General features: G+C 33.4%; 3 protein-coding genes and 5 pseudogenes across 3 annotated transcripts; 6 read left to right on the top strand and 2 right to left on the bottom strand.

The window, feature by feature from the left end:
* Nucleotides 1-3086: 3086 nt before the first annotated feature.
* On the top strand, nt 3087-7464 carry LOC124924365 (annotated as a pseudogene).
* Nucleotides 7465-25513: 18049 nt separating this feature from the next.
* On the bottom strand, nt 25514-26547 carry LOC124924364 (annotated as a pseudogene).
* Nucleotides 26548-26922: 375 nt separating this feature from the next.
* On the bottom strand, nt 26923-35604 carry LOC124924363 (annotated as a pseudogene).
* On the top strand, nt 33580-34195 carry LOC124925690 (thioredoxin H-type 1-like). Its single transcript, XM_047465762.1, has 3 exons — nt 33580-33722; nt 33874-33996; nt 34067-34195. Exons 1-3 carry the CDS (start codon nt 33630-33632, stop codon nt 34193-34195), a joined length of 345 nt encoding a protein of 114 aa, XP_047321718.1. The 5' UTR covers nt 33580-33629.
* Nucleotides 35605-36762: 1158 nt separating the features above from the next.
* LOC124924362 lies at nt 36763-37631 on the top strand (annotated as a pseudogene).
* A 10653-nt stretch (nt 37632-48284) lies between these two features.
* LOC124924361 lies at nt 48285-49818 on the top strand. Its single transcript, XM_047464413.1, has 4 exons — nt 48285-48429; nt 48517-48764; nt 49239-49390; nt 49485-49818. The coding sequence occupies exons 1-4, from the start codon at nt 48285-48287 to the stop codon at nt 49816-49818; spliced, it is 879 nt and encodes a 292-aa protein (XP_047320369.1).
* Nucleotides 49819-51177: 1359 nt separating this feature from the next.
* Nucleotides 51178-51774, top strand: LOC124924360 (thioredoxin H-type-like). Its single transcript, XM_047464412.1, has 3 exons — nt 51178-51298; nt 51435-51557; nt 51628-51774. Exons 1-3 carry the CDS (start codon nt 51206-51208, stop codon nt 51772-51774), a joined length of 363 nt encoding a protein of 120 aa, XP_047320368.1. The 5' UTR covers nt 51178-51205.
* A 2535-nt stretch (nt 51775-54309) lies between these two features.
* Nucleotides 54310-55177, top strand: LOC124924359 (annotated as a pseudogene).
* The last annotated feature ends 16912 nt before the right edge of the window (nt 55178-72089 follow it).

The raw sequence follows: 72089 nt of genomic DNA, 5'->3' as shown, positions 1-72089 counted from the left end.
CTCCCTACAGCTGAGGAGTATGGCACACTTGACATTTCATCCTTTTCTTTTTCTGTTGATGGACACAACTTCTTGCTCAATTTCAAATGGCTAGGAAGTGGACAACTTACTTTCTTTGCTCCTTGCATTTTGAATCTTTCAAGCACCCTTTCAATGTACTTCTCTTGTGACAACCAAAGTCTCTTAGCCTTTCTATCACAAGTAATCTTCATGCCCAGTATCTGGCGTGCTTGACCCATGTCTTTCATTTCAAATGTCTTGGACATCTCTTTCTTCAACATAGCTATAAACAGAGCATCCTGTCCTTCAATCAACATATCATCAACATAAAGTAAAAGATTATAAATTTTTCCATTAGGAAATCTTTTGAAGAAAACAACATGGATCTGCCTTGGTTTTCTAGTACCCATGGACTCATCATAAAGGAGTCAAATTTCTTGTACCACTGTCTCGGGTCTTGTTCAAACCATATAGACTCTTCTTCAATTTGCAAACCATGTTCTTTTTTTCTTTCACTTCAAATCCCTCTGGTTTGCACCATATTAGATCTCTTCTCAAGGTTACCATGAAGGAATGCAGTTTTACATCAAGTTGTTCAAATTCCCGATCTAGGCCAGAGATCTAGACCCTAAACACTGCACGAATGGAAGTCATCTTACCAATGGTGAGAAAACTTTCCTCAAAGTCGATGCCCTGTTTCTGTCCCAAACCCTTTACAACCAGTCGGGCTTTGTACTTCATAAGTTCTCCATTTTCATCTCTCTTTAGCTTGAACACCATTTATTTCTCACGCCTTTTCTACCCTTAGGAAGCTCCACAAGCTCATATGTGTCATTTTCTTGCAATGACTTCATCTCGTCTTTTCATTGCATCCTACCACCTAACTTTGTCTTTATGAGCTTGTGCCTCCCTGAAACTTTTGGCTCCTCCTTCTTCTATCACAGGGATATACTCTGAAGAAGGGTATCTTTTAGAAGGTTGTGCTCTCTTTTGATCTTCTACTTGGGGCTCTTCTGGCTCCACTTGATGATATTGCTCCCCTGCATAGAAGCATCATTAACAATATCATCATCATTTACTACCATTCATGTCAGAGGTTTCTTCAACAACTTCTTCATCATGCTCATCTCATGTGTTACTGCTGACTGTACATATGAAGGAACTGGTATGAGTTCTATGAACTCATCAACCCTCTCTGAATTCTCGTTGATTTCTGGACTTATACCCTGTCTGACCTTCAAAGAACACAACATCTCTGCACCTGACAATTCTCTTCTTTCTGAGTCCCATAACCTGTACCCAAATTCTTCAATTTCCAATCAAGGATAAATACATGAGTTGCTTTATCACCCAACTTGGATCTTTGTTCCTTTCGAATCTGCACATATGCTTTGATCCAACACCCTTAGATGTGAGTATGAAACATTCTTCTTAGACCATACTGTTTCTGGTTATCTCGAATTTTCAAAGGAACATATGGCGACTTGTTTATGAGATAGCAGGCTGTGCGAACTGCTTCTCCCCAAAACTGTTTTGGCAACTTTGCCATCTTCAGCATGCATCTCACCTTTTCTACAATGGTGCGATTCATTCTCTCAGCCACACCATTGTGCTGCGGAGTTCCAGGCACTGTCTTCTCATGTCGAATACAATATTTGGTACAGTATGCTTTAAATTCCTTGGAGGTATACTCTTCCCCGTTATCAGAGCGAAGACATTTCAGCTTACTGTCTGTCTCTCTTTCTACCATGACATGAAACCCTGAAAGTAACTGAATACCTGGTCTTTGTTCTCATAAAATAAACCCACACCTTCTAGACGCATCATCAATAAATGTTAAAAAAATATCGATTGCCACCCAATGACTCCACTTCAAAAGGACCACACACATCAGAATAAATCAAGTCTAACACATTATGTTTTCTTTCTAATGTCTGACTAAAAGAGACTCGATGTTGCTTACAAAATGGGCAGTAGTCGCATAGATCCAGAACCTCATCTTTGGTTGAGGGGATGTGCAGCTTCCTCACCAGAATTCGCAGCCCTTTCTCACTCATGTGGCCAAGGCGTTGATGCCACAGATTTAGAGAGCTTTCAGCTTGTACTGCATTCAGATCATCTTTGAGTACCTTCACATGTGTTCTGTACAATGAGTGCCACGACTTCCATTTTGCTACAATCATTGATCCTTTGCTGAGTTTCCATTCACCACCACCAAGATAATGCTTGAATCCATCTTTGTCCAATGCATCACCTGATATCAAATTTAGACGCAAATCAGGAATATGCCGCACATCTTTCAGTGTTAACCGATGCCCCTATTCTGTCTGCAAATAAATGTCACCAATACCCACAATGCTTGAGTGACTAGTATTACCCATCTTCACTGTACCAAGATCTCCAGCCTTGTACGTGGTGAAGAACTCTTTATTCGGTGTAGCATGATAGCAAGCACCTGTATCAACTATCCACTCAACTCCTTGGTGATCTTCTACATGTAGATATTGTTCCTTTTCACAAGAAAGAATAACTACATCCTCTCCAGTTACTGTGGCTGTGGTATTTCTGTTTTTATCATCTTTCTTCTGATTTTTTCCTTCATTCTGTAGTCTTTTCCAGGCTCTACAATTTTTATCATGTGACCTTCTTACCACAGTGATAACATTCTCTTCCCTTAGATTTTTGATCTGCCTCTTGACTTGCTATGGCCTCTTGATTGTGTCCCGGTGTTCAGCTCTTCCCCTGTTCTCTGTGACTAGGGCCTGTGCACTATTTGTATTAGTTGACTTCCTTCTTGTCTGTCTCCTCATTGAACAAGCTACTAGTAACTATACTCATAGTAAGCACACCATTCAGAGCTACATTACTAACTGTCACAACCAATGTCTCCCAACTGTCAGGCAATGATCCCAATAGCAATAAGGCTTGTAGCTCATCTTCTAAGGTCATCTCCATCACTGATAATTGATTAATCAAGCTCTGGAACTCGTTTAAATGCTCAGCAACACCTATGCCTTCTCTGAATTTCAGATTTACCAACTTTCGGATTAGAAACGCTTTGTTACCTGTCGTTTTTTGTTCATACAATGACTCTAGCTTCTTCCATAGCTCATGAACACTTTTCTAACTTGCTACATGGTGATAAACACTATCATCAAGCCATTGTCTGATTGTGCCGGACTGCTTTCCCGGTTCAGTTCTATCCAATCAGCTTCAGCCATCTCTTTTGGCTTTGCACTATCTCCTTCAACTGGCTCATACAGATCCTTACATAAAGGATGTCCTCCATTTTGATTTCTAAATCTGCCAGTTATTGTTTGTCACCCTGATCATAGTGCTACTGCCTCCATCTGAACCTGAAAAAAAACACTCTTCAATAGAAAGTAAACCTAACAGCTCTGATACCACTTGTTAGGAATTTCAAGTTGAATAATACTTTCCTATTGAAATTCCTTGATCTGATTAATTTCACAAGTCAACCAAATCATACTAGCAGATCAGCAAAGTAATAAAGAACACAAGATTTACATGGAAAACCCTATCAACACGGAGGGTAAAAAACCACGGGGCAAAACCAACAGATTTCACTAATCAGTAAGAAACCGATACAATTGTTCTTCTCAACTTTAAACCTAAAGTTGAGGTATACATACAGAGAAACTAATTTCATTCAAACCCAAACAAATCTAGGTTTGAGAAAACATGAAATTCCCTTTACAAATAAGAGAGAAATGAACCTGAGGGTAATCAAGACAAAGAAGGTGATATTCTGTTCTCCTTCTCTTCTTCTTCCTCTATATCTTCTTCTCTAATTCTTCCTCTGTATTTTCTTCACTCTGTTTCTCTTGATCTCTTCACAAAACTCTCACTGAAAATTGTGGTAGAGAGAGAAACAAAATTAGGGTTTATTTGGTTTTTATATTGCCTAATTGGGCTGGACCCATAAGGCCCAACACATCAAGATGATCAAAGAAGCAAGTCTTTATGTCCACCTAAGAATTGGTCCCTATACTTGTGCTGAATGGAATTTTGGGTAAATCCATCCGACATGTTTGATTTTCTTCTACTTTTTATCAAATTATTCAGATCTGTTACAATTTCAGCAACAAATTAGAAGACATGATCATTATTTCATTATTATAGACATTCAACATTCTTCTTCTTCTCCCACAGAGGTTTTCCTGTTTGGCTAAAGTATGTTTCTGACATCAGCTTTCGAACAGATAATGAGCCTTTCAAGATGTTCCTCCATCAATGAATGTAATTCCCACAATTCCTATGTTAATCTGAGTTTTGGTATTGACACTGAAAATGTAATGAATGAAGGCTGCAATGGAAAAATTCACCAAGAAGATAGTGGATATGATGAAAGATGAAGAGCTCTATGAGTCACAGGGGGGCCCTATAATTCTGTCGCAGATTCCTCCTTTGAGATAAAGATTAATTATAAATTCCTTTCAATTGGGATATAGGCACTGTAGCTAATTTGAAAAGAGTCTAATGACAGATAGAAAATGAATACGGTCCCATGGAGTATGAAATTGGGGCGCCTGGTGTAGAATACACGAAATGGGCAGCAGAGATGGCGGTGGGGCTAGAGACTGGTGTGCCTTGGGTAATGTGCAAGCAAGATGATGCATCTGATCCTGTTGTAAGTTTCTTGTCTTAAATGCTCTTATTATTCCTCTCTGTTGAATTTTTCTTTGTCTAATAATGTGCAGATTAACACTTGTAATGGATTTAATTGTGACTATTTCTCACCAAATAAAGCTTATAAACCCAAGATATGGACCGAAGCTTGGACTGGCTGGTAATTAATTAGGGACTTTGCAGAGTTCTTCTCTTAAGATTTTTTGGTTTTTCATTTATGATTTTTTATTAACTATTTTCATTCTCAGGTTCACCGAATTTGGAGGTGTAGTCCCATACAAACCTGCAGAAGATTTGGCATTCTCGCTGGCAAGATTTATCCAGAACGGAGGATCTTTCATTAACTATTACATGGTAATTTTTTACTAAATTACCAGAAATTGTGTTGTGTTTCTTTAGTATAAATTCTACAAAATCCACTAATAAAAACACCATGTTTTTTCTTTTTTTGGTATTCTCTCCAGGTAGTTGACAAATTCCAACTTTTTCCTGAATTTTTAAAGGTACAGTCTTTCACTACTTTTTTGTTTTACTAGAACTTGAAGTGACTTACATTCGTAATGGGTATGATATTTCAAGTAATGGGTATGATATTAAATTAAGAGATTTTCTTATTTGTGAGAAAGCAATATGCTGTCTTTGTTGGAGGTGATTACCATGGCATCGTTTCTTAACATTTAGTTTACATTAGTTAATAAAACTTGATACATTTTGGATTGTGAATGCTCTTGTGACTTGATGTTACCACTATAGGGAGGACAATGACCTACAGATTTCATCACCTTTTACATGCTTTTGTAATTGCCTGAAAATTGGAGAATGATTAAATGGGTTAGGATTTCTATTAATTTTTTCAATGCGAGAGAATGAGAAGAAAATAGGAAGGGTAGGGAAAGAGAATTGATATTGTACATTATTCACTGTTTAATGAAGTCTATTGTGATTGTAAAATATTCCCCATGGCCTGATGAAATAAATGTGACAATGATTATGCATATGTTTGTTTGGATTTTCAGGGGAGAGGTTTGGTGAAGCAACACTTGGATTCATATAACTACTTTGTCAAGATTGAATAAAAAAGATCATTCGTGCAAATGAGAAGATTATGTCAAAAGTAGATCCTAATGTTTGTCTTAGGTAAGATTAGTATATATTCTTATGACATGGATTTATGTCAATTCTTCTTACTTGGCCTCATGGTTGAGATTTGATGCAATCTCATGGTCTCTTGTTCAAGACTTGGTAAAGAAGACTATTTAAGCAAATACACACATTTGTAATTCGTTTTTAAGTGCAGATTTGTGATTCATCATAGACCTTAACAATTGAAAAAGTGTCCTTGTAATGTATCATAATTTCTTATTGGTCCTTTCTCTGTATAGGTACAAAGATATCTGGATTGGTGAACCTATTTTAAACGTCTATGGAGTGACAACTAAGCTTAGTCCACAACATTGTCGACTTTCTGATATGACGTAAGTTTACCTTATTAGGGAGTTTTGTCAAATTGATAAGTGCCAACTTTCTGATATGACGTAAGTTTACCTGATAAAATAGATGTGACAATGATTATGCATATGTTTGTTTGGATTTTCAGGGGAGAGGTTTGGTGAAGCAACACTTGGATTCATATAACTACTTTGTCAAGATTGAATAAAAAAGGTACAGTCTTTCACTTCTTTTTTGTTTTACTAGAACTTGAAGTGACTTACAGTCGTAATGGGTATGATATTTCAAGTAATGGGTATGATATTAGATTAAGAGATTTTCTTATTTGTGAGAAAGCAATATGCTGTCTTTGTTGGAGGTGATTACCATGGCATCGTTTCTTAACATTTAATTTACATTAGTTAATTAAACTTGATACATTTTGGATTGTGAATGCTCTTGTGACTTGATGTTACCACTATAGGGAGGACAATGATCTACAGATTTTATCACCTTTTACATGCTTTTGTAATTGCCTGAAAACTGGAGAATGATTAAATGGGTTAGGATTTCTATTAATTTTCCCAATGCGAGAGAATGAGAAGAAAATAGGAAGGGTAGGGAAAGAAAATTGATATTGTACATTATTCACGGTTTAATGAAGTCTATTGTGATTGTAAAATATTCCCCATGGCCTGATGAAATAAATGTGACAATGATTATACATATGTTTGTTTGGATTTTCAGGGGAGAGGTTTGGTGAATCAACACTTAGATTGATATAACTACTTTGTCAAGATTGAATAAAAAGATCATTCGTGCAAATAGGAAGATTGTGTCAAAAGTAGATCATAATGCCTGTCTTAGGTAAGATTAGTATATATTCTTATGACATGGATTTAAGTCAATTTTCTTACTTGGCCTCATGGTTGAGATTTGATGCAATCTCATGGTCTCATGTTCAAGACTTGGTAAAGAAGACGATTTAAGCAAATACACACATTTGTAATTCGTTTTTAAGTGTAGATTTGTGATTCATCATAGACCTTAACAATTGAAAAGTGTCCTTGTAATGTATCTTAACTTCTTATTGGTCCTTTCTCTATATAGGTACAAAGATATCTGGATTGGTGAACCTATTTTAAACGTCGATGGAGTGACAACTAAGCTTAGTCCACAAAATTGACGACTTTTTTGATATGATGTAAGTTTACCTTATTAGGGAGTTTTGTCAAATTGATAAGTGTCGACTTTTTGATATGACGTAAGTTTACCTGATGAAATAAATGTGACAATGATTATGCATATGTTTGTTTGGATTTTCAGGGGAGAGGTTTGGTGAAGCAGCACTTGGATTCATATAACTACTTTATCAAGATTGAATAAAAAAGATCATTTGTGCAAATGAGAAGATTGTGTCAAAAGTAGATCCTAATGTTTGTCTTAGGTAAGATTAGTATATATTCTTATGACATGGATTTAAGTCAATTCTTCTTACTTGGCCTCATGGTTGAGATTTGATACAATATCATGGTTTAATGTTCAAGACTTGGTAAAGAAGACGATTTAAGCAAATACACACATTTGTAATTCGTTTTTAAGTACAGATTTGTGATTCATCATAGACCTTAACAATTAAAAAGGTGTCCTTGTAATGTATCCTAACTTCTTATCGGTCCTTTCTCTGTATAGGTACAAAGATATATGGATTGTGTTAGATAAAATTAAACCTGTTAAATAGAACTTAACACAAATAAATTTCCTATGCAGGAACAACCGGACCGGTCAAATCACTAAACCGATTAAGAAACTCAATCGGTCAAACACCTAAACTGACCAGAAACATGACCGCACAAAGAAGGCAAGATCGGTCAAAACAAGAAGGCCGGAAACACTAGACAGTCGGTCATTTAGAAGCCAAGGAATAACCGGAAGGTGATTCGGTTAACACACATAACCGACCAGCATAAAAAGATACTTCGGGTATCTGTTGAGAATGATACCAAAGGAACAGACTGAACATTTTCATATTCATACAAGTCCGAGGAAAGTCTACAGGCTGCAGAAAACCATCCTACAAAATCTTTCCACTTCAGGATAAATCAGAAAGGCAATCTTCCAAGTACAGACAACTATTTAACCGACAGTTACCACATTGAGTAAAAGACAAACCTAGCCGGTTTGACCTACATACTGGAAGAACAGACCGCCAGGTCTGAAAAGTTGACCGCCAGGTCTGAATCACTGAACCTCTGCTCAACCAATCAAATTCAAGGAAATGAAATGTGACCGTTGACACATTTCACCTATAAAAGGAGGAGCCGAAGAGGAGTAAATGCGGGACATAGTGGACAATTAATTTACAAGTGATAAGAGTGTATTCTATCTCTAGAAAGCTTAAGCGCTAAGTTGAAGTGTGTATTTATAATTTCGGTTAAAATTGTACGGGTGTTATCGAGCAGGAAATAAGTCTCGATCGGATTGTGTTTGTATTCCTTAGTGAATATCCTTCTCGCGGTTTCGAGAGGAAGGGGTGACGTAGGAGTTTTATCTCCGAACATCCATAAAAACCTGTCTTGTTATTTACTTTCTGCCCGTTCTACATTCTAACTGATCTGTACTAACCCATTTACACCGCTATAACCAATTCAACACTAACCCAAACCGAATTACTAAGATCCAAAACCGACCCAGCAACTTCAAAACCTGTCTTATCCTAAACCGGTTCTGCCTATCTCGTGAGTGTGCTGCTTCAACCTGAAACAAACCTCTTCCGCGCTTGAACCTGGTTCAAGGGTTTGTGATAGTTTGTGTAGTATTGAAACCCTGGTGTTAATCTCTAACCGGATTAATTACCACCCTTTGAGTGAAACGCGCTAACCGGCCCAACCCCGGTCCCCCAGCCGCGACCTAGATCCTAACAATTGGTATCAGAGCAGTTAGTTTCAATACTCAAGCAAGCATGTCTTTCGATAGGCCCCCAATGCTAGAAGGTGATGACTTTGCCAACTGGAAGGCATGAATGCACCTGCATTTAATCACCATGGATGATGAGATGCACTTCATAATAGCCGAAGGACCGATAATCATTGATAAGGACAGGAAGGACTGGACAGCTGAAGACAGGAGAAGAAATAACCTGGATAACCATGTCAGAAACCGAATCTCCAACGGTGTGGACAAAAACACGTACTGCAAGATCAGAGACTGCAAAACAGCAAAGGAAACATGGGAAACGGTTATTCAGATCCATGAGGGAAATGAAAGAACCAAGGAAAATAAGGTAATGGTAGCTACTCAGAAGTTTGAAAGCATCAAGATGAAACCAGGAGAAACAATGAGAGAATACAGTGACCGGTTCACAGGTGTGTTAGATGAGCTAGCAACTCTTGGCAAGAGGTATGATAACAAGGAGGTCATCATGAAAGCGCTAAGATCTCTTCCAAGTGCGTGGGATATAAAGACAATGATGATGAGGGAATCAAACTGCCTAAGCAAGATGAAACTACACGATGTATTCGAAGATCTTAAGGCATATGAGTTTGAAATGAGATCTAAGACTGAAGAAGAAGTTTCAGTCTCAACCTCAACCAGAGCATTGATCACATCCACAGAACCGGTTGCACCTGCACCGATCAGAACCGCCGAACAGTTCACCGAAGATGCCATGGCAATGCTTGCACAGAAATTTGGGAGGTTCATGGAAAGGAGCCAACCGACAAACAACTATAACTATGGTGATAAATCGAATGTAAGATGCTATAACTGTAACTGTTTGGGACATTTCAAGTGGGAATGCAGAAAACTGAGGAGAGATGACCGGAAACCGGACAATCAAAATAATCGAAATAACTATCAACAAACCGGTGAAGGAAGTGAGGTTTAGAAAGCACTAATAGCCGATGATGGAGGAAGCTTTTGGGCTCACAGTGATAGTGATGATGAACTCACATGCCTCATGGCAAATGAGGAACAGGTATTTGACTCTCCCTGTGAAGAATTTACTAAAGATGAGTTATATAATACATTGAATAATATGGTAGCAGAATATAAGAACCTATTAACCTTGCTACCTAAGAAACCCAACTTTAGAGCAGACCTCATAGTACCCATCTTGACCGAACCAGAGATCATACAACTTGATGAAACCCCTACCTTAGAAACCGAATTAGCACCTGAACTATCCTCTGAAACCGAACAGCTCAATGAGCCAGTTCAAGAATTGACCGAGGAAGAAAATGCTCGACTCCAGTATAAAATGGCCGCATATAAGAGATCTAGTGAAATTGTAAGAAAGATGTGTAGTTATAAAAGACACCCTTTTTGCATGTTTGGTCTAGGTTACAAAAACGATAGATCCAAAAACCAAAAACCCTTAGACAAAGTAAGGCTTTCAAAGGATGATCTACTTTTTGTAAGTTTTGTCAGAAGTTCCTTAACCGCTGAAGAAAAATTAACTGCCTATTATACGGAAGACAAACTAACCTATGTAGGCCCAACCGATTCTGAGAAATGGCTTCACCCTGAGAAAAGGAAAGTCAATCTGTTTAAAAATAGGAGATCCAATCCACAACCGCATAGGATAAACCAAAGATCATCCCCACACAGGGCCTTCTTAGGAAAACAGAAAGATTCAAAACCGAGTGCAAAAAAAGTAGTTAAGACATTGACCAGGAAAGTTGTCCGGTTTGTCAAGGTCTAGATACCCAAAGGACTAATCACCTGTGGACCCAAGTAAATGTGGGTACCAAATAGTTGTAAATATGTACATTTTGCAGGATTTAAAGAAACGGCTAGGAAACTCTGAATGGTACTTGGATAGAGGTTGTTCCAGGCATATGACCGGGAACAATAACCTACTAACCGACATCAAAATAGAAACTGGTGCATTAATCACCTTCGGTGACAACTCAAAAGGTAGAACTGTGGGCAAGGGTAAGATTGTCCATGGTAACTTAACAATTGATAATGTACTCTTAGTTGAAAACCTACGTTTTAATTTGCTAAGCATTAGTCAAATGTGTGATGCTGGATACACTGTAGAATTTCTTAAACATGCATGCCTAGTTAAGAATTCTCAAGGTACCATACTCATAACCGGAAATAAGCTAGGAAATATTTACAAGGTAGACTGGAAAACTAAAGTAGAATATCCTGTATGCATGATAGCTAAGACTGGTCAAACCTGGTTGTGGCATAAGAGACTAAATCATCTGAACATGAAAACCTTAAAATATATTCGCGGTAAAAAGTTAGTCGACGGAATTCCTGACATAATGTTTAATAAGGATAAGGTTTGTTCAGCATGTCAAATGGGTAAACAAACTAGGTCAACTTTTAAGAGTAAAAGACACATTCAATCTAACCGATGCTTAGATCTTCTTCACATGGATTTATTTGGACCGATTCAGGTCATCAGCCTAGGAGGTATGCTTTATACTATGGTAGTTGTTGATGATTATTCTAGGTATACATGGGTAATATTCTTACCATCCAAACGTGAAACCGCATCAAATCTGATTACACTGCTTAAACGTTTGCAAAATGAAAAATCTACACGCATTAATAGTATTAGAAGTGATAGAGGTACCGAATTTACCAACAGCACTTTAACCGCATTTCTTGATGAATCCGGTATTAGACACGAGTTGTCTAGTTCTAGGACTCCTCAACAAAACGTCCTGGCCGAGAGAAGAAACCGAACTCTCAAGGAAGCCGCACGGTCCATGATAGCCGATTTGGGTATTGCTCAAAAATTTTGGGCTGTGGCTATCAATACTGCATGCTACACACAAAACCGGTCTTTAATTAACAAGTTTCACAACAAAACACCCTATGATGTTTATTTTGATAGAGTTCCTAACCTCAGATATCATAAGATTTTCGGTTGTAAATGTTACATACACATAAATGGTAAAACCTATCTATCTGTTTTCGATGCAAAAACCGATACTGGGATCATGTTAGGTTACTCAGCAGTGAGTAAAGCATATAGAGTGTATAACAATAGAACCTTAACCGTGAAGGAATCACTTCATGTTGTTTTCGATGAATCGGTTGAAAGCAACACTGCATCATGCTTTGATCTACACAACAGATTGGAAAATAACAATATCCATTCTGATAGTGAAGATGAAATTCCGGTTTTCAAGCGGTTTGTTCATGACCAAATGGGTAATGATGAAACTCTGCCGGATCAAGCTGTCCCACGACAGGAAGCTGACACTTCGGTCCAAACCGAGGAAATCGGTCGGTCTGACATCCTTGCTTAGCCTACCGATATGTCTAGCCTTGATCAAGTAAACGGTAATTCGGTAGACATCCCTGAACCGAACCTCAAAAGGAACACTAAACATCCTCCCGAGCTAATTATAGGTGACCCCTCAGAACCTGTTCGAACTAGGCGTCAAATTCTGGAGGAATACTTTAATTCCGCGTTTATATCCCAGATTGAGCCGAAAAGAGTGGATGAAGCATTGTCAGATACGGATTAGATCTTGGGAATGCAAGAAGAGTTAAACCAGTTCGAGAGTAATAAAGTCTGGTACCTAGTCCCTAGACCGAAAGATCAACCGGTCATAGGAACAAGATGGGTATTTAGAAATAAACTCAATGAAGACGGTTTGGTCACGAGGAACAAAGCCAGATTAGTGGCACAAGGATACAAACAGGAAGAAGGCATTTATTTTGAAGAATCATTTGCCCATGTAGCTAGGATTGAAGCTATTAGGATTTTTCTAGCATTTGCTGCATTCAAAAATTTTAAGGTTTTCCAAATGGATGTTAAAAGTGCATTCTTGAATGGTGACATACGTGAAGAGGTATATGTTGAACAACCACCCGATTTCAAAAATGCTGAACTACCCAACCATGTATACCGGTTAAACAAAGCTTTATACGGTCTAAAGCAAGCTCCTAGAGTCTAGTATGACACACTAACCGCATTTTTGTTAAAACATGACTTCACCAACGGTTCGGTGGATAAAACATTATTTAAGTTTGAGAAAAAGGAACATATCCTACTTGTTCAAATCTATGTAGATGATATCATCTTCGGTTCAACCGATCCTAAGCTATGTGATAAATTCTCAACCCTGATGACTAACAAATTTGAAATGAGTATGATGGGAGAATTAAGTTTCTTCCTAGGTCTTCAGGTTAAGCAACTCGAAGAGGGAACCTTCATCAGTCAACCCAAGTACACTAAGGAACTTCTAAAGAAATTTGGGATGGACACATGCTCCTCAGCCGCTACTCCAATGAGTTCATCGGTCAAATTGGACAAAGATGATGAGGGTCAAGCAGTAGACCTGACTGCTTACCGACGCATTATCGGCTCTCTTCTATACTTGACAGCAAGTAGACCGGATATTCTATTTGCAGTCGGTGTGTGTGGAAGATTCCAGGCGAATCCAAAACAGTCTCACTACACAGTCGCAAAACAAATTTTGAAATACCTTAAGGGAACTCCTGACGTCGGTCTGTGGTATCCAAAGGACTCATCTTTTAACCTAACAAGTTATTCAGATGCATACTATGCAGGTTGCAAGGTTGATAGAAAAAGCACCAGCGGAACATGCCAATTTCTAGGTGATCAGTTTGTTTCATGGCATAGCAAGAAACAAACATCAGTTGCCACATCAACCGCAGAAGCTGAATACCTGGCAGCCGGAAGCTGCTGTTCACAACTTCTTTGGATCCAACAACAACTGAAGGATTTTGGTATCACAGCCGAAGAATCTCCAATCTTCTGTGATAACACAAGTGCCATAGCAATCACCTACAACCCGGTTCTACACTCTAGAACCAAGCACATTGACATAAGGCACCACTTCATTCGGGAACATGTCATGCTGAAGCATATCCGGCTGGAATACGTACCGACAGATCAACAAGTGGCTGATATCTTCACGAAGCCTCTACAGGAAGCTAAGTTTTCTCAATTCAGACTCACACTCGGTTTAACCGACATTAGTCAGATCATCCCAAAGGATGCTTAAAAAGGGAAAACGGTTCGGACAGACAAAACCAGTAGTTCTTCCTAAATTGTAGGATTCCAAATTTCCCAAGGTATCTTTGGAAGAACCGCCTGGTCTATCAGTCAGAGTAAACCGACCGGTTATTTAGTGCATGCACCAAATAACCGCATCGGGACGAACAACTGATAACTGACCGGTTCAGAAATAGTTTATCTCAGATCATTTGGCCTTCGAACAAAAGTGGAATACTTACCTGCGTTTAAACTTATCTGTCTTGAAAAATTACCTTTTCAAAGTAAAATGGTCACACCTCAAAAGACGTGAAGATTTGATATCTTTCATGGTCCAGGTCTATGACCAACATCCTAGGCTGTAGATATGCCTATTTCATGCAAAATCCTTTATCCTATGGTTAATAGACATTATTACTTGTGACACATTGGATAATAAGATCCTCTCTCCACTAGTAAATAAGTTAAGCAAACCTTAAACAAAACAATCACAAGTTATAACCCATCCTCTCACTAAGACAAAATGTCTCAGTTTCCAAACATCCTTCAAGTGAATTTCAAATCTGCTCTAAGTACTGAACACAATGATATCTTCAAGATGATCAAGTCACTTGAAGATACTGGTCTCCAATATTTTCTAGATGACAAACATGTCATCTATTCTGAATCAGTACTGGAATTCTTCTACAATGCTAGGGTTTTTCGTGGTACCCCTCACTTTGACACACACATTCAGTCAAAAGTGGGAGGGATTGTATTCGACTTTACCGAAAATGACTTCGCAAGATGTTTCGACCTACCAAAGCAGGTGCTAACCGACCTCAATGTACCGGCTGAACTAAAAGCCGAGATCTCCTTAGCCTTTTCCCGGTCAAATCAGCCAGTTGATGACCACGGTGCCAAGTCACTGTTGAAAGCTGAATACCAGCTTCTCAACGACGTGATCGGTCGAGGCATCCTGGGAAGGGATGTGACCAACACATACTGCACCGCTGCTTTCAACATCATGGCCGCTATAACCACTAGCACACCGGTCAACTGGTCAAGGGTGTTGTTCGACGTCCTAATCTGGATGATTGGCGTTCGAACAGTCGGTCTCGTTCCTCAACTAAGTTGTCTACTTCTGGAGCTTGGAGTCCCAACCTGTCCAGGCGAAGGATTGAACCAAGCCTAGGTCCTCACCAAGGAAGTCACCGACTCATTTTATGAGCGGTTTGAAAAGGCTTGGAAGAGGAGGAACCGTCACATCAACTCCAACGGTCACACCAACTCAAACGGATATTAAGTCACTCTTTCTTACAACCGGTCATTTTGCTGCACGCACCGGTTATATCTTTGTTCAACTCTCTTATGATCATTTCGGCTTAGTCTATGCTATCTTCGGTTTCAATCGGTTATTTTTCAGCTTATTGTAACATCCGTCATTAATGAAAAGTAACTCTTAACCCCCAACTACATGAGTAATTAATATCCAACTAACTTGGTTACCTTTGAACTAAATCCCTACCTCGAGCTCCGCAATCGGTCAAAAGTAACCTCTTCCCAATACGCTTTGGAAACATAAATATTCTCTTCCTTAATAAGACAAAACTGATCTTCAACATTAAATGCTAATATTTTCCCTCCAAAACCGGATCTATATATAGAGTCACCCTCTAATCAACTTAACACATCTCAAAACTAAAACTCTTGAACTCTCTTTCTGTTAGCAAAGTTTGAATCATGCCGAGCCGAACTCTAGGCAACTTCCTAAGCATCGATTTCGATTCATGTATGGAACATGAGGACCTGGAAACCAAGGAAGTCATGTTTGAATCCCTCGTTGACACCGGTCTTCGCACCTTTCTCGAAGAATCCGGTCCCATACTCCTTGAGGATGTCAAGATCTTCTTCAGAAGTGCTTGCATAAGAGGAAACTACATTGTTTCCACAGTGAGAGATCACACTTTCTGGCTGGATGAAGCCGAATTTTCTCAAATGTTCAACCTGCCTACAGAAGGGTTTTCCGACTTCCCAACCCGGGTGGGAAGTGCAGCAACCGATTACTCAGAATTCTTCTCCGGAACCGATGTACCGGTGGAGAACTACGGGCTGAAAACTCGCCTTGCCCATCACATTCAACTCCTCTATGAGATCGTTAACCGATCTATCATCTGTCAATCCCCGAATCAGCGTTACTCCAAGAAAATATTTGACATGATGACCTACATTGTTAGCAACACGGCTATCAATTGGTCATCATTCATTTTCCAGAACTTGAAAACCATGGTGCTGACCAAGAAAGGTCTCGGTTATGCTCCTCACATCAGTCGGCTCATTCTCAAGTACCGCCCAGAATTTGGACCGGGCACACCGGCATCTCCTTCAAACATCCTTGACATGGATGGAGTGGAAGAAAAAATTTCAAGGGTCGATAACACATAAGTTATATTTTTATTTCTTATGTATTCCTATTCCTAAAACCGATTCATGAATCAGTTTATATCATGTACTCCTTCTTCAACAAAATTCTATTTCAGTTTTATAACCGAGTCAGAGGTTGCAAAATTCAGGATATCCATCTAACTAACCGGTTGATATTAATAAATCACTTTGTCTTCACTAAAAAAATCCGGTTAAAGTCATAAATCGCGGTTAATAGTTCACATCACTTCATAAACGGCTTTGAAAAAGGGACCGCCTCATTAAAACTGAAATCAAAAGACCACTCGAAATTTTTTTTTTGGAGGGAAATTTTCCGCCCAAAAACTCCCGCTCAAATATCCCGCCTTTGGTTTCCCGCTTTGATTTGCCGCCTTTTTGTTTTCCGCCCACGGTTTGTCGCCCTTGGTTTGCCGCCCAATTCACTTGGAGGGAAAATTCCCGCCTAAAGGTGATGGGACGGTTTGCGACGGTTGGGCTTCCAAACCGCAACTATAAAAAGGGTCCTTAGCCATTTCATTTCATTCTTACGCGAAACGGCTTTCTCTCTCTAGTTTTCTCAAACTCTCTTCACAACAGCTTTCTTGCTCTATCAACTCAATCATCACCAATGGGTCGTGATTCCGCATTGTTCAAACATATCGTCCAGGTAGACTTTGAAGAAATCAGAGAAAACGGTTCGGCTCCGGCAAAGCAAGTTTTATCCCGGATTTCCGAGTCCGGCCTCGAATACTTCCTAGGCGGTCCGTTTGTTCTATACAAAGAAGCGGTTGAGGAATTCTTTAAAACCGCATCACTCTCCGGCAGAACCATAACCGCAACCGTCGGCGGTCAACAGTTCGACATAACCGAAGAGTCGGTTGCTGAAATCCTACGCTTGCCAACAGATGGACACAACATCTCGACGGATCTAGATCGAGAAACCTTCGAGGCGGCTTGCCAGGTTCTCTCGGCAACCTCGGTTCCTGTAGAAGTCTCCGGAAAGAAATCATCACTGCGACCGGAGTACATACCGCTATGTGACATCTTCACCAAGTCGGTCCAGGCGAGAGGGGGAAATTTCGACAACCTCACCAAGGCAAAAATCGAGATGCTTGCCGGTTTACTAAACGGCATAAATATTAACTGGGCGAAGGAGATTTTCCACAACCTAAAGGAAATGGTGATACCGGACTCCACCCGGTCATGGGGATACGCCATCCCACTTGGGAAGATAATGCTCCACCACAACATTAACACCGGTCCGGGTGTTCTTCTTCCTTCAAGCAAAATCATAAGGTCTCGCCAATTCTTGGAAAAGAAGAAGAAAGCCCCCGGTTCTACAGAGGGCTGAAAGAAGAGGTCTGCCAATAAGAAACCGGCTCCGGTAAAAGGCAGATCTGGGAGCAAGAAGGACAAACAACCGACAGAATTCGCGGATCCACCCTCTGAAACACAAAATGAGGACGATTCGGCCTCCAGCTCCGAACGAACGACGTCACATAACACCGAAGAAAATCTGTCCGGTAAAGAAAAAGGACCGATAGAAGAGGAACAATCGGCCAGTCTTGAACATGAAGATATCGGTGCGGACGGCCCTAGGGAGGAAGACGTTCACGATAACAACGACCAGGAGGTGGCCGAGAATATAGTGTGCAGAATCATGGAGGAAATCGAACTGCAAGTTCATGAGGCATCCGAAGTATACTGTGAGTGGTTCCGGTACCGGTGCGACAAATTCTTCAAACATATGCTACCGGGCCTAACCACTGGACAAAGATTTGAAAGGTTGATAGAGATAGAGGAAGACGTCATTAGCCTAACAAAAGCTAAGGATCCCAACGAAGCCTTGGACCGACACGCAATAGTGGAACCGCGTGCTCGGCTACAAAAGCTAGTCGAACATATTCGAAAGCTTACAGAAAGGTATATTCTAGGAACACCGAAGTCTCAACTACAACTCTTGGTGTTGGAGTTACTTGCGGTCAAGAAAGGAGAGTTCATTGACGAAGTGGCGCAGCTTGAAGCGGTGCCCGAACAGCAAGATACAACGCACTCTCCAACTCTTGAGACCGGTGACGGTAAGAATCCAGGCGATAAGTCTCCTCCAGCGGATCAGACGATCGACATAACCGACGATAGGACCGAGCCTCCTCTCACCGACAATCTTGAATCTGATCAAGTCCGGGATTCAGAACCGGTCATTACGGAAGAGAAGGTCATAACTATCATGAACGAATTTGCCAACACCGTGGTTCGACCGTGGAAAAAGAAAATTAAGAAAGCCACGGTTCAAGTAATCAAGTTGGCCGAGACAACAAGGGATGATCTTGGCAAGGCAAACGAGCGGATCACGTCGGTCGAAACCAACCACCGTGACGCCGATGTTCGGTACGACGCTCATTTTAAGCGAACAATTGCCTTGAAGGACATGACTCCGGAGTTGGCGGATGACCTCAAGTCGGTCAGCCAAAGGGTAGTGGAGTTGGAACGGTCTCAAGAGAAGACCGAGCAACGGCTTACAAAGGTCGATGAAGACCTGGGGCGGTCAGGTGCCCAAGACGGTTCCACACTCGACAGGGTCAAAAGTCTTGAGGAAAGGAACGACAAACTTGAAGCTGACCTCAAGGCGATCACCGAACAGGTGAATGAATTGATGAATGCCAAGCTTGTTGCCGATAAAGCGGTTGAGGAGGCAAACGCTCAGGCGGCTAAGGAACTTCAAGATGCGCTGGACAAAGAGACGCGGAAACAGAAGGAGGCACCACGGTCTGATGTGAACTTCAACGAACGCTTACGGATATTAACGGCCAAAAATCCAGAATCGCAAAATCCATAGCGGCCAAACAAGCCGAAGAGGCCAACCGGTTAAAGGCTCAACAGGAAACATACCACATCTACGAAAAGACTCACGAGAAATCCAAGGCGGCTACCTCCTCTTCGGCTCCGGCAACACGAAAAAGGAAAGTTCCTTCACGAAAGGCTCAAGTCACCAAGATGCTGGGCAGAATCACCGAAACGGTTGTTGACCCACCACTCCACCCGACTTTGCAAACCGAGGATGAATTCGAAGAGGATCTCGAGCCGCAACCCAAAAGACAGCGAGTCTTCGATGTAGTTCCAGTCAGAACGGTCGGTCAACCGTTCCCGGACACCTCAGGAGCTGGAGGTTCCTCTTCAAGACCGGCTCAACCGGTTAAGGGACAACCAACAGATGACCTGATGGAAGACTTCCTGCCATCCAGATTGAACTAGGGGCTTTCTTTTCTATCTTCACTTATGTTTATTTCGGTTTCTACATATATAATATTCTGCCCTTTTGCGGTTATCTTTATTTATATATATATAAAGTTATTTTTGGAAACCGGCCTACACTTACAATCTTACATCATTTTGATAATTTTAATTAAAATAATCAAAAAGTGAGAAATTGATAAGATAAAAGATAGAATTTTTCAAAATTTTTCGAAAAATCCTCCCAAGTCAGTTTTCAAAAATCCGGCCAAACAAAACAAGACCGGCATATATTTGCAATCTTACATGATTTTGATAATTTTAAATAAAATAATCAAAATGGAGAAATTGTTAAATAAAATTAGACCGGTTAAATAGAACTTAACACAAATAAATTTCCTATGCAGGAACAACCGGACCGGTCAAATCACTAAACCGGTTAAGAAACTCAACCGGTCAAACACCTAAACTGACCAGAAACATGACCGCACAAAGAAGGCAAGATCGGTCAAAACAAGAAGGCCGGAAACACTAGAAAGTCGGTCATTTAGAAGCCAAGGAATAACCGGAAGGTCATTCGATTAACACACATAACCGACCAGCATAAAAAGATACTTCGGGTATCTGTTGAGAATGATACCAAAGGAACAGACTGAACATTTCCATATTCATACAAATCTGAGGAAAGTCTGCAGGCTGCAGAAAACCGTCCTACAAGATCTTTCCACTTCAGGATAAATCAGAAAGGCAATCTTCCAAGTACAGACAACTGTTTAACCGACAGTTACCACATTGAGTAAAAGACAAACCTAGCCGGTTTGACCTACATACTGGAAGAACAGACCGCCAGGTCTGAAAAGTTGACCGCCAGGTCTGAATCACTGAACCTCTGCTCAACCAATCAAATTCAAGGAAATGAAATGTGACCGTTGACACATTTCACCTATAAAAGGAGGAGCTGAAGAGGAGTAAATGCGGGACATAGTGGACAATTAATTTACAATTGATAAGAGTGTATTCTATCTCTAGAAAGCTTAAGTGCTAAGTTGAAGTGTGTATTTACAATTTCGGTTAAAATTGTACGGGTGTTATCGAGCAGGAAATAAGTCTCGATCGGATTGTGTTTGTATTCCTTAGTGAATATCCTTCTCGCGGTTTCGAGAGGAAGGGGTGACGTAGGAGTTTTATCTCCGAACATCCATAAAAACCTGTCTTGTTATTTACTTTATGTCGGTTCTACATTCTAACCAATCTATACTAACCCATTTACACCGTTATAACCAATTCAACACTACCCAAACCGAATCACTAAGATCCAAAACCGACCCAGCAACTTCCAAACCTGTCTTATCCTAAACCGGTTCTGCCTATCTCGTGAGTGTGCTGCTTCAACCTGAAACAAACCTCTTCCGCGCTTGAACCTGGTTCAAGGGTTTGTGACAGTTTGTGTAGTATTGAAACTCTGGTGTTAATCTCTAACCGGATTAATTACCACCCTTTGAGTGAAACGCGCTAACCGGCTCAACCCCGGTCCCCCAGCCGCGACCTAGATCCTAACAGATTGGTGAACCTATTTTAAACGTCGATGGAGTGACAATTAAGCTTAGTCCAAAAAATTGTCGACTTTCTGATATGACGTAAGTTTACCTTATTAGTAAGTTGTGATAATTGTTCATATGTTATTCTTATTGTTACCATGCTTTATGAAATGGATCAGTATGTTTGTCTAGCTCCATTTCAATTCTCATTTACCAGTTGCTGGAGGGTTTTCTGTCGATGAAGTATTTTGGATTGTTTTTATATGTATATTTTGTTGGATTTACTAGAAATATTGTATATTAATCAACACTCTCTCAAACAAATTTCAGTTCAGTTCACTGAAGTTTTTTTTTGTTTCAAAAGAGCTTCATTATTTGTTTGAATGAAAGTGTATCCTTATTGTGTTTATAGGAAAAATAAGAAGTAACTTGATAAATATTATGATTTATAATTCAGGTTTTATAAGAATATATATATATGTTTTATAGGTGAATATTTATTGTACAGATTAAAGAATTTTGAACTTCATTTCATTTAAGTTCCTGCATAAGAGAGAAGGATCAAGTTGTTAACCTCCATAGAAATGCAATTTGTGATTTTGTAGGTTTCTTTTCATCATTCTTAAATTATATCATGTAACATATCAAACCTATTTAATATAAAAATAAAAACATAGCATTGATTTAATAAAAAATAAAATATTGTAATTTAGTAAATTACATTATAAATTATAATTACTCTTTTATCATTTAACATGAAAGGTTTATAATTTTTATTTATATATACATTTATAATTTATTATATATATATATATATATATATATTTATATATATATATATTTATATAATAGACTTATGTCAACTTAATCGCATTACAAAAAATAAAATATAATAATTTAGTAAATTATATTATAAATTATAATTACTCTTTTATCATTTAATTAAAGATTTGTAACTCTCATTATTAATAAATTTATAATTTATTATCAACCTCATTTATAACTCTCATATACATATTTCCTTATGGGTTTTATAAACTTCTTCATTCTTAAACTTGGTATTGTTAAAAGATTGCATCTTGAACTCATAAAAATATTTTTGAAATTTTTTTAGACAGGTTTCAGACAAAATTGTTGAAGCGGTACTTTTTCAATTTTTTATCAAATAAATTGTTTTTTTTTAATCTATTTTAATGTCTTATTTAGATTTTTTAAACGTTTATATATATTTGATTAAATTTTATTAGGGAGGAGCATCAATTTCAAACAAAGCTATTAAAGAGGTACTTTTTCAATTTTTTTGATCAAATAAATTATTTTTTTTATTATCTATTTTAATGTCTTATTTAGGTTTTTGAAATGTGTTTTATATATTAATTAAATTTTATTAGGGAGGAGCAGCAGACAAAGTTGTTGAAGAGATGGACGAAAAAGACAGAAAATTTAGTTTTTATTTTTTATTTTACAATTTTTTAATTTCATTTTATGGAAGTTATTTTTTTTTATTAGTATACATTATTAACTATTATTATAATATAGGATATCTTAAATTATACTAGACTTATACATTTTATTTTTATTTTTATGAAGGTTTGTTTAATATTGTGTTAACTTAAATTTTTATTTTGCTTTCAATAATTTAAATTAAATCAAGCTTTTTGGTATGTATTGTATTATTATTATTTTCAGTTTTAATCAATCATTCTTTTTTTCTCACATTATGTATATATTTCATAATTAATTTTATATAAATATATTTTTCCTTACATAAGTTTTCTACAATTATTTATATATTATTTGTTTATATAAATATATTCTCTTTTATTAAATTAAATCATGTTTATATGTATATAAAATGTTTTGTTCATAAAAGTTTGTTTTAAATTTTTTATCATATATATATATATATATATATATATATATATATTATTACATATTTATTTATTTTTATACAATTTACTTATATTATGAAACAATTAATAATAATTAATTTATTTTTTCTATTTTTTTCTCTAATTATATATATATATATATATATATATTATATATTTTCTCTTCATATAAATATTTTCTCTTTTATTAAATTAAATATTTTATAAAAATTTCGTTTATATTTTTTCCGTACAACGTAGGGTTTCATACTAGTATATATAATGATCCTTAATTTTTAAAGTGTCCGGATTGTCGGGTCGAGAGCTGTGGTTAATTTAGATACTTAGGTCGGATTGTGGGTTGACCCGCCTTTAAATTTAAAACGGTTAAAAATAAAATTAAAAATGCTAGAGGTATGTTTCGAACTTACAACCTAACAAAACAAGTACAACTCTTTAACAAACTAGACTACTAAAACTTTATATTTTAAACTCAACACCAAATTTGATAAACGCGGAACGTTTTAATATTAATATAAGTTCAACTTTTTGACTAATTATTCTATATATATAATGATGCTTAATTTTTAAAGTGTCCGGATTTCCGGGTCGAGAGCTCTAGTTAATTTGAATACTTGAGTCGGATTGTGGGTTGACCCATTTTTAAATTTAAAACGGTTAAAAATAAAATTAAAAATGTTAGAGGTATGTTTCGAACTTGCAACCTAACAAAAATAAGTACAACCTTTTACCAACTAAGCTACTAAGACTTTATATTTTAAATTCAACACCAAATTTGATGAACGCGGGATGTTTTAACATTAATATAAATTCAATTTTTTAACTAACTAATATATAATGATGTTGAGTAAATAGATACTTGGGTCGGATTGTGGATTGACACACTCATAAAGTTAAAACGGTTAAAAAAAATTAAAAATGTTATCCATAATATTTTTTACGGGTTTTTATATTATTACTCGTGCAAATGCACGGGCTAAATGCTAGTAATATTTTATTACTTGAATACTTTATACTTACAAAGACATACATTTAAGGTATTTATAGGACTAACTACAATTATTCTCCCCCAACTACCACATTAATGGCGTATTAACCAACTACCACATTTAATGGCTCGTTAATATAAGGTATGCTTTTTACAATGATTCTAGAATGTTCTTTGGGTTGGGCCTAGACGATTGAGTCCCTTGGGTTAGGAAGACGAGTGCGTCGTGAGCAATGTTGTCAAAATCGTGAGTCAACTCGTGAACTCGTTCGAGTTTGTAAGTTAACTTATAGAGATTGAGTCACGAGTTAAATAAACTCGGATGTGAACAAAATCGTAATGAAATCGCAAGTTAACTTGGTGAAATCGTCAAACTCGGTAAAATCATTAATATGGGTCGATATTATCTTTTTTTCCCACTCTTGAAATCTACTATAATGGTATTACACCGATCTTACTTTCTCATCGATCTTTCAAAAAAATTTCTCCATTATTCAATCGGTTAGACATCTATGTAGATCTTAATGTTAAAATTTTGAAGAAGAAGAAGTGTAAACTAAAATTATATTATTGAAAGTTTCGTTTTCAAACAATTACATATCTCCCTTATATAGGAGTTCAATACTAACTAATTAACCAAACTAACTAATCAGTTAATAACTAATTAACGGTTTAATAAACCGTTAGTTATTATTTTTACATCCTTCCCTCAAGGAGAAACGTAGTAGAAACAAAGTTTCACCTTAACAAAACAAGTAAATAAAACATCAAGCTACGATCATACAGCCATCGTCTTCAGCCAACCCAATTCAGCAAACTTCAATTTTTTAGCTATCCAATTTAGACAGCCGAGCAAACCCAATTCAGGAAGCTCCATTTTTTTTCCAGATACCCAACATAGACAGCCGAGCAAGCCCAATTCAGCAAGCCTCATTTTTTCCGAACTACCCAATATAGATAGCTCAATCTTCGTTAGTCCAATCCACAACAATCATCATGAATTATTTTTTCTTCATTAGCCACCAGCTTTCAACCTTTGCAGCTTTTGTTTTTTTTGTTCAAAGAAAGCCCATTTAGCATTCTTTTTTTGGTATTGACGAATTATGTCGAAAAATCTATTTTTTCAATGATCGCAAAAGAATCTTTATCCACATCTTGAATCCTTTGAGGCAGTTAATTAATAAGACTCAAATTAGTAATCCCCTTTTCCTTATCTTGTAATTGAACAACATCCACATTTACAGTATCCTTCACAACATTTCATTGCCCGATAAATTCTTTTTTTCTTAGGAGAATCGCATTCTTCATAAGATTCCTCCATGGAAGTGGTCGAGTAACTGTGCCCTCCTTCCCCATTAGTGGTGTTTCCAAGTTCGTTCCATTCAGACGCACTTTAAAGGCCCTGGATCATGATCGACGGCTGCGAAGGGCTATAATTTTCACTCTCGTCCGATGGATCTGTACAAGAAATCGGTACACTTGCTACATCAGATTCTACCCTTTCTCGTAGTGTCTTTGTTATAAGTGACTTTAGGAAGTTCATCACCTACACTGCATACATCAATGTCGTCAACGGATCTGCCATCTGCGTCATGTTTGGTGCGAAAACCGTAGCAATATTGTGTGCATTCATCTTGTTGGGATGTTCCATCTCGACAACATCAGCCATAAGATTAATGGCCCAACCGTGTAGAGCTGCTTCGGTTGAGGGAAGAAGCCTCGCAAGATTAGCACAGTCTTCCTCGGATCGACACTACATTACATCATCAGGCGAAACAGAGTCCAATACCTCAGTTGGGAGTTCTCTGAACCAAGCCTTGATAAGACCAGCCAAACAATGAACGTCAATCTCCTGTGGAACCACACCTCTAATAAGATGTTCCCTAACGTATTCCTCCTCGTTGTTTTTCGCGTTTATTCTGAATATACCTTCAGCCTGTAGATCACCTTGAGCATAAAGACGCCTTTACAAATGAATAAGTATTACATGCACATTGTTTCCTCTGGTATCAAAAAACAAATGCATCGATTATGTGGAAACCCCAAAGACAGTTGTGCTGGCGATGGGTGCCCTTCTGAGTACTTCTGGTTCAAACTCATCTGGAAAACCTAAGAACTCATTGAACCTATCAAATGTAACATGTGCGACATGGCGCACATTAGTCGGCCAACCAATCTCCATCCCTCCTCCAGAAAGTTCTCCAAAGATTTCCTGAAAAGAGTAAGAAGAAGGGCTAACAAAGACAATTGATCCCTTTCACTTTCCTTAATTTCCCCATTATCAACAATTGTAACCTTAGAATCCACTTCTTCCATCTCTTCAACTCTCTCCACTTCATTGTTGATGACAGGGGAAGAAGAGGGAGCGCACGTTAATGAAGAAGGGGATGAAAATTGAGAGGAGTGAAGAACTTCTGTCATGGCTACTTCTTGGTTTCAATTCCAATTTTACCTTTATTTCAGAAACAGCAGGAAGAATCTCATCTTGATCTTCTTAGTCTGTATTCTTGCTCTAATTCCATGTTAAAATTTTGAAAAAGAAGTGTAAACTGAAATTGTATTATTGAAAGTTTCGTTTTCAAACAATTTAATATCTCCCTTATATAGGAGTTCAATACTAACTAATTAACCAAACTAACTAATCAGTTACTAACTAATTAACGGTTTAATAAACCGTTAGTTATTATTTTTACATTCTCCACTCAAGGAGAAACGTAGTAGAAACAAAGTTTCACCTTGACAAAATAAGTCGATGAAACATCGAGCTACGATCATGTAGCCATCATTTTCAGCCAGCCCAATTCAGCTTGCTCCATTTACACTACCCAAAATTAGACAGCACAATATCGCCTTCCCATTCAACCTTTGATGAGTTTCACATAGTTTATAGAAACCTGAACATTTCAGTAGCCTAGGGATTGACATGATATCGAGAAACTTCATTTCGTTATCCATGATTCCTTGTAAGAACATGCTGTAGTTATTCATCTGGTCAGACCAATCATCGGAAGCTTCAACTGTAGGGGAGAGTCTTGACAATGTGAGTCGAATCAATAGCTCCACAACAGTTGGGCAAGCCGAATGATTCCTCGAATACATATTGTATTTCTTTGACTCTGTCAGGATCCGGTCATCTTAGATGGTGCCTTGCTCGTTTTATAGGGCTTTGATGAATCTTCATGTCAGTTGAGAAAATGTGGACTGGCCAACTCTGAATGAAGCTCTGACGGCTAGGTCTCTTAAGGCAATCGCGACTTGATTCTCAACACTAAGAAGTCTTCCTTCTATGTTGATTAAACCGGAAGGCGGTCGAGAAACTAGATCTTCTCTAACGAGTGAGCAGATGTTCTCGAATGTCTTCTTCGATACTCGGAAGAAGTACTTAAATCCGTCAATCTCGTCTGAAGGTACTTTTAAACCTGGAAGTGCATTGTTCTTGAGCCAGAAGTTATCCCACCATTCGGTATCGATGGCATTGCTCTCGGGTGGATCAAAGTTGACATTACTTCTACTCTTCTTCAATTTCTTTGAATCTTTTTTTTATTGAGTTTCGTACGCATAGAGAAGAAAGCTCCAGCTTCAGAAGAACAAGGAGGAGCGACCCTCGAAATCGCTGAAATCAAATAATGTCCTTTACAAGCCTTCTTCAAGAGAACCCTCCTCCTGTATAGTTGAAGCCCTTCATGACAGTCTTGTTTGCCGACGTCGTTTGCTTCTGCGCCCTTTGAACGAGTCCCATCATTGTATCCATTCTCTTTTTTTGCACCTTGTTCAACGTCTGCTGAGCCGATGCAGATGGTGATCTTGGCCCTGAGTTCCAAAGCGAGATGGTGATCTTGGTCCTGAGTTCCAAAGAAATCTTTTGGAAAATTAGAATGCAAGACATTGCTGCTACCGAAAACTCTTTTCTTATTTCATCAGCAATCTTGATCATGTTCATCATCTTCAACAAGTATTACATAAAACTCATATGAATAAATCATCTACCGGTAGCGAGAAAGTCACCGATAGAGATAGCGGAATATAGCGGTTTGACTTCAAGATCAAAATCGCTCTAATACCATGTTAAAATATTGAAGAATAAGTTTAAATTGAAATTATATTATTGAAAGTTTTGTTTTCAAACAATTACACATCTTCCTTATATAAGAGTTCAATACTAACTAATTAACCAAACTAACTAATCAATTACTAACTAATTAACTGTTTAATAAATCGTTAGTTAATATTTTTACACTTAACTTCTTTTATTTTTATTATTGAATCAGTTAGACAAATCATGAGAGAAAGAAAAGTGAATGGAAAAGAATAATACGAAACCTATGGAGTATGTCTGGGGTGGAGTAGTCTATTAGGGAAAAAGTATAATATTATATATATAATATAGATATTTATTTAAAAGTTGATTAAATATAAAATTATAATTTCTATTTTATATATACATATATTAAATATTATAGATTTTAAGTTTTTTTATTAATAAATATTGAAAATATATTTTAAATTAAAAATATATAAATAATAATTATAATTTTATTCTTATACTAATTTTTTCAATGTAAATTCTTACTAATTTAAATAAAATATATTATATAGATTAGTTGAATATTAAATAAAATATAGGGAAAAAACTCACTTAGACGTATATACTTGTACAACTAGCTCACTTAGACGTATGTAATAATAAAAGATTATTGTAAAAAAATTCACTTAGACGTATATACTTGTACAACTAGCTCACTTAGACGTATCTACTAATAAAAGATTATTTAAACATATGTACTATCAAAAATTGACTCATTTAGCCTCTTTTAATAACCATGGTTAACTTTTATTTTTAAATTTATATATTTATTAATTAAATATTAATATATTTTCTCTCTCCTTCTTTTTCATTAATTAAACTAGGTAATTTATTTTATTCTTAAAATTTTTATTATTTTAATATTAATTTCTCTTTTATATTTCATCTTCTCTTTTTATTAGTTTTTATTTCTCATATTTCTTAAATTCTCATTTTTTTTAAAAAATTTAACAACTTATTTATGAATTTTATGTTTTACTGTAATATTTTTTTGAAAGATTTTTTTCTTATTTAATTTAATATAATAAAAATGAAAAATGATTTTTTTCTTATTTAATTTAATATAAATAAAAATGAAATTAATAATTTTTTATTTAATTTTTATTCAGACTTATATTAGTAAAGGAATTGTTTTGTCTAATATTTGATTATTACTCTTTTAGTGTTTGATGAATGAGTTTTTATTATTATTCAATTTTTAATTATTAATTAATTTATTTTTGTGTTTGAAGGATTTTTATTGTTGAAAGAATTTTCATTGTTATATTCAATTATTGGGATCAAATAATTTTAAAATAATTAATAATTAATGTGAATATAAAAAATATATAAAATATAGAGTTAAAATAATTAATAATGAATGCTCATATATATAAAATAAAATTAAAATAATAAATCATAAATACCCATATAAAAATAATAAAAAATTATAAAAAAGATAAAAATAAAGGGTTCATTTATTAGTGATAAATAAAATAATAAATGAAAAGGAAAGAGAGAAAATATATTAATATTTAATTAATAAATATATAAATTTAAAAATAAAAGTTAATCATGGTTACTAAAAGAGACTAAATGAGCCAATTTTTGATAGTACGTACGTTTAAATGACTTTTTATTAGTACATACGTTTAAGTGAGCTAGTTGTACAAGTACATACGTCTAAGTGAGCTTTTTTCCTTATTTATAAGTAAAGTTTATTATTCGAGTTTATGATCCGAGTTTACAATGGTTTAACGATTTTACGTAAATTCTAAATTTTGACAGTTTTAACTATGACAAACTGCATAGGTTGCCTTACCTCAGGGCCGACCCTAATTAGACCGTACATATTTATATATATATATAGATATTAAGTAAGAACATAAACCAAAATATTTAAGTATACAAATATAGTAATTAAATTATTCGCACCCCATAAAAACATTTCTCTTAGAGTAGGTGGACCCAATAAAAACATTCCTCTCTTAGAATAGGTGTTAATAGGAATATGAAAAACTTTGTTATAACAATTTATAAATTTTTCAATGTACTCAAAGGATAGAGAAATATACATGATGTTATCAATTTCGTAAGTAAATTGAGATATAGAACAACATATAAGTGATCATCAGGCCCGACCCGGAGGGGTAGGCAGCCTAGGCCACAGCCTAGGACCAAAAAGGGGCCCATTTTTTTTTATATATGCTAGGTATTAGTAAGAATTTTTAGTTTCTTATTCTTTAATTTTTTTTATTGTGTTAGATTTTTTGGCCCATGGCTCTATAGCCCAAATAGAGAAACAAACTAACACTATCAGAACAAAAAATTGAAAACCCTACTGTCTGTCTCACTGTCTGTCTCTCTTAGTCTCTGTATCCTACATCGACAATGAAACCGACAACGAAACTCACAACGAAACCAACAACGAAACCGACAACAAAATAATTTCGACGGTGTCTCTGTTTCGCTGGGTTGAGCCTTGAGGTAAGGTTTAACCATTAAAAGTGAAAATTCAACATCAGGGTTTGATTGTTATTTATTTTTATACTTTGTTTTGAGATTGTGTATTTGTGTGGTTAAGCCGAAAAGTGTAGCACATTTTGTAATGTATTTTCTCATGAAAGTACGTGTGATGTTAATTTGAGTGATTTGTTTTCTGAACTAAAAATACTATAAGTTGCTTTACCTAGTTTGGATATGCTCGCTGCTGAAATTCTTGATTTTGTAATGTCAATAGATTGCTATCCTAATGTCTCTATTGTATATCGAATTTTATTAATATTGCCTGTTACGGTAGCTTCTGCTGAAAAAAGTTTTTCTAAGTTAAAATTATTGGAAAATTATCTAAGATCTTCGATGTCTAAAGATAGATTGAATGGACTTTCTATTTTATGCATTGAAAAAGATTTTTTGGAATATATTGATTACGATACAATTATCAATGATTTTGCATCTAAAAATGCAAGAAGAAGTCACTTTCGTTGACAATTTATGTTGCATCTTTGTAGATATTGGAAGGTTATTGAAGATCAACGGTGAAACACAAGTGAAGTTTATGCGTAGAGCCCCAATTTCGTGCTTTCGCCTAAGGCCTAAAAAATCTCAGAAACGGCACTGGTGATTATACTTACATATCTATTTGAGTCTCCAACAATTATTTCAATTTGACCTTGGACGAATATTAAGCATACATTTAGGCCATACACTAGGGTAAGGCCAGTTAAGCGGGCGTCTAGACTCTAGAGTCTCCTCCTACGCGGACATTTAGATGAGAAAATTAAAAAATAATAGTATCAAATAAATTTAATTTCTAAGTCACTATATGCAAACATATACTCTTTAACAAACTAAATTATGTTATTTTTTTTGTTTTAAATAATAAAAAATTATTATATTTATTTAATATAACATAAATATAATTAAATTCTTTTTTCTCTTATGACATTTGTTATTAAATACATTTCATGTTTATTTGAGTAATAACTATAATATTTAAAAGAAAATGTCATTTGTTTGATCAAAAATAAAAAAAAAGGTTTTTTTAAGGATCATTTGTTTTATAATTTTATTTTATATTTAAATTTAAACCGAAATTTTAAAACACGTTTATTTTATAAATTAACTTTATTTTCAAATGAATTTGTAATTATTAATCGTATAAATATTACGCCCATATTATTACGTCTTACTAATTTAATCGATATGAATTGGAGACAAAAATATTTATAAAAATAAATTATATTAAAAAATATGGAATTTTTACGTTTTAAAATAAAATAAAATATTAAAATTTTATCTAAAAGAATAAAAGTAAAAAATTGGTACTTCTTTTATCAGTTCATTCCTTGTGACCAACCCAATTCGGACCAATCCCATTGTGACCCAAAATTTTTCTTTATTTTGCGGATTAGGACCCGACGGTTAGGCATCTAACCTTACCGTAGAGACTATTCAAAATTATAGTTAATGTGAGCTTAAAAAATTATTATTATTATTTTATTTGTATTTTTTTAATATTTTCAGATAAAGTGAAAGAAAAAATAATAATACAAGAATGTGATTTAAAAAATTACAACACTAACAAACAGATAAAAAAAAAAATTAATATTATTATTTTATAAATATTAAAATATGTATTAATAGTGATACTTTTATGTTAATTATTTAAAAAATAAATTATTATTTATTGTAAAATATTATTTGTACATAAAATAAATAAATATAATTTAAGAAATAAAAAATACTCATAAATTATAATAACACTCAAATAATCATGTCAATCAAATTCTAAAACAAACTATCATCCAAACAAATCAAAAAAAACTATTATTCCAAATAATCACAATTAAACAAACTATTAACAAAATGATAATAATGAATACATTTTATTTGAAATTTTATCCATAATCCAATATTTTCTCACATTTTATTTCATTAATTAATTTCATCGTTGATTTAATTCATGAAATAATAAAATACCATTTCTTTAATGTATTTTCTCATTTTTCTATTTAATATATTTAAAGGATAAAATGATTATTAAACTTGTAAAAAATATTTTTTTTTATAAAAATTAAATCAGATAATTTTTTTTAATCCAAAACTCAAATAAAACAAAAATCAAACAAGATCTAATAATATCTCAACCCTTCTCTCTTCCTCAAATCTCAACCAACCAAATAGTAGTAAACAAATTAAAAAGGTCTGGGGTGGGTTACGTGCGTCCCTCTCCGGAGTCTCCGCATATGGGTACAGATTGTCATGCCTGATTCCAATGATTTTTTAGATTTCGAATAATCCGGTATATATATATATATATATATATATATATATATATATATATATATATATATATATATATATATATATATATATATATATATATATATATATTTATACACAATTTATATTTTAATGAGTTCTATAAATGAATAGTTCTGTAGACTGTAAATAAAGATGATAGTAACTTAGAGGTGTTTTCCCTATTATTTCAATAAATATATATAACAATATTTTAAGTAGGTAGACATTTATTAAATCTTGTTTAAATGAAAATCATACGAAGATATGTTTTTGTTAGTTTTAAAAAAGTCTCAAATAACTAAAATTTTGCTCATACGATAAAATTCAAAATTCGAGACTCGTTAAATAAAAACGATCTAATTTTAAACCTAAAATAACAATTAGGCTAATAGGCAAATAAATAATTTCAAAAGTCATTTAAAAAAAAAAAAGTGAGTTAACTTTTGGATTATAATTTAAATTATTTTCTTAGAAGTAAAGACATTTTTGTAAATATTTAAGGATATTATTATATATAAATTTTCAATATGTTATAATTTTATTATATTCCCTTGAAACCGAACAGACAAGGCTATCTCCTTATAAATGGAATCGGCTAAGCTAATATGTCCTTATTTCAATCCAAAGATTTCACTCAGAAATGGCCTCTTCAGAAGAAGGACAAGTGATCGGCTGCCACAGCCTCGATGCGTTCGAATATTATATGGAAAGGAGCAATGAACCAAATCAATTGGTAGTCCTCTCTAGGGTTTCTTAATTAAGATCTTTGATATGTTTCTCCGATTCAGACTAATGGGTTTCTTATTTAAGGTCTTATAATTGATTCTGAAAATTTTCGATTTATCATTATCATTCAGACCATTTCCTTTTCTTTTGGATTGAAGGTGGTGATTAACTTTACTGCCACATGGAGCGGCCCGTGCAGTCTCATCACCCCAGTTCTGGCTGAGTTAGCAAAAGAATTCCCTCAAGTTATCTTCATCAAAGTTGACGTTGATGAACTCAGGGTAATCTAAGACGATTCATCTCTTCTTTTAATCTGTTGTTCTTAAAGATCTGTTCTATGTATATATGCAGACTGTTTCTATTGATTTTAGAGTGGATGGAATGCCGACATTCTTGTTTGTTAAGGAAGGTATTATTGTCGATGGGGTTGTCGGCGCTCGGGTAGAGGAGCTGAAATCAAAGACAAATCTTCACTCCTGATGTTGGAGTCATTGCCTACTTTTGTGTTTATTAAGGATTGTCTATGCCCCTAGCAAAGATGTTTGTAAAAGTTGATAATTTTTCACTCTACTCAGGTCACTGCCTGCCAGGCAATGCCTGATGTTGTTAGCTTTGTTTCTAAATTTAAGGTTCGGATCATTAATAAGTATGATTTCTGATTTAAAGGTTTCAAACATTTAATCATTTAATCATTTAATCAGGCATAGAACTTGTAGCTCATTTAAATTTAACGGTTTAACCCAAATACTTATAACAATTTGTAACTATCTTGATAAGTTTATTTTTATTTTTTTTATATACATTTAGTAAGAATTAATTCTTTATAAAAAATATTAGATATTAAATATTTAAATTCATTATAATTAATTTACACAATTAATTATATGGTTATAATATTATTCATAATTATATTAATAATTAATATTGTATATAAGTTATATATATTTAAATATATATTTTTTATTAACTTAATTTTAAATTTTAATAAATTATTTTAATTAAAAAATAATCTATTTAAAATAAATTATATTAAAATAATCTATTTAAAATAAATTATATTAATATATTCAATTTTATACTTTTTTTGTTAATATATAATTTTAAATTTTAATTAATAAAAAACAAATAAAAGAATTTTCTTATAAAACAAAAATTACATCTAAAAACTTGTGATCGAGTTTGTTTGGTTGAGATTTTGTTTAATAATATCAAATAGTATGTTATTTGATTTAATTAAGAAAAAAAAATATATTTAAAATTTAATTTAATATAATAATATTTTATTATTTTAATTTATGAATTAATAAATTTAATATTTAAAATGATAATAATAGGATTAAAAAGAATTTTTAATAAATAAAAAAAAGTTAGAAACTCATTCTCATATTAATCATTTTTAACAATTAAAACTAAAATATAATATTGTTAATCTTTTTATTCTGAATAATAACTAATATATATATATAATTATCTATAAAAAAAAATTATAATTAATTATTTTTAAAAATAATATTATATTATTTTAAATAATAAATAAAAATAAAGTTGAGAGATATATGGAATTAAATTTATGTTTTATTATTATAAAAATAATTTTATATAAATAATTGATTTAATAAGTATATATAATTATTTGATTATTAAATAAAATGTGAAAGAATAAATTATAATTTAAAAATAATATAATATGTAAAAAAGAGAGAAATTGAAAAAAAAAAGTGATTCAATCAAATTATAAAATTATAAAATTATAAGCTTAAGCACTGAGAATGAAATTGATATGTTTTGGATTATAATTTTAAGTTAAAATTATTATAATAAATTATTATTTAATGATACAGTGTTATTTTAATACCAACTCTAATTGAGTTTCAATTTTTTTTATTTTTTTTGGTATGTTTTTTAATCGAAATAAACAATTAATATGAGGATTTTATGTTCCTTAAAAGTTTTACATTAATCTTTTCAATATTTGTCTCGATGTTATTTGAGAATTGAATAAAAAAATTTAGGCATTACCCCCGATTTTATAAATTTTGAACAATCAACCAATTTATTTTTAAAATATTCATATTGTGTGAGATTAATATTTAATAAATAATTTGGTACCATGTTGTATAAATCAAATTAATTATTAAAAATATCAGACAATTAAAAAATTATAATTATTTAAAAACTCTCTATAACTAAATTAAATAAATCAAAATAAAATATTGATTTTCATTTGGGTTTTATCTTGTTTTATTTTGTATATTACGGGTGGGCCGGACCTCAAAAGAGGGGAAATTTGACGAAATAGCCTTATTACCAAAAATAACATAGGTAAGATAATTTTTGCAAATGTAGCCTTTTGCCATGGGTAAAAGACTCTTTTACCCCTCAAATAAAAAATGGTTTTATTTTCAGTTTCTTTTCTCTCCCTCTTCTCATTTTAGTTTCTCCGGTTGACCCATTGGTATTCCCTTTCTCTCATTTCAGTTTCTCCCCTCAACGATCCAAGCGAAGCAACGAAACGAAAGAAGTCGATCGATCAACTCCCCGAGGCAACGTCGGAACGCCTTCATCATCTCAGGTGAGTTATGCCTGTTTTTCTGTTGTTTTCCTTGCATGCATGTTGAAAATGAAGAATGGTTTAGGGTTTTAGGGGGTGGCTGAATGATTTAGGGTTTATTATGCATTTGTCGCAGCAGGGGAATATGCATATGTTGCCTGCGATAGATGTATTTTCGCCTGCGACAGATGTATTTTCGCCTGCGACAGATGTATTTTCGCTTGCGACAAATGCATATTCGCCTGCGACAGATGCATTATTCGTCTACGACAAATGCATTTTCCGCCTGCGACCCTTTGTTTACTTGGTCGTTTGTACAAACAACGTTAGTTTGCTTTCTGACATTGTAATTTACTTGTCAGATAACTCAGCATAAGTGGGCATGACCCTTAATGCAGCCTTTTGATGTTGAATGTCTTGGATTGGATGATTACTATGAGGTAAGGTACTTTTTTTCTTTTTTGTATACATTTTTATTGATTTTAATGTTGGAAAGTGTGTGTAAGTTATTGACAGACCTATGGACTTCAGTACTATAAAGAATCAAATAGAGGCCAAGGATGGAACTGGTTATAAGAATGTCCGTGACATTTTTGCTGATATGAGGCTAGTGTTCGACAATGCAATGCAGTATAACGATGAAAAGAGCGATGTTCATTTGATGGAGAAGACTTTGTTAGAAAAATTCGAAGAAAAGTGGCAACTGTTTTTGCCAAAAGTTATGGAAGAGGTAGTAGTAATTTACAATCTCATTTCATTTACTTATTTATTTTTTGGTTTGCGATTCTATTACATTAACTATCAAGTGCTTTTTTAATAGGAGAAAAGCCGAGAAGAGGAAGAATCAGAAGCTCAGATAAAAATGACACTTGCTCAGGATGCTGCAAATGGAAGAATAGCAAAGGATTTAAGAAACGAGGTTTGTTAGCAGATCTCACAAATTAAAATGCAGTCAGTGTATAATATATTGACAAGATTGATAAATAAATATTGTTCAGCTTTATGATGTGGATAATCATTTGGAAGAACTCTGCAAAAATTTGGTTCAGAAATACAGGTTTGTTTTCCATGGCTACTACTCAATGCTCTATTGACTATCATTACCTTTAACTTATAACTAACATAAACATCATTTTAGGAAATTCACTATTGAAGAAAAATTGAATATTGGGATTGATTTAATCAAATTGTTTAAAGATCTCAGCAAAGTTCTGAATATAGTAGCTTAGAATAACCCTAGCTTTCTTGTGACAGTTGAAGAAGTAGAACCTCGACATTAATTCTCTGGCAGCAACCACTCACATTGAACTGAAGGCCATTACTGAGAAAGCAAAGAAACGTCGAAAAAAAGATTTTCCTGCATGACTTTTTTGGCTTGCAAGAGTGGTTCAGATTTTTTTCTAGAAATTTAATCACTTAGAATTGAGTTTATGCCTCCACTTGTTTGATCTAGTGTTTTTCTTCTTCTAAAAATGTGATTATTTATGTTAAACTTGTATTTAATATTGAAAATGATTTACAAAATAAAGACATTTTTACAATTGTTTACAATATTCAAATTAAGTGTCTTACAATAAATGTTACATGGTGATAATTTAAATAATGATGAGAATGATTAAATCTTAGTACCCAGCTCCAATTGATTGTTTTCAAATAATACTCATTTTATGTACAAAACATTAATAATATAAATATTTTAATTAATAATTATTAAATTGGACAGTAAATTATTAATCATCAATATAATGACATGTCTAATTGAATTAAATGAAACTTAATTTCCCCAACACATATATCAACAATTGAACATCATTTCTAGTAATCTGATTTCAATAAAAATGGTTATGACAAAAAAAAAACTGCAACAACAAACACCACCATTCAGTGATAAAAATAAAACCCTTCTAATTCACAAACATATCGATCAATCAAAATCTCATTCTTTGAATTCAAATTTAGAATTGTTCCTCTTTTACCTAGCATTTAAATCAAACTCACCCCCTTCATCACGCCAATCGTTTCGCCCATTATCAGTCTCCTCGTCGTTCAAAAAATCTTCTGAAGGTTCTCTCTGATCATCCCTTTGTGCATTCACCTCCCCCACCCATTATTATTATTACCCATTTCATTCGGGCTCACTCCATCCTCAACGCCCATTCTGTGTGCCCCAAAAGCATTCAAACGTACATGCAAGTGAAGTGATGCTCATTCATGGATTATAGACATCAAAATAACACATGCATAGACTAGTAAGCAAAACATAAAAGGGAGATTGAGAGATACATATCGCAAGCGTTGCAGACGAATAATGCATCCGTCGCAGACGAATAATGCATATGTCGTAGACGAATATGCATCTGTTGCAGGCGAATATGCATAATAAACCCTAAATCATTCAGCCACCCCCTAAAACCCTAAACCAAATGTTAAAACCCTAAACTATTCTTTCATTTCAGCATGAATGCAAGGAAAACGACGGAAAAACGGGCATAACTCACCTGAAATGATGAAGGCGTTCCTGCGTTGCCTCGGGGAGTTGATCGATCGGCTCCCTTCGTTTCGTTGCTTTGCTTGGATCGTCGAGGGAGAAACTGAAATGAGAGAAAGAGAATACCAAAGGGTCGGGGGAGAAACTGAAATGAGAGAAATAGAATACCAAAGGGTCGGGGAAGAAACTGAAACTAGGAGAGGGAAAGAAAAGAATCAGGAAATAACTCAATTTTTTATTTAAGGGGTAAAAGGGTCTTTTACCTATGACAAAAGGTTACATTTGCAAAAATTATCCTACCTATGTTATTTTTGGTAATAAGGCTATTTTGAAGGTTATTTCGTTCAAATTTCCCCAAAAGAGAGCTCAACCCAAAAAGAACTAACATTAAAAGAACACTTGATTTTAGTTTGGGCTGAATTTAAATTATATTATATGCCTACTATAAAATAAAGAAAGATATAGAAAGAAAAGGCAAACAATTGTAAATGAAACACATATGTCGAAGTTTAGATTCATCAATCGGTTTATTCTCTATTCATGTATGTTAAATCATGGTTTTCAATTGTTTGTTATTTTCTAATTCTTCAAATTTAGCTTTTTCTAATTCTTCAATTTGAACTGTTTAACTGTTTTATCTGACGTTTGAATTCTTTTAAAATAATTTCAATAAATTATTCTAAAGAATTTGTAGAAGTTATTTCAAGAGAAGTTTTGTTAATTTGTATAACTATTATTATGTTAATTAATAATAATATAAAAGTTGAAGTATAATTTGTACCTATTTTTTTTTTGAGTTACTGATTTAGGCTAGGTGAGAGTTTTTTTTACCTGTAATGAATTTGTGACACTATTTATACATAATAAAATATCACAAATCCCCTATCGGGGTTTTCTCTCATTCTTGTGTTCATTGTTTACTCTTTAATTGATTATCTCATCAGCACCATTTCTTGACCTTGATTCTTGTTAAGTTCTACATGGTATTAGAGCAAATTGATCTACTACGATTGCTCAAGAAATCAAGATGGTGAATATCGACGAAATATCAAGCAACTCAAACCCTAACACTGCTCAAAATGTTAATCCAGCGATCAACATTTCTCAGCCTCAACCGACTCATCCAACAAAGAGGATATACAACAACGATCCTTTGGTCATTCATCTAGCAGATCATCCAGGGCTAACTCTAACTACTGGTGTTCTCACTAGAGAGACCTATTACAAATGGTGTCTTAGCGTCCAACTTGCCTTATCAGCTAAGATAAAAATCGGATTCATAGATGAATCGTTCCTAAGACCTACATATCTAAAAGATGGAAGGCAGTGGGGAATCATCGACTCTATGGTTCGTGCCTGGATGATGAATACGATCGACGTGAGGCTTCAAAGAAGGTTTCAGTCAACTATAACAAGTCGTGATCTCTAGCTGGAAATTAAATCAAGATACGAAGAAAACAACGGTCCAAGAAGGTATTATCACCAAAAGGATATCATACTACAACAATGATCAAATGACCTAGAAGAATATTACTCTAAGGTTAGACTCTTGTGGGATGAAATGCTTAGTTTGAAACCACTTAGAAGATGTAGGTGTAAAGGAACTAAAATAGATTGCGATGATGTTTTCTGGAACTTGAAATAATTCAAGATGATGATGAGAATAAGTTACCATAATTTCTTATGGGACTTAATGAGTAGTATGAATATGTAAAAGATCAAATACTGATGCAAGAACTATGGCCTGCTGTTTACAAATCTTTTACAATGTTACAGAATGTGGAAAAGAAAAGTTATCTAAGAAATGTCAATCAAGACAACTCCATGTATGCAAGAGAAGGAAGAAGCAATTCGGACAGGTCTAAGTCCAAGAATCTTCTGTGTTTTCATTGCAGAGGTAGGGGTCATTTAAAGGAAAATTATTTTAAGATTGTTGGTTATCCGGACGGGTGGAAACAACATAAGGAAAATAACAAAAAAAGGAGGAAGCACAAGTACAATCAACAATGCTTCAGAGTAGGATGAGTATGGAGATGCAACTCTTGAAGAATACATAATGTACAAAGATTTTCTGAAAAACATGAGAGATCTCAAAGGAAAAGGAGCAGTCGGAGCATCCTCAAGTGGTACTGCTGCAGGTAAATGTTCTGAACTTATATCTAATTCATATACATTTTTTGAGTTTAACATGAGCAGTAACAACTTAGTTAAATATAAAAATAAAAGGTTAATAGACTCAGGTGCATCATGTCATGTATGCAATAATAAGAATATAATGAAAGACAATAGGAAATTAGAGACTCCTAGGCTTATGTATTTAGCTAATGGGTCATGTAAGTCAATTTCAAAAGTAGGAACATTTATAATTTCAAATTAGTTAATACTTAGTGAAGTTCTATTTGCTTCATACTTAAAATATAATCTGATATCAACAACTAAGTTTATTAATGATAACAAGAGAAATTGTCTTTTTTCAAAAACAATGTGCATCTTACAAGACCATAAGCTTGCATCAAATGTTGAGATTGGAAAGAGGATAGGGAACCTGTATTTCGTTTCTAGTGACATGATTACAAATAATGTTTATGATGTTTATGATATTTTTTTCTTAGTTCTAAAGACAATATATCTGGTGGTACTTGTTTCAATCAAACATTTAACAATTCAGTAATTGATTCTGAAGTTCTTCATAAAAGATTTGGTCATACTTTAGATCGAGTTATTAAATCCATTTACCTGAATATCTTTGAAAAAAATAAACATTGTTCTTCATGCTCATTATCTAAGTCAATTAGATTACCTTTTAATGATAGTGTTACTAAGACAGATAAAATCTTTGAATTTATTCATGTTGATTTATGGGGACCCTATCGAGAGGAGTCAATTTTAAACTGTTCTTACATGATTACCATTATTGATGACTTTTCACGATGTACTTGGATTTATCTTATTCCTCATAAGACACTTGTATTTGAAAAACTACAACAATTTTACAGATTTGCTAAAAATCAATATGAAACAAACGTAAAAATAATTAGGACTGATAATGGAAAAAAATTTATTAATGATAGGTGTTCCAATCTTTTTAAATATCTTGGTATAATTCATCAAACAAAATGTTCATACACTTCACAACAAAATGGAGTTGTAGAAAGAAAACATAGGCATCTTGTTCAAGTAGCGAGGTCTATCATGATTTATTCTCATTTGCCTTCAAAATTTTGGGCACATTCATTACTCACTGCAACTTTTTTAATTAATCGAACACCAATGAAGAAATTTGATTGGAAAACTCCAATTTATATTCTTGAAAACAATTTTTTTTATCATAGTTTACTTATTTGGATGTTTATGTTATACAATGTATTGCCATATAAATAAAAGTTTACACATAGAGGAAAAAATGTGTCTTTATAGGATATCCCAGAATCAAAAGGGGTATAATGTGTATGAACTAGAGACTAGAAATATATCAATTTCTAGAGATGTTATCTTTCATGAGGAAATATTTCCATTTATGAAAGATGAAGTTTCCTTAGATTATTCTAAAATGAAATTAAAAGATGTTCCAACTTTCTTTGATGATGAAATGGAAGATATAAGTGTGGAAGAGTTAGAGCAAAATGATTTATCTCAACCATCTCATGATCTTTATACTGAAAATGTTTTTCCTGAACATGCATCTCATATTCAAAATCCTATGTCACAATAAAATGACAGTGAAAATGTTTTAAGAAGAAGTTCTAGAATTTCACATATACCTATATGGATGAAAGATTTTAGAAACCATGCAAAAACAGTTCATAGAAGGAAAAATGTTTATATGCCTTCAACTTTCCTTTTACAACTGTTTGTAATAATTTAAATTATACATAATTTTTAGAAATATTGATCAATCACATGATCCAGTTTTATACAAACTAGCTGCAATGATTTCAGATTGGGTTGAAGCATGAATTCAAAACTTAACGCTTTAAACAAAAACAACACATGAATTTTTACACAACTGCCAAAAGGTAAAAAAGCTATAGGTTGTAGATGGATTTATAAAATAAAATTTAATTATGATGGTAGTATAAATAAGTGTAAAGAACGTTTAGTGGTAAAAGGATGCAAGTTTTTCTCCAGTAGCAAATAATGTAACTATTAGATTATTATTAGCCTTGACAGCTGCAAGTAAATGACATTTACAACAGATTGATATAAATAATGCTTTTTTGCATGGTTGTCTTGATGAAGATGTGTACATGTCTATACATGAAGGTTTGAATTGTGAATATCCAAACCAAGTATGTAAACTCAATAAGAGTTATATGGATTAAAACAGTCTTCAAGACAATGATACTTTGAAATTTCTAAAAGTCTTTTAGATATTTGTTTTTTACAATCACAAAATGATCATTGCCTATTCATTAAAAGAATAGGAGAAAAAATCACTTGTTTATTACTATATGTTGATGATATTTTGTTGGCAAGTAACTCCTTACAAGATATTGAATACGTTAAAAACATTGTTGATTCTAAATATTTTATTAAGGATCTTGGCAATGCTAAGTTTTTTTAGGATTAGAAATCATACATAATGTGGATGGTATATATGTGAATAAAAAAATACATTTTGGATATTGTTTCTGATCTAGAGTTTGATTATTTCCAAACTAGCTGCAACTCCTATGACAAAAGGAGTAAAACTTGTTAATGATGATTTATGTGCTGTTAATCAATATAGAAGACTTGTTCGTCGGTTGTTATATTTAAACTTCACAAGACCTGACATTGCTTATTGTGTTCAACAATTAAGTCAATTCATTAATAAACCATTTAAATCCCATTTTGAGGCTGCCATACAAGTTGTCAAATATCTCAAAGATACTCAATCTTTGGGATTATTTTACTCATCACATACAAGTTTTAAATTATCTGCATATTCAGATAGTGATTGGGGATCCTATTTAGATTCCAGAAAATCATTAATAGGGTATTGTATATTTGTTGGAAATTCTCTTGTTGCTTGAAAAAAAAGAAATAACAAACTGTTTCTCGTTATTCAACCGAAGTTGAATATCGAAGCTTGGCGGAGACAGTTTGTGAACTACAATGGCTAACATATTTGCTTATTGATCTTCTGATTAAAGTTGATTTGTCAGTTACACATTATTGTGACAACAAGGCGGCTATACACATTATAGAAAATTCAGTTTTTCATGAACGAACAAAACATATCGATATTGATTGTCACGTAGTAAGAAACAAATACAAGTCTAGTTTTATTTCACTAACACATGTATCGTCTAGTATGAAGATTGCATATATATTTACTAAATCATTTGAAACAAATCAATTTTTGAATCTTCGACACAAGCTATAACTACAAGATTTTCATCTTGAGAGGGGAGTGTAGAAGTTATGTCAAAACGATTCATTAATGTTTAGTTATAATCTTGTTAGATAGTTAAATGATTTTATTAATTTGTTATAACCATTAGTAATTAGTTATAGTGGTTATAACCATTGTTATGGTAAATAATACTAATATAAAAATGGGATAAATGATAAATTTGGAACTTTAGTTGAAAGAATTTGTCAAATTTAGGACTCTCTTAATTTGTTGTTATTTTAAGAACTCTACTTATTATATTTGTTTAGATTTAAGACTCCCTCTCTAACCCCGTTAGTTTAAGTAAAATTCTGTTAAAATATTTTTCTTATTATTTATTTAATATATTTATTTTACACGTCATTAACTATATATTATATAATTCTAATTTATTTAATTTTATAAATTCATCATTTGTCGGATATCCTAAATCCCTCCATCGGCCGACTACCGTTTCTCTCTGCCATCTCCTCCGATTCTCCCTCCTCTTCAATTGAATCCTATTAACTGATAACAAGCACATTCTTACTACTATGCATGCAGTCTCAATAGAAACTAGGTTCTCATAGCCCATTGCTTGCGAGTATCAGAAACTCGTCCTCAACCGTTCTATCTATTACAGTTATCTCCGGTTTGGAGATCACGAACAGTTTCAGGTAGTGATCTCCAATCGTTCTAGGCATCGCTACAACGCCAAGCACTCTTGATCCGTCCTAGTATATAACGCGCCCGCCTGCTTTCTCGATCCAATCCAGCTCATCCGTACGATCAGTTGCTGTGAGCAGATTCAACTTAATTCAAAGATGAAAAGGATAATAACATGATAAACATTCGCAGTAGAACGGATCTCTCACCTTATGAGTAGCGACAGCGTTCTTACACAGTACGGCTCGAGAGTCCCGCAATTGGAAGTTGAAGAAAAAAATAATAATACAAGAATGTGATTTAAAAAATTACAACACTAACAAACAGATAAAAAAAATTAATATTATTATTTTATAAATATTAAAATATGTATTAATAGTGATACTTTTATGTTAATTATTTAAAAAATAAATTATTATTTATTGTAAAATATTATTTGTACATAAAATAAATAAATATAATTTAAGAAATAAAAAATACTCATAAATTATAATAACACTCAAATAATCATGTCAATCAAATTCTAAAACAAACTATCATCCAAACAAATAAAAAAAACTATTATTCTAAATAATCACAATTAAACAAACTATTAACAAAATGATAATAATGAATACATTTTATTTGAAATTTTATCCATAATCCAATATTTTCTCACATTTTATTTCATTAATTTCATCGTTGATTTAATTCATGAAATAATAAAATACCATTTCTTTAATGTATTTTCTCATTTTTCTATTTAATATATTTAAAGGATAAAATGATTATTAAACTTGTAAAAAATATTTTTTTTATAAAAATTAAATCAGATAATTTTTTTTAATCCAAAACTCAAATAAAACAAAAATCAAACAAGATCTAATAATATCTCAACCCTTCTCTCTTCCTCAAATCTCAACCAACCAAATAGTAGTAAACAAATTAAAAAGTTCTGGGGTGGGTTACGTGCGTCCCTCTCCGGAGTCTCCGCATATGGGTACAGATTGTCATGCCTGATTCCAATGATTTTTTAGATTTCGAATAATCCGGTATATATATATATATATATATATATTTATACACAATTTATATTTTAATGAGTTCTATAAATGAATAGTTCTGTAGACTATAAATAAAGATGATAGTAACTTAGAGGTGTTTTCCCTATTATTTCAATAAATATATATAACAATATTTTAAGTAGGTAGACATTTATTGAATCTTGTTTAAATGAAAATCATACGAAGATATGTTTTTGTTAGTTTCAAAAAAGTCTCAAAATAACTAAAATTTTGCTCATACGATAAAATTCAAAATTCGAGACTCTGTTAAATGAAAACGATCTAATTTTAAACCTAAAATAACAATTAGGCTAATAGGCAAATAAATAATTTCAAAAGTCATTTAAAAAAAAAAAGTGAGTTAACTTTTGGATTATAATTTAAATTATTTTCTTAGAAGTAAAGACATTTTTGTAAATATTTAAGGATATTATTATATATAAATTTTCAATATGTTATAATTTTATTATATTCCCTTGAAACCGAACAGACAAGGCTATCTCCTTATAAATGGAATCGGCTAAGCTAATATGTCGGGAAATTTGATGGAATAACCCTCATAAGAGGGGAATTTCCACTTTTAACAGGTGATTAATAAATTTTTCATTTTTGACCTTTTGCCAAGGCAAAAGGTCAGTTTTACCCTTTATTAAAAAAAAAAAAAAAAAAAAAAAAAAAAAAAAATAAGTGAGTGAGTGCGCATTTCAGTTATGAAATGTCACTTTCTTCTCCATTTCCCTCCTCTCCACCAACCGTCCTTTCCCCGTCCTTCCTTCATCAAGGTTCTTCATCATCAAGCTTCCTTCATCAAGGTTCTTCATCATCAAGCTTCCTTCATCATCAAGCATCCTTCATCATCAACGGATCCTTCCTTCATCATCGACGATCGTCTTCAACATTCAGGCTAGACGTTCGTCCTTTTAGGGTTTTGTTGTTTAGAGTCTAGGATGTAGGTTAGGTCATGGAATAATGGTTTTAGAGCTTGGCTGATATGTTTTACAGTGAAATATACATCCGAAGAAGGTGACGAAGGCGACAGTGCATCTGTCGCAGACGACAGTGCATCTGTCGCAGACGACAGTGCATCTGTCGCAGACGACAATGCATCTGTCGCAGGCGGGAAATGCATCTGTCGCATGCGACAGTTCATCTGTCGCATGCGACAGATGCATTTCCCGCCTGCGACAGATGCACTGTCGTCTGCGACAGATGAATTTCCCGCCTGCGACAGATGCATTTTCCTCCTTGCATTTTCCTCCTTGCATTTTCCTCCTTGCAATTAACACTGACTGGTCACTGTCACTGACTTCTTTGAATTTTTTTCAATTGCAGATCACATGAATGTTGGTGTTTTCTACTCTTTGATGGAGACTGGAAAACTGATGATTGTGGGGTTAGTTCTTTTGTCTCAAGTTCGTGTCGTGGTGTGAATGTACCCCGAAATGCTACATATGAAGAGTTAGCTTCAATTGTCTATAATTCTATTGGTGTGGACAAACTAAGATATGACTTAGTGTTCAAGGTAAAGTATAATATGCTAATGATCAATTCTCCTCCTGCAACAATCATTGGAGATAGCGATGTGGCGTTCTATTTACAAGAACTCTCGTCTTCACTGCCCAATCATCGCGCCCCGCTATGTGTCTCCTTAGTAGAGAAGTCAATACCTTCAACTCAACAAAGTGAAAGACCAGAAAATGACATATTTGAGCAGCAAGATATCTTACCAAGGCATCGAGATGTGTTTGAGCAGCAAGATGTATTCCCAAGTCAACAAGATGTATTCCCAAGACAACAAGATGTATCTGAGCAGCAGGATGTGTTTGAGCAGCAAGATGTATTCCCAAGTCAACAAGATGTATTCCTAAGGCAACAAGATGTATCTGAGCATGTGTTTGAGCAGCAGGATGTGTTTGAGCAGCGAGATATATTTGAGCAGCAAAATGTTTTTGAGCAGAGAGATGTATGTGAGGAGCAAAATGTTTTTAAGCCGGAAAATGTCTTCCCAAGTCAACCAAGCACTTCCCATGTTAGGAATACATTCATTCATACTGAGGGAACCAAGCACTACTTCTCATATGAACCACTCGAGATCGAAACTCCTGCTCCATTAATTGAAAATTCATTGGAAGTGGGTACGTTCTTTGATAACAAAAAAGAAATACAATTGAGGTTGCATAGACATGCGATGTCTAATCACTTTGTCCTTAAAGTGGTGAAGTCAACAAAAAAATCTTTGGTTTGTAAAATGCATGGCTGAGAACTGCAAGTGGAAATTGCGTGCTATGAAAGGAAAATTCTCGGAGATGTTTGAGATCAGAAAATTTGTAAAAGAACACACATGCTCAATTTTGACGAGACAAGACAATGTGAGGCAAGCACCATCATGGGTAATTGCGGAGTGTATCAAACGTAAATACATGGACCATCACCATGACCACATGCCTAAAAAAATAATGGAAGACATGCATACAAGTTATGGGTTAACTTTGACATATAATAAGGCTTGGAGGTCAAGGGAAAAGGCCTTAATGGCGGTGCGAGGAACTGTGGAGGATTCCTATGGTGAATTGCCATCCTACCTGTTCATGTTGCAGAAGAAGAACCCAGGTACCATAACTGACATCCAGACGGATGAGGAAGGACACTTCAGGTATATGTTCATGTCTTTAGGGGTTTCAATTAGGGGTTTCATAGGATGTTGTCGTCCTGTATTGTGCATCGATGCCAGCTTCCTTAAGCATAAAGTTGGAGGTCAACTACTGGTTGCGATAGCATTGGATGCGAACGAGCAACTATATCCCGTTGCTTTTGGTGTCGTTGATTCAGAGAATAATAACTCTTGGACATATTTCATGCAACAACTAAGGTTGGCAATTGGATCAGTCCCGGATCTCGTCTTCATATCCGATAGACACCCAAGTATTGCCAACGCCTTGTCCGCGGTTTTTCCAGAAGCACATCACGGGGCATGCACATACCACATCAAAATGAATATAATGGCCAAATTTAAAACTGATAACTGTCATGTTGAGTTTGATTTGGCTTCTCGTGCATACACCGAGACCACGTTTCAGAAGCATTTTGACAAGATCAGAACTAAAGACCCTAGGATTGCTCAATATTTGGAACAAATTGGAGTGGAGAGATGGAGTCGTGCTTTTTTCCCCGGTTCGCGATACAATCAAATGACAAGTAATTACGCTGAGAGTTTTAATAGTCAGTGCAGAGAAGCTAGGAAATATCCCATAACAACATTAGCTGACTATTTAAGATTCACAATACAAGATTGGTTTTATCATAGAAGAGAAAAATCATCCAACCACAACGAACATTTATCTCCATATTATGAAAAGTTATTACGTGAGGAAGGTGAAAATGCTAGATTCTACAGTGTTTATCCACTTAATCGATTTCAGTTCCATGTGCATGACGGTGAATTTGATTTTCAAGTTGACTTCAAGGGTCGAACATGTACTTGTAGGGTATTTGATGTATCCGGTCTTCCTTGTACGCATGCCCTAGCTGCTGCCCGTTTCCGGAAATCGGTTCCATATGAGTTGTGCGCAAGGTTAGAGAATTTTTGTTCCATAAGTTATGTTCAATTTATGTTGTGTTGAATATATGTTATGTTGAATTTATGTTATCACTGTATAATTTTGCAGGTTTTACTCAACTGAATCGTGGTGCATGGCTTATGCGGAGACATGTTATCCAGTTTTTCAACATAATGAAGCTTGGGACATTCCCGAACATATCAAGAAACGAGTCTGCCTAAAACCCCCCGTGAAGATTAAGAAAGGACGACCAACAACAAAACGTAGATCATCACAAGGTGAGGTTCGTAAAGAACGGAGACGGTGCGGCTCATGTGGCGGTCTAGGTCATAACAGAGCAACATGCTCAGCAGTGATGCCTGCACCATCTACTGCAAGACCTTCACAATCAAGTGCCCAATCTACACAACCTTCACAATCAAGTGCCCAATCTTTGGCATGAAACTGTTTTAGAGTTTTGATCAAACCGTTTTTGTATGTACATCAAACTGTTTTAGGGTTTTGATCAAACTGTTTTTGGGGTAGGGTTTTGAACATCTGTTTTTGGGGTAGGGTTTTGATCATCTGTTTTTGGGGTAGGGTGTTGATCAAACTGTTTTTTGGGTAGGGTTTTGATCATCTGTTTTTGGGGTAGGGTGTTGATCAAACTGTTTTTTGGGTAGGGTTTTGATCATCTTCATATTTCATCTGTTTAAGTGTTGTCATCTGTTGTGTTGTCAAAGAGAAATAGCAGGATTGATTTCAGGAATGCAGGAATGCATCTGTCGCAGGACAAATAGAAGTAGCAGGGATGCATTTATCGCATGCGACGGTGCATCTGTCGCAGGCGACGGTGCATTTCATTTATGTTTTGTGCTTAATTATATATATATATACTATATTATATTTGAATTCAAAATAGCAAACTACATTACATTCAAAAATAAATACATAAGGTTTACATTCAAAAATAAATACATAAGGTTTACATTCAAGTCAGAATAATTAAACTTGACTCTTCATAGCCCTTTCCATCTGTTTTTGCATTTGGTTGGTGCCATCTGCAAAAAATCAATAAGTCAGAATAATGAAAGTAAATACCACTAATTTAAAGGAAATATGACATTTTTCGAAGACGACAGTGCATCTGTCGCAGGCGACAGTGCATCTGTCGCAGACGACAGTGCATCTGTCGCAGACGACAGATGCATCTGTCGCAGGCGAATAGTGTATTCTTCCTGCGACAGATGCATCTGTCGTCTGCGACATATGCACTGTCGTCTGCGACAGATGCACTGTCGTCTGCGACAGATGCACTGTCGTCTGCGACAGATGCACTGTCGCCTGCGAAAATGCATCGTCGCCATCGACAATAAACCCAAAACCCTGCAACAGCCTTCGACAGAAGCATTTTAAACCCAAAACTAAACCTAAACAATAAAACGGAGAACTAGGATAGAAACGGGGAAGATAAACTCACATTCGACGTATTTGTCGGGGGCTCTTGTTTGTCGTCGGAGCTCGTCGGGGTTCGAGGGAGGGTTCGAGGGAGAGGACGTCGTCGAAGTTGGAAACGAGAGAGAGGGAGTGAAAGGAGAACTGGGAAAGGAAGACGGGGGAGTGAAAGGAGAACTGGGTTCGAGGGAAAGGAAGACGGGGGAGAATGAAAATCAAAATTTTTTTTTTTTTTTTTTTTAATAAAGGGTAAAACTGACCTTTTGCCTTGGCAAAAGGTCAAAAATGAAAAATTTATTAATCACCTGTTAAAAGTGGAAATTCCCCTCTTATGAGGGTTATTCCATCAAATTTCCCAATATGTCCTCATTTCAATCCAAAGATTTCACTCAGAAATGGCCTCTTCAGAAGAAGGACAAGTGATCGGCTGCCACAGCCTCGATGCGTTCAAATATTATATGGAAAAGAGCAATGAACCAAATCAATTGGTATTCCTCTCTAGGGTTTCTTAATTAAGATCTTTGATATGTTTCTCCGATTCAGACTAATGGGTTTCTTATTTAAGGTCTTATAATTGATTCTGAAAATTTTTCGATGACCATTTCCTTTTCTTTTGGATTGAAGGTGGTGATTAACTTTACTGCCACATGGAGCGGCCCGTGCCGTCTCATCACCCCAGTTGTGGCTGAGTTAGCAAAAGAATTCCCTCAAGTTATCTTCATCAAAGTTGACGTTGATGAACTCAGGGTAATCTAAGACGATTCATCTCTTCTTTTAATCTGTTGTTCTTAAAGATCTGTTCTATGTATATATGCAGACTGTTTCTATTGATTTTAGAGTGGATGGAATGCCGACATTCTTGTTTGTTAAGGAAGGTATTATTGTCGATGGGGTTGTCGGCGCTCGGGTAGAGGAGCTGAAATCAAAGACAAATCTTCACTCGGCTGTCACTTCTAGTGCCTGATGTTGGAGTCATTGCCTACTTTTGTGTTTATTAAGGATTGTCTATGCCCCTAGCAAAGATGTTTGTAAAAGTTGATAATTTTTCACTCTACTCATGTCACTGCCTGCCAGGCAATGCCTGATGTTGTTAGCTTTGTTTCTAAATTTAAGGTTCGGATCATTAATTAGTATGATTTCTGATTTAAAGATTTCAAACATTTAATCATTTAATCAGGCATAGAACTTGTCGCTCATTTAAATTTAACGGTTTAACCCAAGAACTTATAACAATTTGTAACTATCTTGATAAGTTTATTTTTATTTTTTTATATACATTTAGTAAGAATTAATTCTTTATAAAAAATATTAGATATTAAATATTTAAATTCATTATAATTAACTTACACAATTAATTATATGGTTATAATATTATTCATAATTATATTAATAATTAATATTGTATATATGTTATATATATTTAAATATATATTTTTTATTAACTTAATTTTAAATTTTAATAAATTATTTTAATTAAAAAATAATCTATTTAAAATAAATTATATTAATATATTCATTTTTATAATTTTTTTGTTAATATATAATTTTAAATTTTAATTAAAAAAAAAACAAATAAAAGAATTTTCTTATAAAACAAAAATTACATCTAAAAACTTGTGATCGAGTTTGTTTGGTTGAGATTTTGTTTAATAATATCAAATAGTATGTTATTTGATTTAATTAAGAAACAAAATATATATTTAAAATTTAATTTAATTTAATAATATTTTATTATTTTAATTTATGAATTAATAAATTTAATATTTAAAATGATAATAATAGGATTAAAAAGAATTTTTAATAAATAAAAAAAAGTTAGAAACTCATTCTCATATTAATCATTTTTAACAATTAAAACTAAAATATAATATTGTTAATCTTTTTATTCTGAATAATAACTAATATATATATATATATAATTATCTATAAAAAAATTATAATTAATTATTTTTAAAAATAATATTATATTATTTTAAATAATAAATAAAAATAAAGTTGAGAGATATATGGAATTAAATTTATGTTTTATTATTATAAAAATAATTTTATATAAATAATTGATTTAATAAGTATATATAATTATTTTATTATTAAATAAAATGTGAAAGAATAAATTATAATTTAAAAATAATATAATATGTAAAAAAGAGAGAAATTGAAAAAAAAAAAAAAAGTGATTCAATCAAATTATAAAATTATAAAATTATAAGCTTAAACAATGAGAATGAAATTGATATGTTTTGGATTATAATTTTAAGTTAAAATTATTATAATAAATTATTATTTAATGATACAGTGTTATTTTAATACCAACTCTAATTGAGTTTCAATTTTTTATTTTTTTTTGTATGTTTTTTAATCGAATTAAACAATTAATATGAGGATTTTATGTTCCTTAAAAGTTTTACATTAATCTTTTCAATATTTGTCTCGATGTTATTTGAGAATTGAATAAAAAAATTTAGGCATTACCCCCGATTTTATAAATTTTGAACAAGCAACCAATTTATTTTTAAAATATTCATATTGTGTGAGATTAATATTTAATAAATAATTTGGTACCATGTTGTATAAATCAAATTAATTATTAAAAATATCAGACAATTAAAAAATTATAATTATTTAAAAACTCTCTATAACTAAATTAAATAAATCAAAATAAAATATTGATTTTCATTTGGGTTTTATCTTGTTTTATTTTGTATATTACAGGTGGGCCGGACCTCAAAAGAGTGGAAAATTGACAAAATAGCCTTATTATCAAAAATAACATAGGTAAGATAATTTTTGCAAATGTAGCCTTTTGCCATGGGTAAAAAACTCTTTTACCCCTCAAATAAAAAATGGTTTTATTTTCCGTTTCTTTTCTCTCCCTCTTCTCATTTTAGTTTCTCCGGTTGACCCATTGGTATTCCCTTTCTCTCATTTCAGTTTCTCCCCTCAACGATCCAAGCGAAGCAACGAAACGAAAGAAGTCGATCGATCAACTCCCCGAGGCAACGTCGGAACGCCTTCATCATCTCAGGTGAGTTATGCCTGTTTTCTGTTGTTTTCCTTGCATGCATGTTGAAAATGAAGAATGGTTTAGGGTTTTAGGGGGTGGCTGAATGATTTAGGGTTTATTATGCATTTGTCGCAGCAGGGGAATATGCATATGTTGCCTGCGATAGATGTATTTTTGCCTGCGACAGATGTATTTTCGCCTGCGACAGATGTATTTTCGCTTGCGACAAATGCATATTCGCCTGCGACAGATGCATTATTCGTCTACGACAAATGCATTTTCCGCCTGCGACCCTTTGTTTACTTGGTCGTTTGTACAAACAACGTTAGTTTGCTTTCTGACATTGTAATTTACTTGTCAGATAACTCAGCATAAGTGGGCATGACCCTTTATGCAGCCTTTTGATGTTGAATGTCTTGGATTGGATGATTACTATGAGGTAAGGTACTTTTTTTCTTTTCTGTATACATTTTTATTGATTTTAATGTTGGAAAGTGTGTATAAGTTATTGACAGACCTATGGACTTCAGTACTATAAAGAATCAAATAGAGGCCAAGGATGGAACTGGTTATAAGAATGTCCGTGACATTTTTGCTGATATGAGGCTAGTGTTCGACAATGCAATGCAGTATAACGATGAAAAGAGCGATGTTCATTTGATGGCGAAGACTTTGTTAGAAAAATTCGAAGAAAAGTGGCAACTGTTTTTGCCAAAAGTTATGGAAGAGGTAGTAGTAATTTACAATCTCATTTCATTTACTTATTTATTTTTTGGTTTGCGATTCTATTACATTAACTATCAAGTGCTTTTTTAATAGGAGAAAAGACGAGAAGAGGAAGAATCAGAAGCTCAGATAAAAATGACACTTGCTCAGGATGCTGCAAATGGAAGAATAGCAAAGGATTTAAGAAACGAAGTTTGTTAGCAGATCTCACAAATTAAAATGCAGTCAGTGTATAATATATTGACAAGATTGATAAATAAATATTGTTCAGCTTTATGATGTGGATAATCATTTGGAAGAACTCTGCAAAAAAATGGTTCAGAAATGCAGGTTTATTTTCCATGCTACTACTCAATGCTCTATTGACTATCATTACCTTTCACTTATAACTAACATAAACATCATTTTAGGAAATTCACTATGGAAGAAAAATTGAATATTGGGATTGATTTAATCAAATTGTTTAAAGATCTCAGCAAAGTTCTGAATATAGTAGCTTAGAATAACTCTAGCTTTCTTGTGACAGTTGAAGAAGTAGAACCTCGACATTAATTCTCTGGCAGCAACCACTCACATTGAACTGAAGGCCATTACTGAGAAAGCGAAGAAACGTCGAAAAAAAGATTTTCCTGCATGACTTTTTTGGCTTGCAAGAGTGGTTCAGATTTTTTTCTAGAAATTTAATCACTTAGAATTGAGTTTATGCCTCCACTTGTTTGATCTAGTGTTTTTCTTCTTCTAAAAATGTGATTATTTATGTTAAACTTGTATTTAATATTGAAAATGATTTACAAAATAAAGACATTTTTACAATTGTTTACAATATTCAAATTAAGTGTCTTACAATAAATGTTACATGGTGATAATTTAAATAATGATGAGAATGATTAAATCTTAGTACCCAGCTCCAATTGATTGTTTTCAAATAATACTCATTTTATGTACAAAACATTAATAATATAAATATTTTAATTAATAATTATTAAATTGGACAGTAAATTATTAATCATCAATATAATGACATGTCTAATTGAATTAAATGAAACTTAATTTCCCCAACACATATATCAACAATTGAATATCATTTCTAGTAATCTGATTTCAATAAAAATGGTTATGACAAAAAAAAACTGCAACAACAAACACCACCATTCAGTGATAAAAATAAAACTCTTCTAATTCACAAACATATCGATCAAAATCTCATTCTTTGAATTCAAATTTAGAATTGTTCCTCTTTTACCTAGCATTTAAATCAAACTCACCCCCTTCATCACGCCAATCGTTTCGCCCATTATCAGTCTCCTCGTCGTTCAAAAAATCTTCTGAAGGTTCTCTCTAATCATCCCTTTGTGCATTCACCTCCCCCATCCATTATTATTATTACCCATTTCATTCGGGCTCACTCCATCCTCAACGCCCATTTTGTGTGCCCCAAAAGCATTCAAACGTACATGCAAGTGAAGTGATGCTCATTCATGGATTATAGACATCAAAATAACACATGCATAGACTAGTAAGCAAAACATAAAAGGGAGATTGAGAGATACATATCGCAAGCGTTGCAGACGAATAATGCATCCGTCGCAGACGAATAATGCATATGTCGTAGACGAATATGCATCTGTTGCAGGCGAATATGCATAATAAACCCTAAATCATTCAGCCACCCCCTAAAACTCTAAACCAAATGTTAAAACCCTAAACTATTCTTCCATTTCAGCATGAATGCAAGGAAAACGACGGAAAAACGGGCATAACTCACCTGAAATGATGAAGGTGTTCCTGCGTTGCCTCGGGGAGTTGATCGATCGGCTCCCTTCGTTTCGTTGCTTCGCTTGGATCGTCGAGGGAGAAACTGAAATGAGAGAAAGAGAATACCAAAGGGTCGGGGGAGAAACTGAAATGAGAGAAATAGAATACCAAAGGGTCGGGGAAGAAACTGAAACTAGGAGAGGGAAAGAAAAGAATTAGGAAATAACTCAATTTTTTATTTAAGGGGTAAAAGGGTCTTTTACCTATGGCAAAAGGTTACATTTGCAAAAATTATCCTACCTATGTTATTTTTGGTAATAAGGCTATTTTGAAGGTTATTTCGTTCAAATTTCCCCAAAAGAGAGCTCAACCCAAAAAGAACTAACATTAAAAGAACACTTGATTTTAGTTTGGGCTGAATTTAAATTATATTATTTGCCTACTATAAAATAAAGAAAGATACAGAAAGAAAAGGCAAACAATTGTAAATCAAACACATATGTCGAAGTTTAGATTCATCAATCGGTTTATTCTCTATTCATGTATGTTAAATCATGGTTTTCAATTGTTTGAGATGGTTATTTTCTAATTCTTCAAATTTAGCTTTTTCTAATTCTTCAATTTGAACTGTTTAACTGTTTTATCTGACGTTTGAATTCTTTTAAAATAATTTCAATAAATTATTCTAAAGAATTTGTAGAAGTTATTTCAAGAGAAGTTTTGTTAATTTGTTATAACTATTATTATGTTAATTAATAATAATATAAAAGTTGAAGTATAATTTGTACCTATATTTTGTTGAGTTACTGATTTAGGCTAGGTGAGAGTTTTTTTACCTGTAATGAATTTGTGACACTATTTATACATAATAAAATATCACAAATCCCCTATCGGGGTTTTCTCTCATTCTTGTGTTCATTGTTTACTCTTAATTGATTATCTCATCAGCACCATTTCTTGACCTTGATTCTTGTTAAGTTCTACATGGTATTAGAGCAAATTGATCTACTACGATTGCTCAAGAAATCAAGATGGTGAATATCGACGAAATATCAAGCAACTCAAACCCTAACACTGCTCAAAATGTTAATCCAGCGATCAACATTTCTCAGCCTCAACCGACTCATCCAACAAAGAGGATATACAACAACGATCCTTTGGTCATTCATCTAGCAGATCATCCAGGGCTAACTCTAACTACTGGTGTTCTCACTAGAGAGACCTATTACAAATGGTGTCTTAGCGTCCAACTTGCCTTATCAGCTAAGATAAAAATCGGATTCATAGATGAATCGTTCCTAAGACCTACATATCTAAAAGATGGAAGGCAGTGGGGAATCATCGACTCTATGGTTCGTGCCTGGATGATGAATACGATCGATGTGAGGCTTCAAAGAAGGTTTCAGTCAACTATAACAAGTCGTGATCTCTAGCTGGAAATTAAATCAAGATACGAAGAAAACAACGGTCCAAGAAGGTATTATCACCAAAAGGATATCATACTACAACAATGATCAAATGACCTAGAAGAATATTACTCTAAGGTTAGACTCTTGTGGGATGAAATGCTTAGTTTGAAACCACTTAGAAGATGTAGGTGTAAAGGAACTAAAATAGATTGCGATGATGTTTTCTGGACTTGAAATAATTCAAGATGATGATGAGAATAAGTTACCGTAATTTCTTATGGGACTTAATGATTAGTATGAATATGTAAAAGATCAAATACTGATGCAAAAACCATGGCCTGCTGTTTACAAATCTTTTACAATGTTACAGAATGTGGAAAAGAAAAGTTATCTAAGAAATGTCAATCAAGACAACTCCATGTATGCAAGAGAAGGAAGAAGCAATTCGGACAGGTCTAAGTCCAAGAATCTTCTGTGTTTTCATTGCAGAGGTAGGGGTCATTTGAAGGAAAATTATTTTAAGATTGTTGGTTATCCGGACGGGTGGAAACAACATAAGGAAAATAACAAAAAAAAGGAGGAAGCACAAGTACAATCAACAATGCTTCAGAGCAGGATGAGTATGGAGATGCAACTCTTGAAGAATACATAATGTACAAAGATTCTCTGAAAAACATGAGAGATCTCAAAGGAAAAGGAGCAGTCGGAGCATCCTCAAGTGGTACTGCTGCAGGTAAATGTTCTGAACTTATATCTAATTCATATATATTTTTTGAGTTTAACATGAGCAGCAACAACTTAGTTAAATATAAAAATGAAAGGTTAATAGACTCAGGTGCATCATGTCATGTATGCAATAATAAGAATATAATGAAAGACAATAGGAAATTAGAGACTCCTAGGCTTATGTATTTAGCTAATGGGTCATGTAAGTCAATTTCAAAAGTAGGAACATTTATAATTTCAAATGAGTTAATACTTAGTGAAGTTCTATTTGCTTCATACTTAAAATATAATCTGATATCAACAACTAAGTTTATTGATGATAACAAGAGAAATTGTCTTTTTTTCAAAAACAATGTGCATCTTACAAGACCATAAGCTTGCATCAAATGTTGAGATTGGAAAGAGGATAGGGAACCTGTATTTCGTTTCTAGTGACATGATTACAAATAATGTTTATGATGTTTATGATATTTTTTTCTTAGTTCTAAAGACAATATATCTGATGGTACTTGTTTCAATCAAACATTTAACAATTCAGTAATTGATTCTGAAGTTCTTCATAAAAGATTTGGTCATACTTTAGATCGAGTTATTAAATCCATTTACCTGAATACCTTTGAAAAAAATAAACATTGTTCTTCATGCTCATTATCTAAGTCAATTAGATTACCTTTTAATGATAGTGTTACTAAGACGGATAAAATCTTTGAATTTATTCATGTTGATTTATGGGGACCCTATTGAGAGGAGTCAATTTTAAATTGTTCTTACATGATTACCATTATTGATGACTTTTCACGATGTACTTGGATTTATCTTATTCCTCATAAGACACTTGTATTTGAAAAACTACAACAATTTTACATATTTGCTAAAAATCAATATGAAACAAACGTAAAAAATAATTAGGACTGATAATGGAACAAAATTTATTAATGATAGGTGTTCCAATCTTTTTAAATATCTTGGTATAATTCATCAAACAACATGTTCATACACTTCACAACAAAATGGAGTTGTAGAAAGAAAACATAGGCATCTTGTTCAAGTAGCGAGGTCTATCATGATTTATTCTCATTTGCCTTCAAAATTTTGGGCACATTCATTTCTCAATGCAACCTTTTTAATTAATCGAACACCAATGAAGAAATTTGATTGGAAAACTCCAATTTATATTCTTGAAAACAATTTTTTTATCATAGTTTACTTATTTGGATGTTTATGTTATACAATGTATTGTCATATAAATAAAAGTTTACACATAGAGGAAAAAATGTGTCTTTATAGGATATCCCAGAATCAAAAGGGGTATAATGTGTAAGAACTAGAGACTATAAATATATCAATTTCTAGAGATGTTATCTTTCATGAGAAAATATTTCCATTTATGAAAGATGAAGTTTCCTTAGATTATTCTAAAATGAAATTAAAAGATGTTCCAACTTTCTTTGATGATGAAATGGAAGATATAAGTGTGGAAGAGTTAGAGCAAAATGATTTATCTCAACCATCTCATGATCTTTATACTGAAAATGTTTTTCGTGAACATGCATCTCATATTCAAAACCCTATGTCACAATAAAATGACAGTGAAAATGTTTTAAGAAGAAGTTCTAGAATTTCACATATACCTATATGGATGAAAGATTTTAGAAACCATGCAAAAACAGTTCATAGAAGGAAAAATGTTTATATGCCTTCAACTTTCCTTTTACAACTGTTTGTAATAATTTAAATTATACATAATTTTTAAGAAATATTGACAATCACATGATCCAGTTTTATACAAACTAGCTGCAATGATTTCAGATTGGGTTGAAGCATGAATTCAAAACTTAATGCTTTAAACAAAAACAACACATGAATTTTTACACAACTGCCAAAAGGTAAAAAAGCTATAGGTTGTAGATGGATTTATAAAATAAAATTTAATTATGATGGTAGTATAAATAAGTGTAAAGAACGTTTAGTGGTAAAAGGATGCAAGTTTTTCTCCAGTAGCAAATAATGTAACTATTAGATTATTATTAGCCTTGACAGCTGCAAGTAAATGACATTTACAACAGATTGATATAAATAATGCTTTTTTGCATGGTTGTCTTGATGAAGATGTGTACATGTCTATACATGAAGGTTTGAATTATGAATATCCAAACCAAGTATGTAAACTCAATAAGAGTTATATGGATTAAAACAGTCTTCAAGACAATGACACTTTGAAGTTTCTAAAAGTCTTTTATATATTGGTTTTTTACAATCACAAAATGATCATTGCCTATTCATTAAAAGAATAGGAGAAAAATCACTTGTTTATTACTATATGTTGATGATATTTTGTTGGCAAGTAACTCCTTACAAGATATTGAATACGTTAAAAACATTGTTGATTCTAAATATTTTATTAAGGATCTTGGCAATGCTAAGTTTTTTTAGGATTAGAAATCATACATAATGTGGATGGTATATATGTGAATAAAAAATACATTTTGGATATTGTTTCTGATCTAGAGTTTGATTATTTCCAAACTAGCTGCAACTCCTATGACAAAAGGAGTAAAACTTGTTAATGATGATTTATGTGTTGTTAATCAATATAGAAGACTTGTTCGTCGGTTGTTATATTTAAACTTCACAAGACCTGACATTGCTTATTGTGTTCAACAATTAAGTCAATTCATTAATAAACCATTTAAATCCCATTTTGAGGCTGCCATACAAGTTGTCAATATCTCAAAGATACTCAATCTTTGGGATTATTTTACTCATCACATACAAGTTTTAAATTATCTGCATATTCAGATAGTGATTGGGGATCCTATTTAGATTCCAGAAAATCATTAATAGGGTATTGTATATTTGTTGGAAATTTCTCTTGTTGCTTGAAAAAAAGAAATAACAAACTGTTTCTCGTTATTCAGCCGAAGTTGAATATCGAAGCTTGGCGGAGACAGTTTGTGAACTACAATGGCTAACATATTTGCTTATTGATCTTCTGATTAAAGTTGATTTGTCAGTTACACATTATTGTGACAACAAGGTGGCTATACACATTATAGAAAATTCAGTTTTTCATGAACGAACAAAACATATCGATATTGATTGTCACGTAGTAAGAAACAAATACAAGTCTAGTTTTATTTCACTAACACATGTATCGTCTAGTATGAAGATTGCATATATATTTACTAAATAATTTGAAACAAATCAATTTTTGAATCTTCGACACAAGCTATAACTACAAGATTTTCATCTTGAGAGGGGAGTGTAGAAGTTATGTCAAAACGATTCATTAATGTTTAGATATAATCTTGTTATATAGTTAAATGATTTTATTAATTTGTTATAACCATTAGTAATTAGTTATAGTGGTTATAACCATTGTTATGTTAAATAATACTAATATAAAAATGGGATAAATGATAAATTTGGAACTTTAGTTGAAAGAATTTGTCAAATTTAGGACTCTCTTAATTTGTTGTTATTTTAAGAACTCTACTTTTTATATTTGGTTAGATTTAAGACTCCCTCTCTAACCCCGTTAGTTTAAGTAAAATTCTGTTAAAATATTTTCTTATTATTTATTTAATATATTTATTTTACACGTCATTAACTATATATTATATAATTCTAATTTATTTAATTTAATAAATTCATCATTTGTCGGATATCCTAAATCCCTCCATCGGCCGACTACCGTTTCTCTCTGCCATCTTCTCCGATTCTCCCTCCTCTTCAATTGAATCCTATTAACTGATAACAAGCACATTCTTACTACTGTGCATGCAGTCTCAATAGAAACTAGGTTCTCATAGCCCATTGCTTGCGAGTATCAGAAACTCGTCCTCAACCGTTCTATCTATTACAGTTATCTCCGGTTTGGAGATCACGAACAGTTTCAGGTAGTGATCTCCAATCGTTCTAGGCATCGCTACAACTAGGGGTGAGCAAACGGGTAAACCCAACCCGTATTACCCAACCCATATTCAACCCAAATTAAATTTACCCAACCCATAATTCAACCCATATTATTTACTAATATGGGTTGGGTATGGGTTGGGTAACCCAAATTATTTTTATTTTATTTTTTTATTTAACATGTATTTGACTCATTTAACACATTTTTATTCGTTTAACACGTTTTTCACGTTTTGACATTTTTAATACGTTTTTCACACGTTAACACCTTTTTGACACGTTTAACACGTTTTATGCACGTTTAACATATTTTGACACGTTGAACACGTTTCCATGTTTTTGGCATGTTTAACACGTTTTAAACACGTTTTTGACATGGTTGACACGTTTGATACGTTTTTGACACGTTTTCGACACGTTTAACACATTTTGACACATTTTGGGCACGTTTAACACGTTTGACACGTTAAACATATTTTCCACATTTTTGACACGTTTCACACGTTTTTCACGTTTTTGGCACGTTTTGACACGTTTAACACGTTTCCCACGTTTTTGACACGTTTAACATGTTTTCGACACATTTAACACATTTTCGACATGTTTAATACGTTTTTCACATTATTGACACGTTTTTCACATTTTTGGCACGTTTAACACGTTTAACACGTTATGATACGTTTAACACGTTTTGAGACGTTTAACACGTTTTCGACATGTTTAATACGTTTTCGACACGTTTAATACGTTTTTGACACGTTTAATACGTTTTTCACACATTTAACACGTTTAACACATTTGACACGCTGGACACTATTTTCATGTTTTGACATGTTTAACACATTTTTCACGATTACGACACATTTAACACATTTTGACACATTTTTCACGTTTTTGGCACGCTTAACATGTTTTGACATGTTTAACATGTTTTTCACGTTTTTCACATTATTAACACGTTTAACACGTTTGTAACATGTTTAACACGTTTGTAACATATTTTCACACATTTTTCACGTTTTTGGCACGTTTAACACGTTTTGACACATATTCCACATTTTTTGCACGTTTTCCTCGTTTTTGGCATATTTTGATACGTTTAACACGTTTTTGACACGGTTAATATGTTTTGACACGTTTAATGTCAAACATGTAAAAAACATATTAAACGTGTCAAAAATGTCAAAAACGTGTTAAACGTGACAAAAACGTGTTAAAACTTATCAAAACGTGTTAACGTGCAAAAAAATATGTTAAACATGTCAAAATATGTTAAATGTGTAAAACGTGTTAAAATGTCAAAAACGTGTTAAACGTGCCAAAAACGTGAAACGTGTTAAACATATTATAAACGTATTAAAATGTTACAAACATGGTTAAACGTGTTAAGAATGTGAAAACGTGAAAAACATGTTAAATATGTCAAAAACGTATTAAACGTACCAAATGTGAAAAATGTGTTAATGTGTGAAAAACGTGTCAAATATGTCAAAAACGTGTTAAACATGCCAAAACGTAAAAACATATTAAATGTGTGAAACACTTGTTAAACGGTGAAAACGGCTGAAAAACGTGTTAAACATATCAAAAACGTGTTAAACGTGCCAAAACGTGAAAACCGTGTTAAACTTATCAAAAACATGTTAGTTATGTTAAAAACGTGTTAAACGTGCCAAAAACGTAGAAAAGTGTTAGATTTGTCAAAAACGCGTTTTTTTAACGTATTAAACATGTCAAAAACGTGTTAAACGTGACAAAAACGTGTATTAGTATAAAACGTGTTCAATATGTCAAAAACTTGTTAACGTGCCAAAAACGTAAAAACGTGTTAAACGTGTGAAAAACATGTTTTAAGTGTGAAAACGTGATAAAAATATTAAAAACGTGTTAAACGTGTAAAAAACATGTTAAACATATCAAAACATGTTAAAATGTCAAAATGTGTTAAACGTGAAAATCGTGTTAAACTTATCAAAACGTGTTAAATATGTTTAAAACGTGTTAAACGTGCCAAAAACGTGAAAATCGTTGTTAAACTTATCAAAAACGTGTTAACGTGTTAAATATGTTAAAAACGTGTTAACGTGCCAACAACGTAAAAATGTGTTAAACTTGTCAAAACGCGGTTAAACGTATTAAACATGTCAAAAACGTGTTCAACGTGACAAAAACGTGTTATTAGTGTGAAAATGTATTAAACGTGTCAAAAACGTGTGTTAAACGTAGTCAAAAACGTGATAAACGTGTCAAAAACGTGAAAACGTGTCAAAAATGTGAAAACGTGTGAAAAAACGTGTTAAACGTATGAAAAACGTGTTAAACGTATGAAAAACGTATTAAACGTATGAAAAAACATGTTATAAGTGAAACGTGTTAAAAATATTAAAAACGTGTTAGATGTGTGCAAAACGTGTTAAACGTATGAAAAATATGTTAAACATGTCAAAAACGTGTTCGACTTAAAGTTGGAAAATGATAGTTTATATTGGATTAATAATAGAGAATTAAACTAAATTTATATAATTTGGGTAATTTGGGTAACCCTAACCCAACCCAAATTAAACTCAACCCATATTCAACCCAACCCATACTCAACCCAACCCATATTAACCAACCCAAATTAATATTTTGGGTTTGGGTTAGGGTTGGGTTTGGGTAAACCCATATTATGCTCACCCCTAGCTACAACGCCAAGCAATCTTGATCCGTCCTAGTATATAACGCGCCTGAAATTTGATCAATTGAAACTATTAGGTTTTGGAGAACAAGAGACGAATTGAGAAAATAAGATTGTATTCACGATGATGAAAAATTAGGATAGTGTTCTCTATTTATATGACCCTAATTTATACAATGATCCTCATCTGTATAAGAATATATAAAATTATACTAAACTTTTAATTGGACCTATTACAACTCAATAACTAGGCATTCCTAGCCTTACATAAATTATATATAATTCTTACATTCCCTCCTCAAGATGAATATCTTTAAGAGTCATCTTGCTTCTAAGATTGAAAAAAGCTTTAAACTCCAATGGTTTAGTGAAAATATCAGCCTCTTGCAGTTTTGAATAAACATGTTCTGGCCGGATGAATCCTTGTTTGAAATTGTCCCGAACAAGATGACAATCAATATCGAGATGTTTTGTTCTTTCGTGGAAGACTGGATTCTCCGTAATGTGAATAGCAGCCTTGTTATCACATCTTAGAGGTATAGGCAGTTTAATGTGTGTGTGGAAGTCTTTGAGCAGAAATGATATCCATTTTAATTCGCATACTGTTGTCGCCATACTACGGTACTCAGCTTCTGCAGATGATCTACTAACAGTCACTTGTTTTTTGTTTTCCAGGATATCAAGGCTTCACCCAGTTTGATACAGTATCCTGTAACAGATCTGCGTGTATCACTACACGTAGCCCAGTCCGCATCTGAAAAACTCTCAAGTAGAAATTAGAATTACTAGGATAAATAACCCCAATGATGGTGAGCCTTTAAGATATCGAACAATCTACAAAGCTGCCTCCCAATGTACATTTATGCGGGTTATGCATAAACTGACTCAATTGTTGAACGCTAAACTTATATCAGGACGAGAAAAATTCAAGTATATTAATCGTCCGATTAATCTTCTGAATTTTTCTGGTTCGGTGAATATTGAACTATCAGAGTTACTCAATTTTTGTTCCTTTAATCATAGGAACATCAGCTTGTTTACAGCCAGTCAACCCTGTGTCGTTTAAATATCCAGCACATATTTGCGCTGGTCACAAATAAACCTGCTCTAGTTCTATAAATTTCTAGTCCCAAAAAATAATTTGCTTTGCCTAAATCTTTAATTGAAAAACTGATATTGAGATGTTTTTTAAACTGATTCAATTGTTTCCATGTTGTTTCCAGCTAATAACACATCATCAACATAAACAATTAAAGCTGTAAAAGTGGAATCAGTTTGTTATATAAAGAGACAATTATCATGCATAGACTGCTACAAAACCAAATTGAACAAGTTTTTTTGTAAATTCAAGATTCCACTGTCGGGATGATTGTTTTAAACCATATAAAGTTTATTTAAACGACAAACCTTATTCGCAGTTTCTGTTTTTTCAGTATATCCTTAGGGATGGTCATATAAACGTCTTCCTCCAGTTCTCCATGAAGAAATGCGTTATTTACGTCCACCTGTTCTAGAAACCAGTTATTAGCAGCAGTTAATGCAAGTAAAAGTCTTACCGTTACAGGTTTTGCAACCGGTGAGAAGCCTCTCATGAAAAATCTATTCCGTCCTTTGATTGTAGCCTTTAGCAACTAATCTCGCCTTGTACTTAGCCACTGTACCATTCGGATTGAGTTTTGTTTAAAATCCACTGCAACCAATTGATTTCTTTCCTTTCGGAAGTACAACTAAATCCCAAGTTAGGTTATTTTTAAGTGCTTTCAATTCTTCATCCATTGCATTTTTCAATGTTTGATTTGAGAAGCCTCTTTGTATGTTGAGGTTCTTAATGGTAGAAATATTACCCAAAAATTCAAGATGTTCATGTCCTTACATTAGTGAAGTAAGGAAATGTATTGGGTGTGTATCCCTTACCATTATTTGAATCAATATTAGAGTTAACAATATAATTGTAAACCAGACAGGTTTTCTTTTTTCTCTATTACTTTTTCTTGGCTCTGTCTGCAAAAGATTTTGTAAATTGTTTTTCATTAGTTCATCATGAAAAATATTTGAATCACCATTAGGGCTGGTCAATGATCATCATAATTTTCTTTCATTTATGTATCATTTGACTCCAATATTTCTGATTCTTCATCTGAATCAGAAAAAAATAAAATTTTCTTTTACAGAAATTTTTGTTTCATTTTTTCAGCCCTTTTTTCTTTTGATATGGAAAAATATTTCATGAAAAACTATATCTCTCGAAACAAAAATGATTTCATTTTTCGATATCAAAAACCTCTAAACCCTTTTTTGTCCTGAAGAATACCCAATAAAGATGATTTTCTGCTCCGGTTCAAATTTTGATCTTTGAGGCATATTATTTTTGGCAAAACATCAAACAACCAAAACTCCTCATATTATTTAAATCTGGTTTTCTTTTGATAATTTATCAATGGACTTTCCCAGTTTAAAATATGTGAAAGTATTCTATTTATTATATGTGTTGCCATCAGAATTGAAAAAGAACCAAAACATTAAAGGAACTTTGGCTTGGAAACATCAAGATCTTGCAACTTGTAATAAATGTTGGTGTTACGCTCACAACCCCCATTTTGTTGTGGGGTCTAAGGGCAAGCCTTTGCTGCATAATACCATGTTTTAAAAATTGTTTGACATTGATGACTTAAAAATTCACTACCATTATCAGTTCTAACCATTTAATTGTTGACTGAAATTGTGTTTTAATCATAGCATGGAAATCAATGAATATTTGATAAATAGAACTTTTTGATTTAATCATGTATGCCAAGTAAATCTACTAAATCATCAAACAATAGTAAGCATCTATGGACAATCAATAGGGATACTTCTTTATAAGGCTCCCCAAATATCCATATGAATTAAATTCAAAACATTTATCAGTTTTAGATGAACTAAAATTAAAAGGTAGTCGTTTCTGTTTTGAAATTGGACATATATCACAATGAAAGTTTTCTTCTTTATTCAAACCAAAAGAATGCTTAAGTGCAACATCAGAAATATGTCCAAGTCTTCTATGTAATAACATGAAATCAGTAGATGTATTACACACATTATTGACTAAATTTGTATCTAGTATGCAGAGGTTCTGTTCTAAATCTCCTTTGCCCTATGATGGTGGAATTTTTAACTTCCTGCAATAAACAACCAGTGGAAGAAAATTGGCAACTAATTATATTTATTTTTGCAAGTTTAGACACTGAAATCAGATTATATGTAAAATCTTTTACAAAACATAACATCATATAATTTCAGTTTATCTGACAGTCTAACATTTCCTAAAATCTGACATTTTTAGTTGTTCCATCAGGTAAAAATAAAGGAATGCTAGTAATTTTTCTAATTTCAGTCATGCAATTAAGTTTGTGCAAATGTGGCAACTAGCGCCACTATCTATAATCCAAACAGGTTTATCTTTATAGATATTATGTACATTTAAACTACATGCATTAGTGAAATTCTAGTAGGATACATACCTTCATAGTAGTTCTCCTTTCCTTTGTCTTTTCCTTTTCCATCTCCAAGAAGTCCTTTCATGATCTTCTTTAACGACTGCAGCAATTTCAGAGCTGCTGAATTTATCAGAAGAGGAGCTCCTAGTTGTTCTTCTACCAAAACAGAATGGAGTATTGGCTGACATTAACAAAAGCTTTAGCTTTTGAGTCACGATTTCCTCTCCACCAATCAGGGTATCCTATTAGTTAAAACACCCTTCTTGAATGTGGCCTTCAGTTTTGCAGTGTGTGCAATACAGCGTCGATGACCCTTTTTCTTTGACATTTTTCTCTTGTTGTATCCTCCCTTTCCTTTTGTATATCTATCACTGTTTTGCCGCTTCTGTCGTTCAGAATAATCTTTACTGACATTAGCAAAACTTCTGTTTGATCATTCATCAATGATTGAACCTCCTTTGTCTTTCAATACTTTGAATCATTGCAAAAGCCCGGTTTAGACTAGGTTTAGGATCCATCAAAAGGATTTGTTGTCTTGCATTATCATAGTAATCATTCAATCCCATTAAAACTGTGTTAACTGTAGAAGAATCTAGTTGGATTACCCAATTTCGTCATCCTACAACAACATAATTGATCTTGGATCGCAATCACACCATGGTAAAGGTTCTAGTACTAAAAGTTCATCCCACAATTTGTTTATTTTTTGATTTTCGAATAGTACTTCTCAATAGAAAGTGTACCTTGCCGGAGATTGCTTATAACTTTCTGAAGATGGAAAGCTTGGGGCCATTACTTTCTGATACCTTTCTTGATATCAATCCATAAATCTCTTGCTGTGGTTGTGGAAGATAGATTTGTTTTGATTTCTTCTGAAATCGTATTCAAGCATCCACGATCTTACCAAGCAATCAACCTTTCTCCATCTATCGAAGTCGTCTGCTTCTTTTTGGCACGACAAGTGAACCGTCAATAAACCCTAGTTTCGACTTGGAGTTATAGGGCTAACCGAAGACCACTGTCCATCCGATTGTAGTTTGATCCATTGAACACTGTTGTGCAGATAATCGCTCCTGTATTGTCTGAGTTACGAATCGCAAATAGATCATTATCGTGTCTCTTCTTTCCAGCCATCTTTCTATACTGGTGAATTGGGCGAAAAGTACTTGTTGGATTTTGTTGATGATGAATCCGACGACTGAGGATGAAACCACTAGATGTATCACTTGCCTCTTGAATATTTTCTGATCTTCAAGAAGACTCCCGCTCTGATACCATGAAATTTTGATCAATTGAAACTATTAGGTTTTTGGAGAACAAGAGAGAATGAGAAAATAAGATTGTATTCACGAGCTGATGAAAATTAGGATAGTGTTCTCTATTTATATGACCCTAATTTATACAATGCTCTTCATCTGTATAAGAATATATAAAATTATACTAAACTTTTAATTGGACCTATTACAACTCAATAACTAGGGCATTCCTAGCATTACATAAATTATATATAATTCTTACAAGCCTGCTTTCTCCATCCAATCTAGCTCATCCGTACGCATCAGTTGCTGTGAGCAGATTCAACTTAATTCAAAGATGAAAAGGATAATAACATGATAAACATTCGCAGTAGAACGGATCTCTCACCTTATGAGTAGCGGCAGCGTTCTTACACAGTACGGCTCGAGAGTCCCGCAATTGGAAGTTGAAGCTCACATCGGCAGTAGTTAGAACTCGAGACATGAACCACCGCCTCCCTATCCATCGCGATAAACATCCATATTCAAATGCAAAGAGCAATGAGAAGAAGAAAAATGTGTTGGATTCAACAAAGTAATAATAAAAAATCTCGGTCGGCCGTGCCATTAACCGTTACATAACCGCCGTACTGGTCGAAATTGACGGCGTAGGCTGGCCGGAAGTGAAAGTATTTTGTCTTCGTCTTGAACATCATTGTTGGGTAAGAATTTGTTGTTGATGAATTACTGATGGGTTAAAAGTGGTGGTGTCGCAAATTGTTTGATTTCAACAGTTTTTGATCGTACGTATAGCTGGGGAAAGAGAGTCTCTCTGGGTTTTGCCATTTTTACCGACCGGCTTTGGTTAGATTGAGAAGAAGAAAAAGGGGGAGAGAACATAATAAGAGCGTTCCAAATACTTTAGGTTGAGTTATGCGTTGATCAAACTGCATCGAAGGTGGGAAGTGATTCATAGTCCACATAATTAGATTCAACCAATCGAAATGTGTTTCTATCGAATTATTAATTGAAATGCATGAAAAACTATAGAAATTAAATATGCAGCGAATTATTGAGAGAATGATGCCAAACCTAATAGCAAAAGGCGGATGAGATATGGTACAGTAGCGGGTGGAGGAGGGGGAGTTATTGTCTAGAGGTAAAGGTGTCGGCGGGGAGGAGAGAGAATGACGGAGGACGGGTTGAAGCGGTGGAGGTGAGGTTGCTAATGGACGATGAATTTGGTAAAGGAAAATTATTATTATATTTCCTAATGGATGACATGAAAAATAAATATATTAAATAAATAATATAAAAAATATTTTAACAGAATTTTTTTTAAACTAACGGTGTTAGGGGTGTTAGGGGTGTTAGGGGTGTTAGGGGTGTTAGGGGTGTTAGGGGAGAGTCTTAAATATAACCAAATATAATAAGTAGAGTTCTTAAATTAACAACAAATTAAGGGAGTTCTAAAAATTGAGGTATAATTTGTACCTATATTTTGTTGAGTGACTGATTTAGACTAGGTGGGAGTTTTATCCTGTAATGAATTTGTGACACTATTTATACATAATAAAATATCACAAATCCCTTATCGGATTTTTCTCTCATTCTTGTGTTCATTGTTTACTCTTTAATCGATTATCTCACTGCACCATTTTCTTGCACCTTGAATCTTGTTAAGTTCTACAGATTTGACGCTATGAATCATTATGCAATTCCAATTAGGTAGTCGGGTGACCCAAATGTGGGCAGAAATTGTCTCAAAACTAAATTTATTATATTTATTTATAGAACATAAAATAAGAATAAATAGCTTTTTCTCTTAGTACACCCTAATTATCGGACTCCTTTCGTATTACTATGGTTGTGTTGTTACATAGGATAGAAGGTAGGTATAACCATAATTTATACCTACAGTAAATTTGGTTGAATATTTGGTTAATTATTGTATACTAAACAGTATTTACAAGTTATATAAATTATCTTTAAAATAGGTACAAGTTTGTACTAGTAGAATCAGTTACAAGTATGTATAAAAATTTATTTCCATAATTATCCTTATATTTTGATATGTTTTTTCTTATTTCCACATTACCCTTGTTTTGATTATGTTTTTTTTCTTATAAGCCCTATTTATATATATATATTTATATTTTGATTATATTTTTTTTCTTTAAAAACATTATTTTACATGCTTGTTATTTTAATTACATAATGTTCTTATTTTCATTCTTTATTTTATCTATGTATATTCTTAAAGAAGTAAAAAAAATTATTAATTAATAAAGTAATAATTTAGTATAGTGGTAAGAAACCTGATTCTTAAATGAGATATAAATAATTTAAAATTTTT

This window comes from Impatiens glandulifera, chromosome 2 (genome assembly GCF_907164915.1).
Source record: "Impatiens glandulifera chromosome 2, dImpGla2.1, whole genome shotgun sequence".
NCBI classification, from domain to species: domain Eukaryota; kingdom Viridiplantae; phylum Streptophyta; class Magnoliopsida; order Ericales; family Balsaminaceae; genus Impatiens; species Impatiens glandulifera.
The sequence above is the reverse complement of the archived record's forward strand: the minus strand, read 5'-3'. Positions and strand labels throughout refer to the sequence as shown.

Coding starts and splice junctions, on each gene's coding strand:
- LOC124925690 (XM_047465762.1), top strand. CDS start 33,630: ATGGCCTCTTCAGAAGAAGGACAAGTGATCGGCTGCCACAGCCTCGAT. Junction 33,723..33,873: donor GCAATGAACCAAATCAATTG/GTAGTCCTCTCT, acceptor TTTGGATTGAAG/GTGGTGATTAACTTTACTGC. Junction 33,997..34,066: donor TTGACGTTGATGAACTCAGG/GTAATCTAAGAC, acceptor GTATATATGCAG/ACTGTTTCTATTGATTTTAG.
- LOC124924361 (XM_047464413.1), top strand. CDS start 48,285: ATGCATACAAGTTATGGGTTAACTTTGACATATAATAAGGCTTGGAGG. Junction 48,430..48,516: donor GTTGCAGAAGAAGAACCCAG/GTACCATAACTG, acceptor GGGGTTTCATAG/GATGTTGTCGTCCTGTATTG. Junction 48,765..49,238: donor TTGCCAACGCCTTGTCCGCG/GTTTTTCCAGAA, acceptor AATCGATTTCAG/TTCCATGTGCATGACGGTGA.
- LOC124924360 (XM_047464412.1), top strand. CDS start 51,206: ATGGCCTCTTCAGAAGAAGGACAAGTGATCGGCTGCCACAGCCTCGAT. Junction 51,299..51,434: donor GCAATGAACCAAATCAATTG/GTATTCCTCTCT, acceptor TTTGGATTGAAG/GTGGTGATTAACTTTACTGC. Junction 51,558..51,627: donor TTGACGTTGATGAACTCAGG/GTAATCTAAGAC, acceptor GTATATATGCAG/ACTGTTTCTATTGATTTTAG.